This window comes from Carya illinoinensis, chromosome 14 (assembly GCF_018687715.1).
Source record: "Carya illinoinensis cultivar Pawnee chromosome 14, C.illinoinensisPawnee_v1, whole genome shotgun sequence".
In the NCBI taxonomy this organism is placed as follows: Eukaryota; Viridiplantae; Streptophyta; class Magnoliopsida; order Fagales; family Juglandaceae; genus Carya; species Carya illinoinensis.
The window spans coordinates 31,276,700-31,348,788 of NC_056765.1; the positions used below are offsets into that span (position 1 = coordinate 31,276,700).

General features: G+C 37.0%; 5 protein-coding genes and 1 long non-coding RNA gene across 6 annotated transcripts; 3 read left to right on the top strand and 3 right to left on the bottom strand.

Annotated features, from left to right (window-relative positions):
* Positions 1–15,272: 15,272 nt before the first annotated feature.
* Positions 15,273–17,400, top strand: LOC122293826. The gene is made up of 4 exons (XM_043102280.1): positions 15,273–15,348; positions 15,536–15,620; positions 16,408–16,873; positions 16,978–17,400. The coding sequence occupies exons 1-4, from the start codon at positions 15,273–15,275 to the stop codon at positions 17,398–17,400; spliced, it is 1,050 nt and encodes a 349-aa protein (XP_042958214.1).
* A 309-nt stretch (positions 17,401–17,709) lies between these two features.
* Positions 17,710–28,017, bottom strand: LOC122293919 (G-type lectin S-receptor-like serine/threonine-protein kinase LECRK3). The gene is made up of 3 exons (XM_043102382.1): positions 27,056–28,017; positions 20,786–21,424; positions 17,710–18,799 (listed from the first exon to the last, which is right to left on the bottom strand). The coding sequence occupies exons 1-3, from the start codon at positions 27,831–27,833 to the stop codon at positions 17,805–17,807; spliced, it is 2,412 nt and encodes an 803-aa protein (XP_042958316.1). The 5' UTR covers positions 27,834–28,017; the 3' UTR covers positions 17,710–17,804.
* A 5,684-nt stretch (positions 28,018–33,701) lies between these two features.
* LOC122293827 (disease resistance protein Roq1-like) lies at positions 33,702–35,291 on the bottom strand. The gene is made up of 3 exons (XM_043102281.1): positions 34,560–35,291; positions 34,459–34,477; positions 33,702–34,069 (listed from the first exon to the last, which is right to left on the bottom strand). Exons 1-3 carry the CDS (start codon positions 35,289–35,291, stop codon positions 33,702–33,704), a joined length of 1,119 nt encoding a protein of 372 aa, XP_042958215.1.
* Positions 35,292–35,381: 90 nt separating this feature from the next.
* On the bottom strand, positions 35,382–36,483 carry LOC122293828 (disease resistance protein RPV1-like). The gene is made up of 3 exons (XM_043102282.1): positions 36,247–36,483; positions 35,950–36,158; positions 35,382–35,667 (listed from the first exon to the last, which is right to left on the bottom strand). Exons 1-3 carry the CDS (start codon positions 36,481–36,483, stop codon positions 35,382–35,384), a joined length of 732 nt encoding a protein of 243 aa, XP_042958216.1.
* A 3,805-nt stretch (positions 36,484–40,288) lies between these two features.
* LOC122293829 lies at positions 40,289–41,251 on the top strand. The gene is made up of 2 exons (XM_043102283.1): positions 40,289–40,544; positions 40,626–41,251. The coding sequence occupies exons 1-2, from the start codon at positions 40,289–40,291 to the stop codon at positions 41,249–41,251; spliced, it is 882 nt and encodes a 293-aa protein (XP_042958217.1).
* Positions 41,252–61,509: 20,258 nt separating this feature from the next.
* Positions 61,510–62,497, top strand: LOC122294839. The gene is made up of 2 exons (XR_006237753.1): positions 61,510–61,842; positions 61,956–62,497. It is a non-coding gene; the product is annotated as an uncharacterized LOC122294839 (long non-coding RNA).
* The last annotated feature ends 9,592 nt before the right edge of the window (positions 62,498–72,089 follow it).

The window sequence follows — 72,089 nt, forward strand, 5'->3', positions numbered from 1 at the left end:
GCTGTGTAATTTATTTTAGTTTGTTTTTAGATTAAAAATTTAGTTTTTAGTTTATACTATTTATTTATTATATTTTAGCTTGATGTGGTGTTTAAATTAATTTAGTCGTTTTATAGCTTTTAAAATTGTGTTCATCGGATCAGTTTCTGGACTCCAGAGGTGAGGATTGGACCTCATTTCTTTTCCCCATCTTTTCTTTTTCTCTTTTTCTTTTTCTCTTTTCTTTTTCATTTTCTTTTCTTTCTTTTCTTTTTTTCCTCTTTTTTCTTCTTCTTCCCCATCGTTCTTCTCCCTCGCGCGATACGTTCTCTCTCTACTCACTATCACCGTTTTGCTTCTCGGCATAGACCGCCGCCGTCCGACCACCGTGGCCTACACCATCCACCCAGTTTTCTTCCCCTCCGACCGGTGAACCTCCCGACCAAGTTTCACCTCCATCCGAGCCACCGTTAGTCGCCACGAGCTCCTCCAAGTTGCACGGTTTTTGTGCTTTTCCGCCACCGTCGTTTCACCTCTGGCCACTATCTCTTCACCACTTCATCACCTACCTCTTGCTGTCCTAAACCACCCATTTCCAGCTCCGATCCATTGTCGGAGCAGCTCTCATGAGCTCATCCTTGTTTTTGCCGTTTTTCACTTCCATCGCCATTTCCACCGTCACCCACAGCCAACTCTCATTTTCATTAGTTTCATAAACACCTCTAGGCCATTCCCTATCAATCCCAAGTCTTGGTTTGTCCCCGTTCGAAAGTGGGTATTTTACAACCCACGGCCACAGTGTATTTTACACTGTTACGTTGCTTTTTTTCCGCCGTTTGCAGCTCTTTGATCCTTCAAAAATTACCATATAGCGCTGTAAGTATTTTCTAAATTTTCTTTTAGATTAAAATATATCTTTGGTTTAACGATAAATTGTGACTGACTGGTTGGTTATTCCGGACTGAGTCCGAGGAGTCGGGGGTCGGATGGATTGAGGACAGAGTTGTTTGGTTATTGTTGATATTGTGATTTGTTGGATAAATTGTATCTTGAGGTGTGCATTGCATGGTGCATTCATGTGCATGTATTAAACTGAGGAAAATTGGTTTTATCAGTGTAAATGGATTTTCGGGTGCGTGTGTATCACGACCTTAAGTCGGGATGGGGTATTATCTCGGTGAAGCTCCTCTGGTCACTCGGGAGTGGATAATTGTGATACCCCCTTTTTACATGTATTTTCACTGAAGGAATATTTTAATTAAAATATTAGTTCTTTTATTTTAAATTATTGTATTTTAATTGGATTTATTTTGTTATGATATTTGTTTTGTAGAGCTTTCTTAATATTAATTATCGTTTTGAGGTTAAATTGCTGTGTAATTTATTTTAGTTTATTTTTGGATTTAAAATTATGTTGTTGTTTTTATTAGTTATTTATTATATTTTAGCTTGATGTGGTGTTTAAATTATTTTAGTCGTTTTATAGTTTTTAAATTTCTTTTCGTCGGATCAGTTTTTGGACTCCAGGGGTGAGGATTGGACCTCATTTCTTTTCCCCATCTTTTCTTTTTCTTTTCTCTTTTTCTTTTTCCCTTTTCCTTTTCTTTTTCTTTTCCTTCTTTTCTTTTTTCTTCTTTCCGTTCTTCTCTTCCGCGCGACATGCTCTCTCTCTCCTCACTGTCGACGTTCAGCTTCTCTGCCTAGAACCACCGCTCGCTGGCGACTTGGTCGACACCACCCAGCCAGTTCTCTTCTCCACCGGCCGGCGCACCTCCCCACCAAATTTCACCTCCTTCCGAGCCACCGAGAGCCCCTACAAGCCGCACGGTTTTTGTGCATTTCCGCCGCCGTCGTTCCACCTCCGGCCACCATCTCTTCACCACTTCATCAATACCTCTTGCCATCCTAAACCATCCATTTCCGGCCCCGATCCGTTGTTGGAGCAGCTCCCACGAGCTCAACTCCGTTTTGCCTTTTTTCACTTCCACCGCCATTTCCACCGCCACCCACGGCCAAATCTCACTTCCATTAGCTTCATAAACATCTCTAGGTCATTCCCTATCAATCCCAAGTCTTGGTTTGTCCCCGTTCGAAAGTGGGTATTTTACAACCCACGGCCACAGTGTATTTTACACTGTTACGTTGCTTTTTCTTCGCCGTTTGTAGCTCCTTGATCCTTCAAAAATTACTATATAGCGCTGTAAGTATTTTTCAAACTCTATTTTAGATTTAAATATATTATTTCTTTTACAATAAATTCATTGACTGGTTGGTTAATTCCTGGCTGAGTCTGAGGAGTCAGGGGTCGGATGGATTGAGGACAGAGTTGCTTGTTATTGTTGATTTTGTTATTTATTGGATGGAGTGTGTCTTGAGGTGTGCATTGCATGGTGCATTCATGTGCATTTATTAAATTGAGAAAAACTGGTTTTATTTCTGTAAATGGATTTTTGGGTGGGTGTGTATCACGACCCCAAGCCGGGATGGGATATTATCTCAGTGGAGCTCCTCTGGTCACTCGGGAGTGGATAATACTGAGTGACATCCCCTGGGTTGTCGCTGGGCGACGACCGGATCGCACAATATGGTAACGCTGTCGTGTCGAGTCCGTGGTTCCTAGGCTGGCGAGGACTAGAGGATGGCCTGGTCCAGGTACGTGCTGGGCGCGAGACTGGGCATTGCTCGTTTAGGTGTCACATGCGTAGTCGTTACCTGCGGTGTGGCACAGGAGCCAGAGTGTGCGGATGATCCCTAGGGGAGATCATGGTGCATGCGATAATTGGAACGGGTTTTGGATATTGGATACGGGCCATTTTCTGGGAAAATGGCGAGGTTTTGCTCGAGGTTATTGTGATCCATTTTCTGGAAAAATGGTGGTTTCTTGATTTGGGTCATTATCTGGGATAATGGCAAGGACTGGTTTTAAAGGATATGTTTTTGTGCCAAAAATGGGATTTTTGGCGTGCGTGGGAAAAATGTGGATTTATAGAATATGTGCATTTGGCATTCTTTCATGCATATTGTTGAGTATAATATATTTTTATCTTGTGGCATTTAGATCTTTACTTACCTGCGGCACCATTTTGGTACCGTAGATTTTGATGCAGATGTCGAGGAGGAGGAAGAGGCTGAGCCCGAGGAGGCGGTTCCGCCAGAGTTTTGATTTGGAGTTTTATATCTTGTAGTTTGGTTTTGAAACGATATTTGAGGCTTATAATATTTTATTATGTATGTTTTAATCGGGTTTGTATTAAACAACAATTCTGGTATTTAGTTATAAGACTTTTATTATCCGCTGCGTGTTTTTATTGTACACTTGTTACATGTACACACACTTGGCACTTGACGATAGGGTGGTGACCCATGTTGTCATCATCACGACGTCTCGATTTCTACGTGTCCGTACGTGGGATTTGGGGACGTCACAATAATATTGAGTGACATCCCCTGGGTTGTCGCTGGGCGACGACTGAATCGCACGATACGGTAACGTTGTTGTGTCGACTCCATGGTCCCTAGGTTGGCGGGGACTAAAGGATGGTCTGGTCCAAGTACGCACTGGGTGCGAGACTGGGCATTGCTCGTTTAGGTGTCAAATGCGCAGTCGTTACTTGCGGTGTGGCATAGGAGCCAGAGTGTGCGGATGATCCCTAGCGGAGATCATGGTGCACGCAATAAATTGGAACGGGTTTTGGATATTGGATACGGGCCATTTTCTGGGAAAATGACGAGGTTATGTTTGAGATTATTGTGATCCATTTTCTGGGAAAATGGTGGTTTCCTTGGTTTGGACCATTATCTAGGATAATGGCAAGGACTGATTTTAAAGGATATGTTTTTGGGTCAAAATGAGTTTTTGGCGTGTGTGGAAAAAATATGGATTTATGGGATATGTGCATTTGGCATTCTTTCATGCATATTGTTGAGTTTAATATATTTTTATCTTGTAGCGTTTGAAATGTTACTTACCTGCGGCACCATTTTAGTACCGTAGACTTTGATGCAGATGTGGAGGAAGAGTTTTGACTTAAAGTCTTTGATGTTTAAAAATATTCTCTATCAATTTTTATGGCTTGTAATTTGGTTTGAAACAATATTTGAGACTTGTAATATTTTATTATGTGTGGTTTAAACGGGTTTGTATTAAAAAAAAATTCTGGTACTTAATTATAAGACTTTTATTATCCGCTGCATGTTTTTATTGTACACTTGTTGCATGTACACATACTTGGCACTTGGCGACAGGATGGTGACCCGTGTTGTCATCATCCCGACGCTTCGATTTCTACGTGTCTGTACATGGGAATTGGGAGCGTCACATTATAAAGTTTGTAATAGTATAAAATTACATAAATTTCCATAAATCATTTAAAATACTCAATTAACTAGTCCATAAAAAATGATAGGATTGATTAGCGAAGCTATTATAAACATAAGAATGGTTAATACTTAAAATATACTTATAAAATATTTAATTAAAAAACAATAATGTACAATTGAAACTCTTTTTGCACTCTAATTAAAATTATTAATACTTAAATAATAATAAACATAAGATATATTAATACTTAAAATATACTTATAAAATATTTAATTAAAAAACTATATTGTATAATTAAAACTCTTTTTGCACTCTAATTAAAATTATTAATACTAAATAGTAATAAACGTAAGAATGATTAATACTTAAAATATACTTATAAAATATTGAATTAAAAACTATAATGTATAATTAAAACTCTTTTTGCACTCTAATTACAATTATTAATACTTAAATAATAATAAACATAAGAATTATTGATACTTAAAATATACTTGTAAAATAATAATAATAATATAAGTTATTTGCAATGTAATTTTGCAATGTATTCGTGATTTGGAATGTGATTATAACAATGTATTTGTGATTTAGAAGATGGTTGGTTTACTACTTAGCTGCTAGATTTTAGAGTTATTTTTACATGCAATTAAACGTTAAACCTGTTTGAGAATTGTGGCCAAATATTCTCTTAAAGAATGTTTGGATACAACTCTTGAATTGTCCAAAGTTGATAGTTTGAGATTCTATCATAGATATAGCATATATATTTAGTTGAAACTCTTGTGTTAGTCAATTAAAATTTTGGTTTAGCATTTTCTTACATTCTTCGGGTATGTGGTTCATAAGTTTCTCGGCTCATGAATAGAGTCAATGACTTATCGTGACTAGCATACTTAGAGAATTGTAGAAAATGCTGCTGACATTTTTATTAACATTAGAGTTTTAGACAGAGTATATATGCAATATACATGATAGTCTCTCGGGACCAACTACCTTAAGAATAGATGGTAATTAAACACGTATATTGTAATATGCACTTGATAATGTTTATCCCATGAATTGAATTTGTATAGATGGATAAGAGTTGGATGCTGTTGGGAGATAGACTTGGTTGAGACTATAATGAGTATGCAGAAGGGGTGAAGTCTTTTATAGAATTTGCTCATAAGAGTGTTGATAGTCAAGGATTTATAAGATGCTTGTGCAAGAAGTGCAAAAACCTTAGTTTATATAATTTGGTCATAGTGGAGGATCATTTATTCATAAAAGGAATTGATCCTAAATACCCACCTTGGGTCTTAGATAGCGAACCATTTCCTAAAAGAGTTAGATTTGGCAGCCAATTCAATCAAGTGGAGGAATGTAATGAGATCGACATGGACGACATAGATGTTGATGTTTTTTATGATAGTAATGATAATAGAGAGGATATGACTGAAATGTTAGGGGATCTTGGGGCACGAGCATATTTGGTGTGATGGATGGAGAATGAACATCTACACAATCATTTGAGAGAAATGAAAACTTTGGAAGACTATGGAAGGATGCACAACTAACTGTATGAAGGGTGCACTTGTCATATCAAGTTGTCATTCATTGTCAAGCTGCTCCATATTAAGTCTATTTGTCGTATTTCTGCAAAGGCCATCGATATGCTGCTAGAATTATTTAAAAAGGCTCTTCCACAGGATAACGTAGTACCTCGTAATTTTTAGAAAGCAAACAAATTGAAGCGAGGACTAGGATTTGATTATAATATCATCCACGCATGTAAGAATGATTGTATTGTCTTCTGGAAGCAATATGCAGAATTTGATTCATGTCCAGTATGTCATGAGTCAAAATGGATATTAGATAAGCGTAATGTACTCTAAAAAGTGCTAAGACATTTTCCCTTGATTACTTGACTTCAAAGATTGTTTACTTCCCGGATGACTACGACAGATATGACTTGGCATCACATAGAAAGAGTCCAAAATGATCAATTCCTCTCGCATTCTGCAGATTCCTTACAATGGAAGAAATTTGATGATGAGTACCCATGGTTTGCTAGAGAAGCTCAAAATGTATGCCTTGGTTTAGCAACTGATGGCTTTAATCTATTTGGCAACATAAGCACTTTTCATAGCACTTAGCCTGTCAAATTAATGCACTATAATTTACCATCATGGGAATGTATGAAGGATCCTTATTTTATGATGACTCTATTGATCCCAGGGCCAAGGTCACTAGGGAATGAAATAGACATATATCTGTAGCCAATGATGGCAGAGATGAAAGAGTTGTGGGAACAGGGAGTTAGTACATTTGATGAGGCCTTGTCACGTGAATTCAAGATACATGCTGCGGTACTTTGGACAATAAATGATTTTCCTGCATACGAGAACTTGTCTGAGTAGAGCACAAAAGGTAAAATGGCTTGTCCTGTTTGTAACAAAGATACACACCCTCAGTAGTTAACAAATGGCCAAAAATTATGTTTCATGGGACACCTTCAATATCTGCCTCATGATCATAAATGGCATTCAAATAGAGCAATGTTTGACGGAAGGGTTGAGCGTAGGTCATCACTACGCCACAATCTAGATGTTATGCACATTGAAAAAAATATATGTGAGAATATTTTGAACACTCTGATGTCAATACAAGGGAAGACAAAAGATATAACTAACTCTTGTAAAGATTTGAAGGAGTTGGAGACAAGATCGGTGTTACATTTCCAAGATAATGGGTCGTCAACCTATATGCCCCTTGGATGGTTTACATTTTCAAGTGATGAGAGAAAGAAATTTTGTAACTAGTTCATGACAATCTCAAGATGTGTCCGAACTCATGATTGAAAGATAACTAGTCTTAAAAGTCATGATTTCCATTTATTTCTGCAGTGATTGTTGCCAGTTGGTGTGCGCGGAAAGCTTATTCGAGATGTTTGTATAACTCTCACAGAATTAGGGCAATTTTTCAGGGGTATTTGCAGTAGAAAGTTAAAAGTTGTTGCCGTATTAAATGGAAGCTGACATTGTAGTGATATTGTGCAAGTGGAAGAGTTTGTACCTGCCTTCATTTTGTGATGTAATGGTTCATTTGGCTGTACATCTACCTCATGAGGCTTTAGTTGCTGGCCCCGTTCAGTATAGATGGATGTATCCTATTGAACGGTTTCTGAGAAAATTCATAAGATCTTTCGAAAATAAGGCTCATCCAGAAGGATCGATCGCAGAGTCATACATTGATAATGAGTGGCATACATTTTGTTCAATATATTTTCATGGAGTTGATAGTAGTTTTACGAGACCGGATCGAAATTATGAAGGTGGACAAATGAGAGTTTCATCAGTATTTACTGTGTTTTCCCAGAAAGTACGTCCCATAGGCGCACAAGGGGGCTATGACCTATGTGGGCAAGAGTTTGAAAGAGATCGATGATATATCTTGAATAACTGCAAAGAGATTGATCATTATTTGATGTTAGTGATGATCATCTAAATCAATAGTATTTTTAAGTGCATCTATAATAATATAGTATAACTTTATACAAATTAATAGTTCACAATAACATGCGCAGTGAACAGATACAACTACTTCACACGAATGTTGTAACTGACGTAGAAAAGATGCATGAAGAAGAATTTGTCTCGTGGTTTGAACATATGGTACTACTAAAAAAAACATGCACAATTTCTTTGAACTTCTTACCTTGAATGTCACCATATTTATATCTAATATTAATATAACTAGAATAATATTTATTAATGTAGGTTGTATCAAACTATAGTGAAAATTCAAATGAAATCTCACAAGAAGTGTATGCTTTGGCATGTGGTTCGTCCAAGCGGGCCATCCAATACTCAGGATGTTTGGTGCGTGGATATAGATTTCACACAGCAGATAGAGAACTATATAGAAAAACTCAAAATTATGAGACCGTAGTCGAAGGAAGCCATGGGGATGATAATATTGATTTGTACAAAATTGTGGAAGATATCATAGCGTTAATGTATGTGGGAGGATATATGGTCTGGTTGTTTAAAAGTAATTGGTGGGATGTCTTAAATCCTAAGTTGGGACTGCATAATAATGAATATTTTGTGAGTGTCAATACATCTCGCAAATGGTATAAGGACGATCCTTTCATTCTTGCTTAAAAGGCAAATCAAGTTTTTTATTTAGACAATCTGAAGTACGGAAATCCATGATAGGTAGTCAAGAAGTTCGGACAAAAAAATGTATATGATTACATTCTAGAGGCAGATGAGCCACATGAAGAAGTTGATAGTCCAGACCATGAAGAAGCATATCAAGAAAACGAATCAGGCATCAATCTATTTGTTGATCTAAGCCAATATGACATGGTCCCATTGCGCAAAGAAGATGTTCAACCTGAAGTAATTGAAGGTGAAATGTCGGAAGAACATGAATCAGCTGAAGTATCTACTAATGATGAGAGCAATTGGTCCAGCAATCTTGATACTAAATGATTTTCATACAAATATTTGTGTAGGTATAATTCTTATAAAAATTCATAATGTACGTTGTTCAAATAATAATTTATTATAATTTCAAACAAATATGCCTCCTAAATGCAAAAGAACACGTGAGCCATCCCCATCCCTTACTAACTCCCCATGTGGTTTACATGCCAGCAATAGTGGGCCAATATCACCAAACCCAGAATAAGGTACTTTATCACTGTATATCTATAAAATAAAATAATTTAATTAAAATATGTACTTTAATTATAATATATATAGCTGTCGTAAACCAGCGCCGGGGTAGAGACACTACGAGGGGTGTCTGGATAGAGAAAGTAAGGAAAGTGAATAAAATTAGAGTTGATATATTTGATGATCACACCAGTAGCTCCGGGGATTCGGCAGCTTGGCTTGCTTCTTATGTTGGTACGCTTACTCGCACGTATGCACCGATGGCTACATCCTCCTGGGCTAAAGTTCCCCAAGATGTGAAAGACCACATCAAAAATCGTTGTCTGGTAATAAGCTACTTTGTATAACATGTTAATTTAAAAAACCTTTGTATTTATACTAATTGTTTATAATTTTTTGAAGGAAAAGTTTTAACTAAATTTTGTCTGACAAGAGGATCGACTAACGATTGAGGAACTAATGTCGAATGCATTCTAGAGGTACAAAGGTCGATGCCATGTACACTATTACAAGTTTAGTACTATGACAGAAGTGCGACAAAGTCCATTCCAAGCAATGCCACCAAACGAATGGGAGAAAGTTTGTGATATGTTTGAAGATCCTGCTTATCAAGTAATTTCGATGCTATCCTTTTTTAATAGTATATGATAGATGTATTAAACATATAGTTATAATATTTTTTAGCAACAGAGTATGGTGAACAAAGCAAATAGATCAAATTTAATGATACACCATCATACGAGACGTTCTCGATCTTTTCATCGTTTGTCTAAAAAAATGGTAAGTTATTATAGTCTCCATTAAATATTAACATATACACTTTTCTAATTTAAGTTCTAATATAGATTTTCATTTTGCAGCAAGAAGAAATTTCTGTTGACTATTATCTGACCCAATTGTATGCCAAAGCACATAAAAATCGTGATAGTGTTTGGAGCGAGGCTGAGGCAAATTATATAAATTTAAGTTTCTTTAATTCTATTGGCTAAAGATATTTTTATTACTTATACTAACTTTATTTTTTTTTGGTAGGACAAGATAATTTCTCTTAAGGAAACAGTTGCGAATCCATCTGATGAATCATCTGTCAAGGATGCTCAAATCATTTCTCAAGTTTTTGGATCATGTTCTGGATATTTGAGGGACTTAGAATGTTGCGTGAAGCCATCTTCTATATCATCATTTTCTTCTAAAGCCAAATCGAATGACGACAAGACTAAGGAATTAGAGGAAGCTGTACTTGAGATAGAATGATCGAGGTCCAAGGAAAATGAGTTGCTGACCCGATTAGATCAAGCAGTAGATTTAGAGGTAAGATTATAAGAGAGGCTGCAATTGAATAACCAAAAAATGTTTGAACAGTTCCAGTCAATGATGTTCCAAAATTCTATGCCACTACCACCACCACAACCATAATTCATTTATTTTCTCTTTAATCGCCTTTATGTTATGATGTTCATAAGCATTTGAACAATTGATATTTGAATCACAATTTGTGTAATATTAGTATGGTATTTGTAATTAAATTTTGATTTGTTCGATCATTACCGTTCGAACGGTAAATAACCCATTCGAATGGTGAATTACCATTTATAAATCCATTCAAATAAAAATAGACACATTCGAACCAAAACTAACCCATTCGAACGGTATCTGAGAAATACAGTCCGTACGTCCGTTCAAACAATATAATATTTCTTCGAACACCATTATTATGCAAAATCCCATTCGAATAGACCGAATTTCTGAAAATAAAATGTTTGTTCGAATGGACATAATTTATGTTCGAACAAAAGTCACTTGAAAAATTTACTAGTTAGAACGCATAAAGTCTGTTCTAACACTCTGTTCGTTCGAACAGGACCAAATATGATTATTAGTTTGAATAAAAATTTCACATTGTTCGAACGGAAGTGTCAATTCGAACCTAGCTTTTTCTGTTCGAACATTTTTTTAGACAACATTTTTTTTTTCTTAAAAAAAACACCATTCGAACGGTTTCGATTGGTTCCGCCCAATTTCATCCCTAAAAATAATTTTTTGAGATTGATTTTTGTCTCCAAAAACATTTTGAGACAGTCTTTCGGAGACAAACTAGAGATGAAATTTTTTCATCTCCAAAAACTTTTAGGGATGAAATTTGGGTTTTTTGAGACAAAATATTTTGTCTCAAAAAACCCGATCTCTTAGTGTTAGGTTCCTTGCATATAGTTTCCATGGACATCCAAATTAAGGAGGTTTTTAACGGCTTGATATTGTCCTTTTTGTCTTTTTCTACAACCATATGCTACGAGGCATGGATATGTGTTGCCCTATTATTCCTGATATAAGGGCTACTATTTATGAGTAACAAGAGATAAATCTAATGGGAAATGATAACTTACAATTCTTGATCTTTTACAAATCTATATTAAATGAAAGTATTTTTGTAAAATTGAAATTTAGGGTTAATGAAGTGTCATGGTTATATTAATTAAATGTGAAATGAGTTGTAAGAGATTTGACAAACCCATCAAAAGTGCCTTCTACTCCTAATATCGAGTTGTAGATCATGTATTATTATCCAAATGTGATTGGTGACAACATGACCTCACAAACCCATCAAAAGTACCTCATACTCCAAATATCCAAATTGATTGGGTCTTAATACAAACAAAAATTCTATGTCCAGTTACTTTTACATATTCTTTTACCCATTTTACTGATGTGGTTAGCTATGTATTTAAAAATAATAATGCAACTAATCACATCAGTGGAGTATACAAAGAGTATACAAAAATAACTGTATGTAGCATTACTCTAAAATTAATACATCAAGTTCTTGGTTACAGTCTCCCCTGAAATCTTTCTTTAGAATTAGTTTGGCTTATATCTAGTGAAAAACTAACTAGATGTGGCATGTTATGTAGATGAATGACTTTGAGATAGAGATACCACCACATTGAGTAACACACAGCAACAACCATAGTTTTCTTTTTCTCTCTAATCAAATTCTGCATTCCCTTGCTAAAAATTATATAATTATTTTGTAACTCATCTTACAATCAATCAACATACTTAGTAGCACTAATGCTTCATCAAAAAATGAAAAATACTTTAACCACAAATAGATTATACAAAAGTAAACTCCCAAACTATTGTAGCTTAATTTGGTACGTCATATTGTAAAGTTATTTTTATTATAAAGTAGATCTAATGGATTTCATGAAGCCACATCATTTTGTAGGTTTATTTTGTGTAATCTATTTGTATCTATAGCAGTTCTAAAAAAATATATAGAATTTTTTTCTTAAGTTTTATTTTACATAATTACCACTTGATTTATAGTATAGTTGTGAAAAAGATTGTATTTGTATTGTTACTTGTTGGCGGAAACCATCTTAACTAAATAATAATTCAGCCTTGGGATTTAGGGTTTTTGTTTGGAAGAAGTCTAGCAAGTAATGTGTGAACATTAAATGTGCCAAAAAAAAAAATAATTTGGTGTATGAATATGAATGAGCAACATAGGATCATGTTAATAGATAGTGAAATCATATCAAATATTCTACCAAGAAGAATTTGCATCACATGAGATATGAGCATTGAAGCATCCAATGTCCTTTTACACTTTGAATGATTTACAAGATCAAGAACTTCGTGAAAAATCCTATGGGTTTAAGAAAGAACTATCCCGCCCCAATGAGAAAACCCAGCTAACTTTCTACAGATAAACTCCTGAACAAATGTCCATGTTAAGAGGAATATACTATTCAGAGAACATACACATCAAAGCAGAAAGGAGAGGGCACTCATGTATTCAATTAATGCTCGTTCCCATGTAGGGAGGAGTTCAGTGGCAATCACATGATTTGGTTTAATCCCCAAATCAACATATCCCAAAAGGAACCAACACTTCTTTGGTTATTCTAGAAAAAGGTTTTAACACTCCTTTTTTTCAATCATAATAATGCCCATTTCAATCATCTCATCTTAACATATTGTATCGTATCGTATCATATACCATGTTTAACCCCCGTGGTAGGGTTGTGCTATCCCCAATGGTCAAACCAGGCAGTATCATGTTGTGAAACTTTCCATTTTTCAATCTCAAAGCCCTGAGTGTGCACTCATATCATATCATGTTGGTACCAACCATATCACGTGAACTAGTATCATCATATCAGAACCATGTTCAGAATCAAAATAATAACAGATAAGTATGCCAAAGGTTTTTCATATTCATATCATATCAAATCACGTGCTGAACACATTCATATCATTTTCTAATAATCAATAACATATCCAAAACATTTCATAAAACATGTATAAAATCTCAATTTTCATATTTGCTCTTTTGCACATTTCATAAACATGTCAAATATTGCTCATATCTACACTATTCATGTCAAAAATCATTTTTCTCTTTTATATAGATTTTTCATGAGTGAATGCAAAACACATATATTAAGGTTGTTTTCATGTCTTCTTTTCCAATCATAATAATGCCCATTTTACAAACCAACCTCAATTCATTTCTTTCTTTTTATGCAAATCTAGCATAGGAATCCCGCTTACTTGACTCCTGCAGCGTATTATCTATGCCTTGAATTCGACCTCTATTAGTCTCGCCACCTATTAATAAAATATACACTAAATGTTAAAGACCAAAAATCACCACTTCGATCTAATTAATTAAAACCCATAATTCCAAATCATATTTAAGCACATTAACGCAACTCAAGCAACCACATAAAAACCCGGTCAGCCCACACTTCAAATAAACCAATTTCAAAACTGTCCTATACATCCACCAACCAATGTCGAACTCAATTAATCAAAATATCGACACCAACAGCAGCCCATATCTCAACACAACCACCAATTCAACCAAATAAGCAAAACATACATCAAGTTTATACTCCACACCCATCGATATTATATACTGTTTATACCCAAACAAAAACCAGCAACTCAAATGAAAAATCCACCCAAATTGTAGCACTTAAAACTCAAGGAAAAACACAGCAGAAGCACAGGTTGCACATAAATAAAACAAAATATAACTTTATAGGAAAAAAAAATACAAGGGAAAGATGAAACCGAGTGGTAACTGAAAAGAAGAGAGAGAAAAAAAAGAAAAAAAATAGATTTAGAGAGATTACCAGCGTGTGTAGTGGATGACGAAACCAAACTTTGAAATTTGGAAACTCTCAAAATCGTAGCAAGGTAAAAAAAAATGTAGGGGAAATGAAAGCGTAAGAAAGGGGGAGAGAGAGAGAGTCTAATGAGAGTGAAAAATCTGAAAAAAAATGAGGGGAAAACAAAAAGGGATGCCATTAAGAAAACGAGGAGATGGGAGAGTGAAGAAGCCAAAAACTAAGAGAGAGAGAGAGAGAGAGAGAGAGAGAGAGAGAGAGAGAGAGAGAGAGAACCGAAAGAAAACATGGGAAACTATACATCATATCAGGGAGGAAAAATCGGGGGAGAAGAAACTGTACAAGTGAAAAAAAAATCTTACCAAAATGATGCCAAAAAAAACTATGGTCTTAAGGGCTGGGCTACTCTAAACTGGCCTCGGGCCTGGGCTTTACAAAAACTCTCATTACTTTCATATGAAAACCTCACAAAGGAGGAAAAAGAATAGAATATTAAGGATACAAGATGATCATGGGCAGTGGCATGAGGGTTCAAGTAAGGATGAGGTGATTCTTGATTATTTTAGAGAATTATTTAACACTTCCAATCCGAGGGATTCTTTTGAGTTTCTAAATGTCCTAAGGGGTAAAGTCACTCCTCAAATGAATGAAGACTTATGCAGCGTGTATACTGAAGATGAAGTTGAGGAAGCACTACATCAAATGAATCCTTCCAAAGCCCAAGGCTCGAATGTCATGTCTCCAATATTTTTTCAAAAATATTGGCATGTGGTGGGGAGTTCTGTCACGACAGCTATGTTGCATGTCCTAAATTCAGGTTATTTTCCTCAATCTTTGAACAACACTTTTATTACTTTGATTCCATAAAAGAAGTCCCCACTTAGAGTTGCTGATTATAGACTGATAAGCTTGTGCAATGTGGTCTATAAATTAATTGCTAAGGTTCTTGCTAATAGGCTGAAAATAGTTTTATCTGGTATTATTGGGGAAAGTCAAAGTGCTTTTGTGTCAAGGCGTTTAATTATAGATAATGTACTGATTGCTTATGAGTTAGTTCGTTATTTGAAGCTTAAGAAAAATGGGAAGAAGGGTTACATGTTGTTGAAATTAGATATGAGTAAAGCATATGATATAGTTGAGTAAGGATTTCTGAAATCTATTATGGAAGTGATGGGGTTCAGCCAGGTTTGTGTTGGAATGATTATGCAGTGTGTCAGCTCTGTGTCTTTTTCTGTGCTTATTAATGGTGAGCCTATGGGCCATATTATTCCTTCTAGAGGACTTAGACAAGGGGATCCATTGTCCCCCTTATCTATTTCTTCTGTGTACTGAGGGTCTTACTACTTTATTAAGAGATGCTAGTTTGAGAAACCAAATTTCAAGTATTAAAATCTGTAGAGGTGCCCCGAATATTACTCATTTGCTGTTTGCAGAGGATAGTTTGGTTTTTTGCAAGGCGGACATTAGGGAAAATAGGAGGGTTCAAGCACTTATAGGAAAGTATGAAGATGTTTCGGGGTAACGTATTAATCATGAAAAAATAGCCATGGTGTTTAGTGGCAATGTGCCTGGGGGGGGGGGCTGAGAGGAGATTAAAAGTTTGTGGGCCGAAAATTCTGAGATTCAGCAGTATGAGAAGTATCTTAGCCTTCCACCACTTATAGGAAGGTAAAAAACTCAAGCATTTCATTCTATAAAACAACGAGTTAGGCAAAAATTGCAAACTTGGAATGAAAAGTTACTTTCTCAGGGGGGTAAGGAAGTTTTGCTTAAGGCTGTTGCTCTCTCAATTCCTTCATATTCTATGAGTTGTTTCCTTTTCCCTTCAAGCCTGTGTGATGATTTAGAAAGAATGATGGCTTGGTTTTGGTGAGCGCAAAAGGCTAATGAGCAGATAATTCATTGGTTAAGTTGGAATAAAATGTGTGCTAGAAAATCATGGGGAGGTATGGGATTCAAGAAGTTGAGAGTATTTAATTTGGAAATGTTAGCCAAACAAGGGTGGCGGTTGCTTCGAGATGAGAATTCTTTATTGCATATGTTGCTTAAAGCTAAGTACTTCTCGGGTACAAGCTTTTTGGCAGCTGGTTTGGGTAGATCTCCATCCTATACTTGAAGAGGGATTTGGAAGGCAAAAAAAGGGGTTGTGGATGGGTGTAGGTGGCGGATTGGGGATGAAAATTCTGTTGATATTTGGTTTGATAAATGGATTCCTGATCATAATTCTCTGGTTAAGGAAGGGACTGTAGTTAGTGATGATAATAGGCTGGATTGTTGAGTTCTCTTTTCTTTCTGAATCTTCTAGGTCCTGGGATGTGGCCAAACTTAGAGCTCTCTTTAATCCAAGTGTGGTGGAGGACATTCTAAAGATAACTCTATGTGCTGGGAGTAGTGCAGATAAAAGAGTGGGGGGACATGAAAGGAATGGCTTGTTTAGTGTTAGAAACTGTTATAAGTTCATTTTGGATCAGCAGGGTTCTCCAGATGCTGAATCATCAAATGCAAGTGCTCAAAGAGTGGTTTGGAGAAATATTTGGAAAATGCCGGTTCCTAACAAGATAAAAATATTTGCTTGGCGTGCATGTAAGGATGTGTTGCCTTCAAAGGCAAATTTACTACTAAAACATGTCCCTAATGATGGGCTTTGCAATTTTTCTAATGAGGATCTTGAGGGTAGTTATCATGCTTTGGTGAACTGTAAGCAACTTCAGAAAGCATGGCAAGCTTTTTTACCGGCAATTGGTGTTGACCTTTCGTTGAACGTATTTGAGGTAGCCTTTAATTTCTGTAATGAGAAGCAATATGATAAGTTGGCTATTTTCTTAGCATTGGCTTGGGGGTTTTGTATAGGAGAAACAAATTTATTCATAAACAGGTTGTTCTTTCTCCTTACCAAGTTGCTGAACATGCAGTTTCTTTACTAAAGAGCTATAAAGTTTCTCATAAGCAATCAAGGATGCAAGTAAAAAAATTTTATAGATGGAAGGCCCCACAACCAAAAATGCTGAAGCTAAATGTAGATGGGGCAATTTTTTCTGAGCTCGGTAGAATAGGGACTGGTGCAATATTGAGAGATAATTTGGGAAGAGTTCTACTGGCTGCAAGCACAGCAGAAAGAGCAGTGGAGGATCCTGAGCAAATAGAGTTGCTAGCTCTCCTACGTGGCCTCCAGTTTTGTGCAGGTATGGGAATAAATAAGATTGAAGTGGAAAGTGACTGCTTGCTAGTGATTGAGGCACTGCAACAGGATAGCATGTCTAATTCAACGTTTGGTGACCTTTACTCTGAGATAAAATAGATTTCATCTTGTTTTGGGGAATGTTTTTTTACATGTCTGTAGAGAAGCTAATATGGTTGCTCATTCTCTTATTCAATATGGGAGAAATGTTGAAAGTATCAACATGTGGTGGGATTATATTCCGGACTTTTTATCTCAAACCTTATGGTTTGATTTATGTCTGTAATCATCCATTGATTAATGAAGTTTACAATTTGTTATCAAAAAAATATATATATAACATTATTAACTGATAAAAATTTTATATAGCACATCTTTTTTCCTATTTCATACAACTATCATGCAGAGTACACCGTTTCTGGATATTATTCAACTTGCCAGACTGATAATATTGACAACTAAATATGCATAGAGAATTGAACAACTAGGAAAGTAATTTATGTTTGAATTAAATCCAGATTGAACTAATAAAATGAGGATGGATCTGGAGGAACTGGCACTTCAACAACTCCTTTCATCATCTGTATGACTTTCTTCATTGTTGGCCTTAGCGATGGATCCTCCTGAATGCACCATATTGCAATCATCACATATCTCTCCACTCTCTTCATGCTAGACATTGCTTCCTCATCATTCCCCAGTGAGAGATCCAGTTTCCTTTCTTTATAGCAATCATACACCCAATCTGCAAGTATAATCTGATCCTCATTCTGTACATCTGCTTCAAAACTCTTCCGGCAACATATGATCTCTAGCAGCAAGATTCCAAAGCTGTAAACATCCACCTTGACTGTAACGGGCATGTTTCTGAACCATTCAGGGGCTACATACCCTTTGGTTCCTCTGATTCCGGTCATAGTCCGAGTTTGGTCTATCTTCAAAAGCTTGGCTAATCCAAAGTCAGAAATTCTTGCTGTCAAAGAGTCATCCAAAAGGATGTTCTGTGGCTTGATATCGCAATGCATGATCTGGGTGCTGCACTCTTCATGCAAGTACAAGAGCCCTCTTGCAGTTCCTAACGCAATTTGTATTCTTTGGTACCAGTTAGGCCGTGATCCTCCAAAGAGGAAGTTTGCTAGAGAACCACGGCTCATGAATTCATATACAATAAGCCTGTGCTGCCCCTCATTACTGAAACCAAGCAGTTGTACCAAATTTTTGTGATTTGTTCCGCCAATAGCACTCACTTCTGCTTTGAACTCCAGATCGCCTTGTGCCACGATATTGTTCAACTTTTTAACTGCAACAGGCTTACCACGATCAGATTGTAGGGCCCCTTTATAAACTGTTGAAAAAGCACCATGGCCCAGCTCTTCCTTGAATTCATCTGTGGCATTTTTTAGTTCCTCATAGGTGAAACTTCGCAAGTTCATGCCTGGCATAACTGGGTATCTTTGAATGACCTTTGGCTTAAAATAATCGAAGCGAAAGACAGCCAAAAAGGCTGCCAACAGCAAGAGTAGGTTGAATGATAGGTCCCAACAATTTACAAATGCCGAAAATAAAGAAACAATTCTCTTCGGGTGAGAATAAACCACAACTTTTTACTGAAATACTTGGTTAAATCCCTTACTGAAACGATGGCTGCTTAAATAAGCAAAACCAAACAATACAAACCGAAATATAAGAAACTGCAACTGAAAAATAAAACTTAACAAATGTAAAACAGAATGCAAATAACAGAGCATATTTAGCGGAAGCTAACTAACGTAAAACTCGCAACACTTCATTCCTCTTCTGCACGTTGAGCTACGACCCAGTCCTGCATGCAGCTCACGTCCCTTGAGCCATGACTCAGTCCTGCATGTACTCACGTAACAGCATGCACTATGCGAAGGTCCCGCCCGTTCTGCACGTTCCCTGCTGCTCATCCCCAAATACTTGGGATTCGGCTTAAGGGACTTACGTGACTTATCAATACTTCCCCCATTAAGTGGACCTTGTCCTCAAGGTCCATACTTGGACCAAATTTATTTCACTGCACCTCCACCTTGGTCAGCCTCCAATGCCTGTTGATCAGTAATTTCCTCCAGTATCACGTTGCCAGCTCCCGCATATCCTTCCAAGAGCAACAATTGTGCTTTTTGGCATTTATGTCCTGCTGTGAATCGTTCATTGCAGTTGAAACAGAGACCTTGAACCCTTCTCCTTTGCATTTCCTCCCATGTTAAGCGCTTGATTGGAACAGCAGGTGCTGCGGAAGCTACACTAGCTGCTGGTGGAAGAGTTAGAGCTGCTCGTGTAGGTGGGGGTTGCAGTAAGAACTCCGGCTGCCGTGTAAGTTGATCGTCTCGCATCCGTGCCAAGTTAATGGCATCCTTGAGGGACTGAGGTTTAAACATCCGAATCCCGTCCGAGATTTCCGTTCGTAAACCGCCCATGAAAGTTCCCACAAGAGCTTTTTGTGTCCAGCCCCTCACACGGTTGCCCAAGCGTTCAAATTCCTTCTGGTATTCACGCAAGGACCCAGTTTGTCTGACCCTCGAAAGGGCTTCGTCGAAATCCTCGCACTCCGAAGGTCCAAAGCGTGCCCATAGTTCCTCTTCAAATCGCTCCATGAAAGAACTCGACCTTCCTCTTGAAAAGTCCGACGAACCCATTGCCACCACTAGTTGGCTTCTCCTTCCAAATGGTAAGATGCTAAAGAAACCTTTTGGGTTTCGGGAGTGTTTTGGAATTCGAAAAACTGGTTTACACGGTTGAACCACTCCGTCGGATCATCACCTGAAAATCGTGGAAATTCTAACTTTGCCGTTTTGGAGGATACCACAAGCCGTCCCCCATTGTGACCTTCACGGTGTTGAATACCCTGGATTGGAGGTTCTTGGTCTGCAAGGAGCACATTAGAGAGACGGTTAAGAGTCTCTTCAACATGTCGCAGTCGATCCGCCATGCCCAGCTCCATCCGGTGCAGCCCCTCTTGAACTTCACCTAGCCCAGCCTCCAAATGTTCAATTCTTTCTTTATTGGTTCCCATGTTAACCTGGCTCTGAGGCCAATGATAGGTCCCAACAATTTACAAATGCCGAAAATAAAGAAACAATTCTCTTCGGGTGAGAATAAACCACAACTTTTTACTGAAATACTTGGTTAAATCCCTTACTGAAACGATGGCTGCTTAAATAAGCAAAACCAAACAATACAAACCGAAATATAAGAAACTGCAACTGAAAAATAAAACTTAACAAATGTAAAACAGAATGCAAATAACAGAGCATATTTAGCGGAAGCTAACTAACGTAAAACTCGCAACACTTCATTCCTCTTCTGCACGTTGAGCTACGACCCAGTCCTGCATGCAGCTCACGTCCCTTGAGCCATGACTCAGTCCTGCATGTACTCACGTAACAGCATGCACTATGCGAAGGTCCCGCCCGTTCTGCACGTTCCCTGCTGCTCATCCCCAAATACTTGGGATTCGGCTTAAGGGACTTACGTGACTTATCATTGAAAAACACCGAGCTGCTTAAGAGCACCGATCCAATAGGGATCAGAGCTGAACGATCTTTCTTCTTAGAATCTGTGTATGAAGGCTTGAAAGTTGAATCATCTTTCCGTATTTTGACCAGGGCCGTTCTTCCAAATCTGAAGTCCATCCTTCCATTAGAGAGTGGAAATCTCTTCTTCGAACACTCTCTGTTTCTGAAAATGGCAACAGCGCAAAAACAATCACCCAAGCAAGCATTCCTACACCAATCCTCAGTTTGGCCTTGAAAATGTTCATAATCAGATCCGGGCCAATTTGTATTTAGCATAGGATGAAGGTAAAAAAGATCCGTTTCCGGCAATGATTCATTACAACTTTGTTGGATAAAGTTTGCTTTACATCCTTTCCTTTCATCATCTGGATCAATGTAAGCGTATCCTTCTGGGCATATGCAACGAGGTCTTTCATCATCTCCTAATTTGCAGTAGCTGTTGAAACCACAAGCTCCACCGCCTGTATCTTCGAGTATGTCGCAGATAATAGGAGGTATGAAGTTCGAGATAGGGGTCCAAACTAAAGGCCAACTCCTGGAACTCGAAATATTAGGGCGTTTTGGGTATACATAATGCCTAAAAACCCCATTGTAATGATATATGCCTGAGTCTTTCCTTTAGTACAACACTCTGTTTATACCAAAGTCTCAACACGAATGCAAAACTCTATACAGATATGTTCAGAGTAACCTTTAAGCATATATATATACAAACTGTACTACAGGTAATGATATTGAAAACATATACTGATTTATTCAAGACAGAACCAACGAACCAAACAGATTTATGACTAAACCCTAATATGCAAACAAATCCAAATAATAATCAGGAATCGTATAACAACAAGATTAATAATCAAGAAGATAAAGAAATAAGCAAAATAAAGCAAGAAAGAAAGAACAGAACCGATTTACGTGGTTCGACCCTAATGGTCTACGTCCACGGCAGGAATGGGCCTCAGAGCTTTATTGATATCAATATCCATCACAGAGAAGCCTCAGAAACGTTCTCAGATTACAGAGCACTCATTTACACTCAAAAAAATCAAAGATTTTCTTCCCAAACATGAACCCTAGTTTCCCCTTTCTCTTCACTCTCTCTCGGACCCCCCCTCTCTCAATCAGCCGGATTACACAAATGAAATTAGGTTAAAGAATACAGCTGAAACGATGCATTTATATGGCATGACAGATGGCTCCACGTGGACAGATCCTACGGCTCAAACTTGGCCTCGGTTTGAAGTAGCTTACAGTCACGTGCTGGTCATGAGGCTTCACTAATCCAGAAGCTTCTTTATATCCATCCAAACGTAACACATAGAAACAAGAGAGGTCAGATTAATAAAGCATAATAATAAATGTAATTGCCATAACATTTACAAATCTCCACCTTGGCAAAACATTTATTTGCCAAAAACTATCAATCCTCATCATTGGCTCATTCCTGCACCTTTCCCCCTAATGGGGACAGACTCTAGACTCCATGCCAATTAAGTTCAGACAGTGTCTGAACTTAGACTTTGGGAGTGACTTGGTCATCATATCTGAGGGGTTATCCTCAGTTGAGACCTTCTCCACACCCACAACCTTAGACTCTATAACATCCCTAACAAAATGAAGCCTTATATCAATATGCTTAGACCTTTCATGAAAAACTTGATTTTTAGCTAAGTGAAGTGTACTCTGATTATCACAGTGCACATAAATATTACCATTAAAAAAACTTAACTCATTTGCAATGCCCTTTAACCAAATGGCCTCCTTTATTGCTTCAGTCAATGCTATATATTCAGCCTCTGTTGTGGACAAAGCCACAACAGATTGTAAGTGTGACTTCCAACTAACAGCCCCTCCAAAAGCAGTAAACACATATCCAGTTAAGGATTTTCTAGAGTCTATGTTTCCTGCAAAATCAGAGTCTACAAAACCAATTAACTCACATCCTTTCTCAACACCCTTTCCATAACTGAGTCCTAAGTTAGTAGTGCCCACTAGATACCTTAGTACCCATTTAATAGCTTGCCAATGGGGTTTACCAGGGTTCCCCATAAACCTACTAACCACACTCACAGCATAAGTCAGATCAGGTCTAGAGCAGACCATTGCATACATTATGCTTCCCACCATGCTAGCATAGGGAATTTGTTGCATAAAATCAATATCAGAATCTGTTTTAGGGGCCTGATCTGTAGATAATTTAAAGTGTTGACCTAAGGGTGTGTTAACAGATTTAACAAGTTCCATACCAAATCTTTTAAGAATTTTAGAGATGTAATTTTTCTGAGACAGGTATAACAGTCTAGCACTCCTGTCCCTCTCAATTTCCATACCTAAAATTTTCTTAGCAGGGCCCAATTCTTTCATTTCAAACTCTGATTTCAGCATGCATTTAACTTGATCAATTATAACAGTGTCTTTACAAGCCACCAGCATGTCATCAACATACAATAGGAGGTAAACAAATATTCCTTTTTCCTCCTTGTAATAGACACAACTATCATAACAACTTCTTTTAAAATTATTGTTAATCATGTGTGTATCAAATCTTTTATACCACTATCTCTGTGACTGTTTAAGACCATATAAAGATTTTTTAAGAAGACACACTTGATTGTTTTTAATTTCATTAGAAAAACCTTCAGGAGGTTGCATATAAATTTCTTCTTCAAGTTCTCCATGCAGAAAAGCAGTTTTAACATCTAACTGTTCTAGATGCAAGTTTTCAAAGGCTGTATAAGCAAGAAGTAGCCTAATTGAGCTATGTTTAACCACAGGAGAGAAGATTTCATTGAAATCTATCCCTTCTCTCTGTGTAAAGCCTTTGGCTACAAGCCTAGCTTTAAACCTGGTCCCTTCTATCCCTGGTATGCCTTCCTTTTTCTTAAAGATCCACTTGGATCCCACTAATTTTACTCCTTTGGGTTTTGGTACTAGAACCCAAGTTTTGTTCTTATTCAGGGATTCCATTTCCTCATGCATGGCTAATACCCATTTAGAGGAGTCTTTGCTGGTCACAGCTTCTTTGTAAGTTCTAGGTTCCTGATACACTACTTCATTAGCCACTGTTAAGGCAAATATGGTAAGTTCAGCTTGACCATATCTTGAAGGTGGTTTAATCACCCTCCTCTGTCTATCTCTAGCCAGATTCCAAGATCTAGCTCCACCTTGACTTGTATCCTCTGAAGTTTGACCCTCAGAGTCACTGTCATTACCAGTTACAGATTCAGGTTGGGTATTAACCTGCTCCACCTCAATCTGAGATCCCTCTAGGAACTTGTCATTATTATTAACTGACTGTGACTCTTGTACCCGAGCCATCTGTGACTCATTAAAGGTCACATCTCGGCTCACTATACATCTAAACCTACTAGGTCCTTCTACCCATAGTTTGTATCCCTTAACCCCTTCAGGATACCCTATGAAAATACACTTAAGTGCCCTAGGTTCCAATTTGTCAGTTTTTGAATGTGCATAAGCTACACACCCAAAAACTCTAAGGTGGTCATAAGTGGGAGGTTTTCCAGACCATAGTTCCTGAGGTGTTTTAAACCCTATTGCTGAAGAAGGACACCTATTTATAAGATGAACTGCTGTGTTTGTTGCTTCTGCCCAGAAGGTTTTGGGCAGCCCTGAATTTGACAACATACACCTCACTCTTTCTAGGATAGTCCTATTCATTCTTTCAGCAAGTCCATTCTGTTGAGGGGTTTCTCTCACTGTTTTATGTCTAATAATTCCTTCTTTTTTACAATACATGTTAAAATCATTTGACAGGAACTCTAAACCATTATCAGTCCTTAAAACTTTGAGTTTTCTACCTACTTGGTTTTCAACTAGGTTTTTCCACTCTTTAAACTTCTCAAAAGTGTCACTTTTATTTTTCAGTATATAAACCCAAACCTTTCTTGAGTAATCATCCACAAATGATAGGAAATAGCTTCCTCCATTGTGTGAATTTACTCTTGCAGGTCCCCATAGATCAGAGTGGACATAGTCTAAGGTTTGTTTGGTATTATGGATTGCTGGCTTAAAGCTAACCCTTTTAGCCTTCCCATAAATACAGTCCTCACAGAAGGGTAGGTTGCCTAGATTATGGTCAGTTAACAAACCTTGTTTTTGCAACTCTATAAGTCCCCTCTGACTCACATGCCCAAGCCTCCTATGCCACAACACAGATTGGTTCTGTACAGTATTCTGTACAGAAGATGCTTCCCCAACTATAGTTTTACCAAGTAGTGTGTATAAACCATTCTTAATCACTCCTTTCATAATAACCAAGGACCCTCTTGTAACCCTAAGAACCCCTGCCTCAGATTTGAAGGTATGGCCTGATAAATCAAGCATGCCAAGAGAAATTAAATTTCTCTTCAACTCAGGTATAAATCTAACCTCCCTTAAAACCCTTTCAGTACCATCATGCATTTTTAGTCTCACTGACCCTATACCCATGATTTTGCAGGACTTATTGTTTCCTAGAATTACTTGCCCCCCCATCTAACTCAGAGAATGTCTCAAACCATTCTTTGATTGGACACATATGAAAGGAACAGCCAGAGTCCATTATCCACTCTGTTTTTGAGTCAACCTCACTTACAGTGAGTACCTCAGCACTTTCATATCCTTCTAATACTACAGAGGCATCTCCTGCCTCTTTATTCTTATTTTCTGTATTATTCTTTCTTTCAGGACAGTTCTTCTTGAACTGTCCTTCTTTATGACAGTGAAAACACTTAAAGTGTTTTCCTTTTGACTTAGACCTAAACTTCTTGCCCTCATTCTTGCCCCTCTTTTCTCTTTTTTCTGTTCTACCCCTGACAGTCAAACCTTCCCCATGATTTTGTTTTGATTCCCCTATGTATTGCAGTTCCCTAGTATGAAGTACAGATTGTACTTCATCTAGTGTAAGAGAGTCTCTTCCAAACATCATGGTTTCCTTTATGCTTTGATAAGATGAGTCCAAAGAACTAAGTAAAAGAATAGCTTGATCCTCATCCTCCACCTTGATATCTATATTTACTAGATCTAGGATGATTTTATTAAACTCATCAAGGTGCTGCCCTATTGAAGTTCCAGGGGTCATCTTAAAAGTATAAAGTTTGGTTTTCTTATGAAGTCTATTTGCTAGGGATTTAGTCATATACAAGTTTTCTAATTTGAGCCATATACCAGCAGCAGTTTCCTCACTGGCCACTTCCCTCAGGACCTTGTCCCCAAGGGATAGGATTAAGGCACTGTGTGCCTTTTGGAGAATGTCCTTATGGACAGATTCCTTGTCTTCCTCTTTCGAGGAAGATCCTTTCTTTTTCTCACCTAGGAGGGCATCTTGCAGTCCATGTTGGACTAGCAATGCCCTCATCTTAATCCTCCATAGCCCGAAATCATTCTCCCCAGTAAATTTTTCAATATCAAACCTCATGGTCCCCATCAACCTGGCTCTGATACCACTTGTAATGATATATGCCTGAGTCTTTCCTTTAGTACAACACTCTGTTTATACCAAAGTCTCAACACGAATGCAAAACTCTATACAGATATGTTCAGAGTAACCTTTAAGCATATATATATACAAACTGTACTACAGGTAATGATATTGAAAACATATACTGATTTATTCAAGACAGAACCAACGAACCAAACAGATTTATGACTAAACCCTAATATGCAAACAGATCCAAATAATAATCAGGAATCGTATAACAACAAGATTAATAATCAAGAAGATAAAGAAATAAGCAAAATAAAGCAAGAAAGAAAGAACAGAACCGATTTATGTGGTTCGACCCTAATGGTCTACGTCCACGGCATGAATGGGCCTCAGAGCTTTATTGATATCAATATCCATCACAGAAAAGCCTCAGAAACGTTCTCAGATTACAGAGCACTCATTTACACTCAAGAAAATCAAAGATTTTCTTCCCAAACATGAACCCTAGTTTCCCCCTTCTCTTCACTCTCTCTCGGACCCCCCCTCTCTCAATCAGCCGGATTACACAAATGAAATTAGGTTAAAGAATACAGCTGAAACGATGCATTTATATGGCATGACAGATGGCTCCACGTGGACAGATCCTACGGCTCAAACTTGGCCTCGGTTTGAAGTAGCTTACAGTCACGTGCTGGTCATGAGGCTTCACTAATCCAGAAGCTTCTTTATATCCATCCAAACGTAACACATAGAAACAAGAGAGGTCAGATTAATAAAGCATAATAATAAATGTAATTGCCATAACATTTACACCCATCATATTCAAGAATCGCTCTCTGATAAAAGTCTTGCGTAGATCCGGCATTCGATGACATCATATTAAGTATGCTTCCATTTACTGCTGCAACGTATATAGAACCAGACTGGTTGAAGACAACCTGAAAACCACTGCCCACAGTTTCGGTTGACCAATAATCAGAATTAGCAGAGTCCAATGGAAAATCTCTAGTTTGAAGCACAAAATTTCCATTCGATTGCAGTGAGAACTGGAATCTTCCGTTTGAGTAATTCGTTTTCGAGTAACGTGAAACAAGCTTTCCGAGCAGACCAATAGTGTTTGTGGGTAATATTGTATCAGTTGGATGATTAAAACTCTCCCACAAATACACAGAATTCTGGGTTGCCAGCACCAAGTTTCCGCTGTCAAGCATGGCTGCATGGGCAACACCTGAATGCACAGCTCCCCATATCTCTTTGCCTTTTGGGTCATTGAGCACAAATTGGCCGTCTGTAGTAAGCTGAACTTTGGATCCTCTTGGCACTAGATTATTTCGATTGGCTGCCCAGACAATGGTTTTTTCTGGTATTTTGCTGAACCAGATGGCTAGTAGATAACCTCCATTTCCAATCCGGTGGAAGCCAAAAGAAAAGTCACCAGAAGGCGATTCCCAAGAAGAACCGTCGTCCTGCGCTGTCAAGGATGAGCCCAAGGATTGGTTTCTGTAAGTTTGAGCTGAGGTAGAACATGCCATCATCAACAGAAGAAGAAGCAACGAGCTGGGGAGAGGATTTGGCAATGCTAATGCCATGGTATGATCAAGTGTGTATTTTTCAAGAGATGATTAGTTAGACGGATTAATAACAATTGAAAGATATACTGGACATGAATACATTAGTTCCTTTGCAACCATGGAAAGAACTCAAACTCAAACAGGATACCATGTTAGGAAATTTCATTTGAATGTTTCTGTATTTTTAGGAGTCTTCCCAGATTTGACTGGCGACATGGCGAGACAAGAAGTTTCCAACGCCCCCTTTTTGACAACTTGCTGTGTTTTTTAACAAAAGTTTCGGAGAAATGCATCAAATGTTTGTAGAAGATTGGACTCTATAAATTATTAAATTGCAATATTAGTAAGTACATAACTATGAGAATTGGATATGAAAGCCAACTCCTTGAAGAGCGGTGCTACTCAGTTTGACCGCACGTTGTTTTTTTTTTTTCTTTCTTTTTATATTTAATTAATATATTTAAATATTTTTAAAATATAAAAAGAAAATATACCAATATACTTAAAATCACTTTCTTAATTATTAAATAAAAAAAATTGATCGACCATCGGTTGCTTTGAGGGGACAAATGGAGAGGGCATACAAGCATGCCTTGAAAGTAGTATATTGATGCGATTGTTAGAAATGTTGGAATAGACTATTTTGGTTATTATTAGTTGTACTCTTGCCATTGTTGGGTCGTCCCAAGCATTTCTCTTGATAGTGTTTTTTTTTTATTTAATGATTAAGTAGGTTTTATTTTATTGATATTATAATTATTTAAAAAAAAAATTAAGAATATAAAAAAATACTTAAAAAAAGATTGTTTGGCTTGTCGGGAGAATCCCTCAGTGGGAATTCTTGATCGTTGTAGTGTCACCTTTGACAATGCTATAAAATGCATTTCTTTAAAAAAAAAAAAAAAAAAAAAAGAGAGAGAGAAAGAGAAAAAACATTCATCCATGTCAGCATACATGCATTTTGAGGCAGTCAAAAATTTCGCAAGAAGTGGACTTGGATTACCCTACAGGCACTGCATGGTACTCCAAAGGTCTATTAAATTATTAACATGCATTTTCAAAACAACTCAATGGTAATATTTCTCGTTTACTCGTCTTTGACTTGGAAAAGTCATAGAAACTTCCGTCCTTCGCTTTTCATCTTGAAAACTCAAAGAATTGTTTGGAAGAAGTCTAGCAAGTAATGTGTGAACATAAATGTGCTGATCGAAAAAAGTAATAATTGGGTGCAGTATGGATATGAATGGCTCAGGTAGTTGCATGACAACGTACTTGCATTTAAGGCCTCGTTTGTGTATATAGTTCAAATGAGATGAAATAATATATTTTAAATAATAATAAAAAAATTTAGTTAAAATAAGATAAAATAGTTCGTAAAAAAAATGTGTGTATGAATAATGAGTTTATATGAGATACTTTTTGATTTTTGAGATTTAAAAATAGTGTAGATCCTACTATTTTAATTTTTAGCCGAATTGTATACTCTTCAAGCACTGTTCATGTAAGTTTATACTATTCACACACTGTTCACTCATTTTTATTTACTGTTCATGTTAGTTTTGCATGGTTCATGTATTATTGACTGTCAGTTTTTACTGCTCATTATTATTTATTTAAATAAATAATTTTAAAATTTTGAGATAAAATATAATATGTTTGGATAGAAAAAACTGCTAAACGACACATATGAGATGAAAAGGAAAATAAACAAAAAAGGGCTCTCCATTTTCTTACCGTGCATGTATTGTGAAAAATATGAAATATAATGTACCGTGCATTGTAACCGGGTGTTAATTTTACATGTGCACTATTTTTGAGCAAAGGGTTCTTCATTTTATCGTAAAAGAAAGAAAGAAAAAATAAAGATAGACAAAAGGAAAATGATACTTTCACAAAAGGAAAATAATAAAAAGAGGCCGTTTGCCTTGTCCTGAGCATCCATCTGTAGAAATTCTCGGTGACTATAATGCCCTAGGCAGCACTAGGGCAGGCCTACAAAGGCATAGATTTTACGCAACTTCTCTTATCTTGTACTTAACAGGGTGATGGTAAAATTGTAAATTAATTTGATAAAGCTATTGATTGACTTGACTATATTTTCTAGAGGTTGATGGAAAAAATTCATTTGATTATATAGTTATTGCAAATTATTAACTACTTGATTTATTTTTTTGTATTTTATTTTTTTTTGTTTTTAATTTTTCTGACAACCAAATATTTAGTGTTGCACAGAATAAAGAAAATGAAGTACTCAAATTTTGGATAGAGAAATACTTTAGTCACAAATCAATTACATAAAAGTAATCCTATAAACTGATGTGGCTTCATGTAATTCGTCAAATTATAAAGTTATTTTATTGTAAAGTAAATCTAACAGATCAGATGAAATTACGTCAATTTATAAAATTACTTTTATATAATCTGTTTGTTACTGTAATAATCAGCGTCCTCCTGCTCCTCAGCGCCTTAGCGTCCTCCTGGTTAGGAGCCCACTCCCTTAGCATGGGCTCGTTGGGTATAGTAGGACCCCAAGGGGGTTCTTCAGTGGTCATGGGCCCCTCGCCGGTCATGTGCTGAGCTTTCCCCTCAGGCAAGCCCGATTCAACCGACGGAGGGTTTTGTTGAGACACCCCTTTTCGAAGAGGTGAGGTAGGAGTCCACCTCTGGCTCCTGGGAGGATTGTTGTTGATCTCCATGATGGAAGAAGAACTCAGGCACACGGTACATCGATAGGAACTCCCGAGCCATCAGGTTGGGTTACTCTTCAACACCAGAGCAAAGCACCCTCTGATAAGCAATGTAACTTGTGACTATGAGCCGCCAGGTGTTCTGATGGAGTTGCGCGGGGGCCAACCCCAAGAATTTTAAGACATTGCGAGTGGAGTGGCAGAATGGGAGGTAAAGCTCGTTCACGAACATAAGAGGGTAGAGTGCCGCACGAACGCCATTCCATCAACATCCATGGCGTGGTCCCAATGTCCAAGGGCCTCCAAACTGCCGAAGCGGGAATATTATACTCCACCCTGAATCCCTGAAGGTTGTCGGTGGTGACTGATGACTCCCAACTCTTCTCGGCAAAGTATAGAGGCAAAGAAACTCTTCGGGGTGATGGAAACAATAAGGGGCAGCTGTGAAAAGGAAGACGGAGGCTCGAAGAAGGGGAAGAAGGTGACGGGAGAGAGAGCTCGAGAGAGGGCAATGACAAAGGCTCAGAGAGAAAGAAGGCAGCAATGGTGGAAATGAGAGTGAATGGAGCTTTATATAGCATTGGGTGTCTGATAGGGGCATGGAAACCGGGGTGTCACCTTACATTGATGACATGAGTTGTCACTTTATGAACACCAACCAACGCGCGGCAACATAGACGTGGAGAGCCACATTGGGCGTGTAGGAGGCACCCATGCGCGGCCCGACACATGAGAGATCCCCTGATCATATTAGTTGTCGTGCATGCTGCCAACTATTAATGGGATGGATCAGAATGGGAATAAAAATAAGGCCACGTTTGGATACTGATATGAGATTATTTGTGATCAGTAGTGAAATGGTTTAAGTTAAGTTGTTTTTATGGGATTTTAGGAGTAGAGAGAGAAAAAAGTGAATTAAAATATTATAAAGTTAAAATATCGTTAGAATATAATTTTTTAGAATTATGCTACTCATCATCCCACACCACACACCATACATCTTTTAATTTTTTAATTTTTAATTTTATTTTATTAATGTTAAACTAATTGAGTTGTTCTTGGGAAAAATGAAAAAAATAAAAGAGGTGTGGTGTGTGAGATACTAAGTAGAATTATTCAATTTTTAATACTATTTTTTATTTGGAATTTAAAAAAGTTGAATTATTTTTTGTGTTTTATTTAGAAAATTAAAAAAGTTGTAATGATTAGATAAAAAAGTTGAAAATATAAAATTGAAAAGTATTTATGTTTGTGATGTTTACATGTTGAGATGAAATTGGATGAGATGTGAGCATTCTTCAATCCAAACGAGGCGTAACTATTCCTCTTATAAAATGTTTATTTATCTTCTGCCCGGCCAAAGAAATATTAAGAGAAAATAAAAGATGCCTAAACATAAACTTGTAACGGTTATAATAGAAAGGTAAACCCTTTGAACTAAAAAAAAAAAAAAAAAAAAAAAAGAGAATCAGCATGAAAATAATTAGGTCAGCATGGGAAGTACTGCATAAGCTTAAAGCACCAAATAATGGAATAGCCACAACACAACGAATGCTGATTTATTTAATGATTTATTTAATGTTTTGCACTCAAAGCTGTTGATTTTCCCTCATTTAAACTATTGATTTTCCCTCATTTTCAAAGACATTACAATAATACCATGTTTGCCACTTTAGAACTTCCTTAATTTCAAAGATACTCTTTTCCCTTTATCAGAGGTAGAAACAACTTCACAACCACCTGCTCAAGCAAAATAACATGTAATTGGCATAGAATCAATTCCAATTATTCTCATTTGGAGAGAAAAGAAAAGAAAAAGTTCTAGAAATTAAATACAAATGTTTTGCTTCCATAAGAATTTCAGAAAATCAAATCAAAGGGGAGCACTCACAGATTACTGTATCCTTCAACTTGTGGAAATTGTGCTTGAACACCACCAACATCACCACCATCCAATCACTCTGCCAAGTCAAGAAGTTCCAGATCCTCCTTGGCGCAAACAACTTCCCCACGTCCACCCCAGCCAACAAAATGGTGATGGCAAAGGAGCTGATCCGAATCCGCTATGCCTGAAAGTGCGCTAACAGGACGGGGACTGTGAGCGGCTACGTTGGCGAGTTGGACTTGGAAGGCTAGGGTTCAAGAGAACTGAAAGGTAAGAACAAATTTATCGTTCGGTCCGTTTAAAATCTGAATTTAAAATCTGATTTAAATAATCCCAATATATCTGGCGGCGGGTCGGGACGATTGAGCCTGGTCGATTGGGTTGTCGGAATATATGCACAGGACAAAACTTTATCATGTCCCTTTTCTTTTCCATATAAGCTTCAAATCGACGATGGAAATCTGAATTCGAAGATCTCGAAAGGCCAAAAGGAGCAATGCTATTATAGAACTTTAAATTAGCACCATCTGGACATACTAAATGCACCCCGCATTCTTTCACTTCTAGGTTTAAATCTCCAAAACCTTCGTCAAACAACCAGCTTGTTTCAAATGAAATCTCAATGACCCTCCGTGTATCCAAAAACCGCAAAACTGCCAGAATATACACCCAGAATCCAATTCGCTTAACCAAGACGTTCAAAGGAGATGGCATTGATTCATAACTTAAAAGACATTCCACACAAACTTCTTCATCCGTCTCAAAGCATAATCTAAGCATTACTGTTGAATCCATACTATCTTCATCATTAGAAATTGAAGTATTTTCATCACCAGTTGAATCCATACTATCTTCATCATCAGAAATTGAAGTTTTTTCATCACTAGGGAAAACTAATTTATCATAATCACAAACAATAAAGAAAGCACACCCCATCTCCGGATTCTTATTACCATCCAAATCTATCTTTACAGAGGAGCCATTTCTTTTATTCAGGTCCCACTCCGGGATATGGAATCCCAACGACCACCCACTTATCATCATCTATAAAAACAACACCAAAAAGAGATGTTAATTTCAGCAAAAATTTAACCAATTGCAAGGCTATGATTAGTTTTTCTATTTGTGAAATCCTTCTTGATTAAAGCATTTCTCTGGCACGTTTTGTTTGTTTCTAAAGAAGAGAATGAGAGAGACACACTGACTCACCGCATCGTCATCTAAAGATGCAACAAATCCCTCTGCCATGTCTAAAATATTTGTTCATTCGCTGTCAAAATCAATGCACGCTACTTCTACAAGATCATATATTCCCTACATCTGATATCCTACAAGTGGTCCGATATCATAGTTGGGATCTCTCATCAACTTGCGTCCTTTGAGTCTAAAGGAACAGATGCTCTTGGGGATTAGATTGATAGATGGTATTTGTGTTATAGCAGTTTCGTGTGCCCAAAACTCTGTCAGGCATTCCAACCTACTCAGGTTTGGTAACTTCTCAAGGCTTGAACATTCGTCAAGTACCAATTGTTTTAATCGTTTGAGACTTCCAATGGATGGGTGGACCTCACACAAGCTTCTACAACCTGTAAGAATTATTTTCTCAAGATTTGGGACTCCTGTCAAATTTGGTGTTTCAATCAAGTTCTCGGAATAAGTCAGATCAAATTCCTTCAAATTGTCTAAAACATGTTATAACAAGTATAGTTAAGTAGATCAAATATGAATATATTAACTTATTTGGGAAAGGAAAGGTGGTTATTAAGAAGAATACTTATTTATAGGAGTGAAAAACTTACCATCGACCCCTTCCATAGTTGTTTGAAGTGGCTGCCAAACATCCTTAGTACAGTAAGATTTTTTGGTTGGAAACTGCTCGGCCAGTATTTCGAATGATATCTAGACCACTCTAGGAATCGCAACTCATTGGTTGGCATATATTTTAAAGGCTTTCCACTCCATTTTAAATTTCGAGAATGATGGAATTTAAGATATCTCAATTTTCTCATCTTTGAAAATGCTTTGGCTTTGAGTCTCTCTTTCGTTTCAGGACAAAAATCTACGACTATGCCTTTAATTGCATAAGTTCCCTAATAACCAAGAACAAAAGGTTAGCAAGAATTAGGATGAAAATATACATTTTTATATTAATATCTACACTAATCAACTTACAGTATCCTTCTTCAGTACTTGATAGAGATCCTCCAAACAAAACAGTCTACTACGTTGTCCTGGTTCTTGAGGGCATTCACGGCGAACTATTTCTTGGCCCATTTCTTTTAGCAAATCATGCATGGACAACCATCCATATTCTGATTTGCTTATGAGGGACTTCTCAACGAGAACATCAATGTCGATGCGATAATGACCAAAACTTTCTAACATCTCATAAAATATGCTATCCACCACATGGTGTGCTCGGAACAAACACGCCATATCCAAAAATAAGTCTTTTTCCAATTCCTGTAGCCCATCAAAACTTATTTGAAGTGCGTCCATAATTTTTGGATTAGGAATTGCTTTTAGTTTATCTTTCTCACTTTTCCATGCATCTATTTCTCTCTCATATAAGAAGGAACCCAGAACTTTAAGAGCTAAAGGAAGGCCTTGAGCATATATTACAAAATCCATAGATAGATCCTTGTAATCCTCTAGTGGATGGGTTTTCTTGAAGGCTGACAAACTAAAGAGTTGCAAAGCTTTTGTTGTTTCAAGTTGCTCAACCTTATAGATATGATTCACTTCATGTGTTCTCAATAGATGACTATCTCTGCATGTTATGATCATCCTACTCCCTGGACCAAACCATTTTCGATCCCTTGCTAATGCCGTTAGTTGCTCGTCACTATCCACATCATCAAGGACGATAAAAACCTTTTTATTACACAGCATCTTCTTTCTCATCCGATCTCCTTGGTTTTGATCCCATATTTGTATTTCTTCTTGTATGATCATAGAAAGAAGTTGTTTTTGTAAAGAAGCTAGACCACGTGCTTACGATTCTTCTCTAATACAAGAAATAAAGCTGCTTCCTTCAAATCGACAAATAGATGAAACTCTATCATAAATTATTTCGGCCAGAATTGTCTTGCCAACGCCACCCATCCCATGAATTCCTACGAAGCGAACATCATCCGATTCCATATCCAATAACTCCATCATTTTGTCTACATGGGAGTCTATTGCAACAAGTTTATCATAATCATGACGTGAGAATTTAGAATTCAACTCATCACGAGATAGACGTCCACTGATTTCTTGTATAATTGTTGATTCATAACTATAAATTGATAGAACAACTAATATTAACGAGACTTGAATCGACACGAACCAAAAAAACAAAAAAGGCTAGCTTTAGCTGATAATTAGCATTGTTTATTAGAGAAAGAGAAACACTTTAATTCGTACTTAAATATTTGCCTCTTGCAACACTCGAGCTGTCAAACCAGATCACAATGTAAACATTTTAAAAATTATAAATGTTATAATTTAAGTAGATATATAGATGTTAATTGCTTGCTAGCTGTCAATGGAAGAAGATCAAAAGAGGGCTAAAGGTTACCTGTCGTGTATGTGCCATCCGACGATATTGCCGGCTTTTCTCAAAGCATTTTTCCACATATCCGTATCTTTCTTGTCTATCTTGGGATCTTTTTCATGTGCAGTGAGAGCTTCTGCAAAAGACCCACTCTGATTTCTCACGTCATAAGGATCCACATATATGGTAGAAAATAGGAAGAACTGTGAGCCTTTTCTTTTCCTCCCATTCAACTATCTCAGCAAGTTCCATGAGGCACCATTTGGAAAAAGCATAATTTGCAGAGAAAATGAGGATCACGTACTGTGATTCTCAAATTGCTTTCAGAAGCGCTTTAGAAATGTATTCTCCTCGCTGGAGTGTTTCATCATCCCTAAAGACGAGAATGCCTTTTCGTTTTAAATCAACATATAGATAATCCGTAAAATTCTTGCGAGTGTCTTTGCCATAGAAACTAAGGAAAACTTCATATTTCCATCGAGGTGAAGATGAAGAGGGTCTTTTTTTTCTTTTCTTAATAACTTCTGAAGTAGATGAAGAGCGTGTTTGGGTGGCCATGAATGTAATTCAAGAGATTTAGAAGCTGAATTGTGGAAGGGAATATTGGTAATTTGCAGGCTTAGACAACGAGAAGAACAATGAGGATGGCCATGTATGGAGTACTAGTAGTAATGGTCGACCTGAGATGGAAAGTTCAAGGTAGACAGTATCAACTTTCGGTTTGTGTAGTCAAAAGGTTATTGAAAGGGGAAGAAATGGAGGTGCGAGTGCAGTAACTTTTATTTTTTTTCTTTTTAATCTGGCGCGATTCGCGGTTGGAGAAAAGATGCCTAAAGGAGTTGGAAGTGTTTGGTTGCTGCAGGCATATTAATCTACCAGATCAAGTGCGCATGTACGTAATTTCCAAGTAGTCTACGTAGACGGCATCAACTTTTGGTTTATTTAAGCCCTGTTTATGGTAACCCATCACGGCCCTTATAATTTGAAATCGAATTTGGACAATGCTAAAAGTTGTAACAGTGGATTATAATAAATGGAAAATATATATATATATATATATTCTATTTGGTTTGATTAAAAAATGGGTAGTGATAGGTAATAACCCTATTAGTTCCCATTTACTACTTATAAGATATTAGAACCTTTTTATTTTTGTATCATTTTCTTTTAAATATTTTTCTAACATCCTTAGACATTAAGAAAAAATTTTAAAAATATATAATTATACTAATAGTCACTTCCTTAATCATTAAACAAAATACAAAAAAATAATATTAAATAGATAGTAAAAAAGTAATAACCCTATCATTTTGTTTAAAAAAATCTTAATTTTTCTAAATCCAACTCAAGTATATATGGATTATGTTAGTAGTACAAGGCCGATAACTATTATAGTAGATTTTCAACATAATTTCTTAGAGTACTTCCAATGGCTTTTGTAAAATGTATTTTCCTTCAAAATATAAAGAAATGTTCTTAAAATGCTACTCCATAGGATTTTGTATTTTGAAAACATTATACATTTTTGCTACAGTGATCCCTCTACATGTAAATGATCCTATTCATCAAATGTAAACATTTTTAATTACTTTCTCTTTCCTCCTCATGTGATATCCCATTTTCTCATCATATGTAAATATTTTTTAAAATATTTGAAATGAATAAAAAAGTATAAAAAGTATAATATTTAAATGATATGAAGAAAAAAAATAGATAAGCTGATGTATAGTATATTGTAAAAGTCAATATATAAAATAAAAAAAATGAATTTTTATGATATATTTTAAAAGATAGGATAAAGAAGCTGTTGAAAGTGCTCTAAGAAGAATAAATTCCTTTGAATGACATGGTCAAAAGACTTTGTCAACTCTCATTGGTCGTCCTTACAATTCATTAATTAAAACCCGTACGTACATAGAGCAGACCTACGAAGGCATAGAAAGGTTCTGCGCAGCTTGTCTCATCTTGTTCTTAATAGAATGACGATAAAATTGTAAATTAATTTGATAAAGCTGTTGACTGACTTGATTATATTTTCTAGAGGTTGATTGAAGAAATTCATTTGATTATATAGTGATTGCAAATTATTAACTACGTGATTTATTTTTATTTTTATTTTTTTGTTTCTAATTTTTCTGACAACCAAATATTTAGTGTTGCACAGAACAAAGAAAATGAAGTACTCAAATTTCAGATAGAGAAATACTTTAGTCATAAATAGATTATATAAAAATAATTCTATAAACTGATATGATTTCATGTAATTTGTTAGATTATAAAATTATTTTATTGTAAAATAAATCTAACAGATTAGATAAAATTACATTAATTTATAAAATTATTTTTATATAATTTATTTATTACTATAACGATCATCTCTTTTAGATATACATAAATTTAATTAAGAATACAAAAACTTTGCCTCAGTAAAGCAAGAGATTATTATGCCATCCTATCATTGTTTGCTTAAAATTGGCGATAGGAATTGAGACATCATGCAACGACATAGCACGCGGTCTACTCAAAAGTCGACGTTGGTCAGCTTTCTCCTTTCCTAGTCATCAACATTAATAATGCTTGCTAAAACTAAAAGGAAGATATTTAGGTTGGATTTAGCACATAAATTATCATTTCAAATTTAAAATTCTCATCTTATCATAATAACTTTTTCAAATTTCTATATAAAATATAATAAATAATTTAATTTTTTTTTAACTTTTTCAAATTTTAAAACAATAATAATATTATAATATAATATTATAATATTTTATTTTAAAACTCAAAATTTTTATATCAAAATTTTCTATTATCAAACCGAACCTAAAACATGCACGTAGAGCCAATGAATTCGCACGCCAAGGTTCTAGGTAGCTTCGCTTCTCCTTGGCTCAAAGGAGGGTATATAATGATAGTTTTATTACTTTCTTATTCTTATTTTATTATTGTATAGTATATTTAAAATTTTTCATTTTTTCATTTTTTTATTTTTAGGTATTTTTTAACATCTTTAATTATTAAAAAATAAAAAAATACAACTTTATTAATATTCACTTCTTTAAAACAAAATTAAAGAAAAAAAAATATAGTACTGGTACTGGTCAACCTGAGATGGAAAGTTCAAAGTAATGCAGCATCAAGTATCGGTTATGGAACGCATTGCTTACAAGCGCGCATTAATTTCCAGGGTGGCTTCCACCGGCTTTATTACTTTTTATAAACACAAAGAAGAGTGTTATTTGTATTTACGGTTTTACTTATACTTTTATTTAAGTATTAATTTTTTTTTAAAATTCAAATTTTAAATTTCAAATTTTATAATTTCTAACATATTAATAACTTTTATGTGGAGAAAAAAAATTTATATAAATATTTCTTAAGTACATTTAGTATTTTTCAAAAACAAATAATCTTGTACACTGTTAGACCTATCGAGTGTGTTGGACAATCAAATGACTTGAGTTAGTTTGGACAATGAGATGAAATAAGATGAGTTGAATAAAATATTATTATTATTTTAAAATTTAAAAAAAATGAATTATTTGTTATGTTTTATTTGAAAGTTTAGAAAAATCATAATAATGAAATGAAATGAGATAGATTGAGTGTTTCTATATTCAAATGGAGTCTTAAAGTTAACACAAAGTCATTTGAGTGTTTTTTCTTTCTAAGTATTTTTTTAATTTTCTTAAATAATTATTATCTTACACGTTTATCAATCTTACAAAAATATAACATACGAGTACTGCTACTATGTACTATGCCTCCTCAATTTGTCTACTTAGTGTGCCTCTAGTGTAAATTTCTTTTTTTTTTTCTCTTTTTTTTTTTCACTTTTTATTTCAAACATCTTTTAAACACGTTTAAACATTTTTTTTTTTTGAAAAATCAATACATTAATAGTCACTTAAAAAAATTAAATACATGCGGATCAAAATAAAGGAACAAATTAAAGAGGCATAGTTGCATTATTCTGCATATATATATATATACAGTGTGTGTTCGTCTTCCAAGGAGATCATAGGGATAATCACGACATTTCATCTGCACATTCTAATTGATAAAATGGAGCCAGCCATATTGAAGTTACAAGCAGAATATCACACAAGGCCACAAGATTGACGTATCATATTGATGAGCTGTAAATACATATTGTTTTATTTAATATTTCATAACCAACTCTCTGTAACTATATATAGTCATAGTACATGACAGATGAATACACGAAAATATTCTTTCCACTTTATGCATTTCTGTCATGCTCCTTTGCATTCGGTTATTTACCTTTCACCTGCGTACATGCAGGACAGCTAATTCATCTTCTTCTTCTTTGCGCCTGTATCATTCTTAATATGGTATCAGAGCAATGAACGACGATTCTAATAACAATATGTCTTCCAGAGCCCAGAACAACCGCCAAAATCCCGCTAGCCCATTTTTCATTCAACCAGGCGAAGGTGCTTCTTCTTCCTTAGTACCTGATTTGCTGACTACGAAAAATTACGTCACATGGGTGAGGACAATGCGCCAAGCTCTCAACATCAAAAACAAGCTTGGATTCATCGATGGGACCATCACCAAGCCACAAAACACTTCTGATCCCCTCTATGCTCCATGGGAGCGTTGCAATGACATGATTATAGCATGGATATAGCATTCAGTCAGCTGAGAGCTTAGATCGAGCATTGCACATGCCGATACAGCTGAAAGTGTTTGGAACGATCTTAGGGAGCGTTTTTCCATCCATAATGCCCCTCGGATCTTCCAACTTGCCAAATCAATCTCATCCTCCACACAGGATTCAGATTCCATCAGCCGGTACCACAACAAACTCAAGACGTTTTGGGACGAGCTTGAGATTTATGAGCCCATGCCAACCTGCACTTGTGGTGCGGTCAAAACATTGCTCGACTACACCCACACCCATAAGGTGATGCAATTTCTCATTGGTTTAGATGATTCTTACGACTCTGTTCGTGCCCAAATTTTGCTTCAGGATCCTCTTCCACCTCTCAATCGAGTTCTATCGCTTGTCCAACAAGAAGAGAGGAGACGACAACTGCACTCTATACCAGCTCCACTTGCCATGGCCACCAAGACTTCAGAAATTCGAAACTCACGCCGTGAACGACATTTCTGCTCCCACTACAACATTTCTGGACACTCGTTGGAGCATTGTTTCAAGGCAAATCCAAATTTGCCAATCTGCAACCATTGTCGTATACCTGGACACACAAGGGAAAAATGTTACAAGCTGAATGGATTTCCATCAGGACACAAGAACAATTCGAAATACAAATCCAATGCTAATCAATCTTCTCTTGCGTAGGAGGAAATTAACCATGGCCTGTGTCTCACTCAAGAGCAGTACCCCCAGCTCATTGCCTTACTCAATCCCACTCACAATGACGCCACCATACCTGCTGCAAACAATGTTAATGCCAACTACCCTCCCGTGTCTGGTATTTCTCCCACTCTTCACACACACACTAGCTTGTGCAACTACCACTCAAACTTCTTGGATCATCGACACTGGTGCTACAGATCACATGATCTGTAGTCCTAAATTTTTCACACACAATATCACCCCAACATCTCGTACAATCAAGTTGCCAAACGGCTCCACGACCGCTACTTCACATATCGGTGATGTCCACTTATCACCACATTTAATCCTTCGCCATGTTTTATGTGTTCCTACCTTTAACTTCAATTTAATTTCTGCTAAATCTTTAACAAAACACTCTAATTGTTGTCTGATTTTTTTCTCCAATTCTTGTTACATTCAGGGCCTTTCATGTTGGATGACGATTGGAGTGGGGACGGTGTGTGACGGCTTGTATCACCTGCTATTATCCAGACTAGAGCCTTCTCTCTTGCAATCACATTTTCATTTTGTTCCTTCCATTTCCATTAATCATACTTCAGTTTCCAAATTTGATCAGCATATGTTATGGCATTATAGGCTTGGACATAGTTCCATGACTAAACATATCTTACAAGATGTTAATCCTAATTTCAAAAATTCAGAATATTTTCAACTTCCCTGTGAAATCTGTCCACTAGCAAAACAACACAAAATTTCCTTCCCTGAATCCAAATCCAAGGCCACCAAACCATTTGATATTGTGTCGGTTGACATTTGGGGACCCAACCCAACACAAGCTTATAATGGTGCAAAATATTTTCTAACTCTTGTTGATCAATTCACAAGATGCACGTAGACTTACCTACTTCAAAATAAAGCTGAAGCGTGAACCTCTTTAATCAATTTTTTTGCACTCATTGAGACCCAATTCGGTACTCAAATTAAAATTCTTCGATCCCATAACGACGCCGAATTTCACATACCACATTTCTACAACTCCAAAGGCGTCATTCACCAATTAACATGTGTTGCCACACCTCAACAAAATGCCATTGCCGAACGCAAACACCAACACATCCTCCATGTGGCACGTGCACTCAAATTCCAATCCGGCTTACCCCTACGATATTGGCCTAATTTCATCACCACCATAGTCTACCTAATCAATAGAACACCAACACCAATCCTTAGCAATAAAACTCCATTTGAAGCCCTTTATCAAACCAAGCCCTCTTACTCCCACCTTAAAGTATTTGGATGCTTGTGCTTCGCCTCCACCTTATCACATTCCCGAACTAAATTCGACCCTCGTGCAAAGAAATGTCTATTTCTTGGATAACCCTACGGTGTCAAAGGCTATAAACTACTTGACCTCACCTCCAAACAAATATTCATATCTCGAGATGTCATATTCCATGAAGAAATTTTCCCACTCAAAACACCTTCTCCCACCAAGACCATTCAACCACCACTCAATGATACATCCCTTAATTTCTCCAATTTTCTGAGCCCACCCAACTATACCAACGAACTCATCACCTCAATTCCACGTAACCAGAATAATGACTCCAACCTCTCAAATAATTCCCCGTCATTTCCAGACCAACCAGCCACTTCCACCCCCATAACCGACAACCAGACCCAACCACTCTATCAATCTCCCTGCAAGCCCCTTCGCTGAACCACACACACTCGTAATGCTCCAGCCTACCTTCAAGAATATCACTGCCAACAAGCCTCCACAATTGATGTGCACCATTCGGCATCCACGATGAAGCCTCATAAATCACCTCCTCTCTCAGGTAATATTCTCTTTCCCATTTCCTCTATTTTGTCTTATGCCTCCCTCTCACCTTCATTTCATGCATTTACCACCTCTGTTTCCCTCCATTCTGAACCTTCATCCTACAGCCAAGCCATCAAACACCCCATTTGGCTTGAGGCAATGAACCAAGAACTCACGGCACTTGAGCCAAATGAGACCTGGACTATTGTTGATCTCCCTTAAGGCAAGACACCGATTGACTGCAAGTGGATTTACAAGTATAAATTCCAGGCTGACGGCAAAATTGAGCGCGCTAAGGCTCGACTAGTCACAAAGGGATTCACCCAACGTGAAGGTATTGACTTTCATGATACGTTCTCACCCGTCACTAAATTAGTTTCAATTCAATGTCTCCTTGCAGTTGCTGTCATCAAAGGTTGGGATCTTCAACAACTCGATGTCAATAACACCTTCTTATATGGCAATCTCGATGAGGAACATTATATGCGACCACCTCCTGGTCACTATGCAGCCAAGACCAAACAAGTTTGCCGTTTACAAAAGAGCTTATATGGCCTCCGCCAAGCTTCTTGTCAATGGAAGACAAAGTTAGCCTCAACTTTAGCTGCATTCAGCTTCATCCAATCCAAAGCAGATTACAGTCTGTTTACCAAGTGCACAAATGATTTATTTGTTGCCCTCCTCGTATACGTTGATGATATCATCCTTATGAGTTCAAATCCCAACTCAAGCCTTGTTGTCAAACAATTCCTGGAAACCAAGTTTCGCATCAAACAGCTGGGTCCATTATGTTACTTTCTCGGCATGGAAATTGGACGTTCCAAAGCAGGCATTCAAATTTGCCAGCGCAAATATGCACTGGATGTCCTCTTAGAGACAGGCCTCCTGGCAGCAAAGCCATCCCCACTGCCTATGGAAACAAATAGCAAGCTTAGGAAAGATGAAGGTAAACTTTTCCATGATCCAACACTCTATCAAAAGCTTGTTGGCAAGCTGATTTATTTGATAAATACACGACCGGATTTGAGCTTTAGTGTCAACTTGCTCAGTCAATTTATGGAAAATCCCCGTGTACCACACTATGATGCTATGATCAAAGTTCTTAGATATGTTAAAGGAACCCCTGACCAAGGTATATTCCTTCCTGCTAACTCGAAACTGGAACTTATTGCATATGCCGACACCAATTGGGCAAATTGCCCAGATACTCGAAGGTCCACCACCGGATTTTGTGCTTTCATTGGAACCTCTCTTATTTCATGGAAATCAAAAAAATAGAACACCATTTCCAGATCCTCCAACTAAATCCGAATATAGAGCAATGGCTGCCGCTATATGCGAGCTCACTTGGATTTACTATTTCCTTAGTGATCTACGTCTCAACATCAGCACTCCCTCTACACTCTACTACGACAATCAAGCCGCTCAGCACATTGCCGTAAACCTCGTCTTCCATGAACGCACGAAGCACATCAAACTAGACTGCCACCTAGTTCGTGATAAAATTTTCGAGGGTCAAATCACAACTACTCATGTATTCTCCTCCTTCTAGTTAGCAGACTTGCTCACCAAGCCATTACACTCTCCTACGTTCAATCGATTATTGCTCAAGATGGGAGTCATCAATATTTACTCTCCATATTGTGGGGGGCTATTGAAGTTACAAGAAGAATATCACACAAGGCCACCAGATTGACGTATCATATTGATGAGCTATAAATACATATTGTTTTATTTAATATTTCATAACCAACTCTCTATAACAATATATAGTCATAGTACATGACAGATGAATACACAGAAATATTCTTTCCACTTTATGCATTTCTGTCATGCTTCTCTGCATTCGGTTATTTACCTTTCACCTACATACATGCAAGACAACTAATTCATCTTCTTCTTCTTTGCACCTGTATCATTCTTAATAAGCCATTACCAAATTTCCTTCTAATTTTGCCTATTAATTCTGCCAAATTTGTCATGCTAAGTGTATGTGAGACTTGCATGCTTATTTAAGCCCTGTTTATGGTAACCCATCACAAGCCCTTATAAATTGAAATCAAATTTGGACGATACTAAAAGTAGTAACAGTCTACTCACAAGTCGCACATTGATCGTTCTCCAAGTCGATCTGATCTCGTGCCATTCATCGTCCATGTGGTCAAAGTGCGACTTAGGCTCTTTTTGGATTTGAAAAGTGTTTCATCTTATCTCATCTCATTTTATTTTATCATTACAATTTTATCAAATTTCTACACAAAATATAATAAATAATTTTAATTTTTTTCAAATCTCAATTCAATTTTTTCAAATTTCAAAATAATAATAATATTAAAAAATAATATTCTAACAATATTTTTTCAACTTTCTTCTTTCATCTAAAACTATCTGATATCATATTTGAATCCAAACCAACCTTTAGTCAAGATCCACAAGAAGATCAATAAAATAAAATGCATGAAAGAAGTAATTTCTTTGAATGGCACGAGAAGGTTCTGTCAACTCTCCATACAATTAATTAAAATGCATACTTTAGACCTATGAATGCATACGAAGGTTCTGCAAAATTTCTCTTTAGGTCTTGTGTTCAATAGGGTGATGCCAAATAGGACTGAGCACCAACAATGTCGGACTGGAAGTGCCCTACCTTTGACTCTGACTCAGACTTTAATTTGTATAGCCTCTGACTACATTCTCTTTAAGAATGTGTGGTGTGTGGTGTGTAGGGATTATGAATAGCAAATCTCAGTAAAATAAAATAAATGAATATCGTATTGTCCTTCTTGCCAAAGCCCAAAAACTGAAGCCCACAAGTCAAGCTTTAAGTAGCTAAGGAAACTTGGCCTATTGTCCTTCTTCATAATTTTAACCAAAAAGGCAAAATTCTAATTATTGCATAAAAATAAAATGTATAATAAAATCATCTTGCCAAAGATCTGTTTCATACTTGAAATAAAATCATCTCTAAAGCTAACAGTGAAATATTAGCATAAAGGGAACAAAATTACTTAAATTGACAATTCGGACGGGAAAACGAATGATTTCGGGGTTTAAACTAGGACGAACAGGCATAACATGGTGATTACAATGTGGGTGCTAAAAAGATCTTTCTGAACTTGAGTCATATGTGTGATTTTCTAGGGTGATTTATCATCAGTTTTCATGGCTGGTGGTAGAGGTCGCGGTCACGTGGGCAGCTTTTGATTGAGTAAGTCCCTAACTGTGATCGTAACATTGAGGAAGCGATAAATGTAGATTTGCAAAGGTAGATAGTAGAATTAACCCATTGTCTAGAGGCACTAAACTTAGAGAGCCAAATTTATGATCATGATTCTAGCTCCAATTTCAAGAACCTGTCTCATAATCATGATTTGTTTCGAGAGTACCATGGTAAGGAGGAGAGAGGTGGAGACCTAAGCTTTAAAGTGGATTTACCAGAGTTTTCTAGTACTCTGCAGGCTGAGAGCTTCATTGATTGGTTGTACAAGGTGGCACATATTTTTTATTACAAAGATATCCCATATTGTATGAAGGTGAAATTGGACATCATCAAGTTGAAGGGTTGAGCGTCTATGTGACGCCCCCAACTCCCATGTACACACACTTGGCACTTGGTGATGGGATGCATGACCCCCCAACTCCCACATACGGACACGTGGAAATTGAGACGTCATGATGATGACAGTCTACCTAGTGGTAGCAATTGAAGCAGTCTCAAGAGCGACAAGCCAAGGCCAAGATTGGCGATTGGGAGAAGATGAAGGATCACATTTTTCCCTTTGGATATACTCAAACCTTGTTTCAGTGACTTCACACATTGAGGAAAGGAGGTGAGATTCATTGATGATTACATCGAAGAGTTCTATCAACTGGTGGCCTGAAATGATCTTTCTAAGACTGAAGAGAAAATGGTGTCACAGTATCTGGGTGGCTTTCGGTAGCCTTTTGTAGGATGTCCTCAGCCTCCACTATCAGTGGACTATTTCTGAGGTCTATTAGTGTGGTTTCATCATAGAGAAGCAGCAGACTAGGCAACCTACGTCTAGGAGCAATTAGAACACATGAGGGGTTCATCTATAAATGACTTGCCCTACTCTGTAGTCAACTCAAGGTCAAAGTTTGAACACCACTAATATTCAGTTTTTCAGATGTGAGGAGTCCAATCATTGGGCAACTGGATGTAGAAAGTCTACCAATTTGAAAAGGACAAACCTTCTTATTAACGAGGATGGCATGGAGGATGTTGCAGACATAGGAGCACCTATCTATGATGAGGACAACGATGAAGGGGGTGTTTTTTTTGGCAATGGTAACAAGATCCTTGCAGTCAGAAAATGTTTATTGACTCAAGAAGGTGGTTTGGGAGAAGATTGGTTGAGGACTGATATTTTTCACACTACACCTATATTATTTTTGAGAAAGTTTGCAAACTGATCATAGATAGTAGGGCTAGGCTCCAACTCCGACGGAGTTGAAGTAACGAATTCTAACCTCTAACTCTGACAATAGTCGAAGGCGGAATATAGCTCCGACACCAACTCCGATCATGTGTCGGAGTCTGACTCCAATCGAAGTTCAGAAGTCGGAGCTCCGATCTGAGCTCTGAACATCGATCGGAGTTGTCGAAAATCGGAACTCTGATCCGATTCCGATAATGGTTTATTGTGAAATTCATTATATTAGTTAGATATAATGATATGACTAATGTTTACATCAACAGCATATTTGAATTTATAAATAAATTTGTACAAATAGATACAATTTTTATTAATCATTCTAGCTAGACACAATAACTAGAGAAATGTTGTTATTGTTCATTTAAAAGTTTTGTATTCCGTTAATTTAAATTAAATAATTGAATTTCATTTAAAATGCACCGACCAATGTATGTACTAAAATATAAGGTATATATATGTATTATGTATGCGTATATCCACAAAGATGGTAGCCCTATAAGTTGGTATTTTATAATTTTAAATTTAGGAGTTCGAGTGAGAATATAAATTGAAACTATTTATAGTAATAAAGTTTGACTTTTGGACTATGAGATGAAATTTAGACCAATTAAATATTTTAGAGGTGATGTGGTAATAGTCTAATAGACTTACTCTTAAACAGTAATTATGGCTCAAATTACAATCCAATTCAAGTTTGCATAAAAATAAAAATAAAAAGTCACAGTCTAGAAAAACAAAAATATCATATGCAAGTTTGTAATACCGTGCTTTGTCATTGCTGATACCTGAAATTAAGATAAGAAGTCATAATCAATAAAAGGAAAAAAGAAAATGATTTAGAAAATTGAACACGCTAAAAGTAAAATTTGATTATCACTTCTCACCAATAAAATTTGATTATCATTTCTCAGACTATCAATCATCGGCAAGTATGTTTGGGTTCACAATTATATCTATAAAATCATAAAAAATAGAAGTTGAATAGATTTATGAAATCATATAAAGAATTAAATAAACTCAATTGAAATATTAAAAAAAGTTACCCGATTCAAGCCTAAAGCTCTCAGCATCAACGCCAATGGTATCTAGTCCAGTGGGCATATCACTTATCCAGTTCTGTGTGCAAACGAGGGCCTCCACAGTAGATGGTGACAATGAACTCCGGTATGAATCCAATACTCGGCCTCCAATGCTAAATACAGACTCAGAGGCAACCGTAGTGATAGGAATGGCTAGCACATCTCGAGCAATATTGGAAAGGATTGGATCCTTGGTGGAATTAGCCTTCCACCAAGTTAATAACTGAAATACATCACTAGGGGCCTCAAAATCTTCCATAAAATACCGTTCAATCTCAAAAGTACACTGCATAATATTTCTCGTTGCAACAAGTTGATGATACTGATTCACAATGTTGTAACCTCGAGGGCGTGGAAGCAATGCTCCATCTGGGGAGGTCGAGGAAGGGGTCGGAATCGAGTGTGAGGTACCTGCTACGGATGAAGGCTGACCACTATTGTTGTAGTGGGAATATAAGTTGTCAAGATCCGTTTTAAGCATTGAAATAAAACGTGCAGCCTTCACTACCCCCATTACTGAATTTGTCCAAAATTCTATCAAGGCCAACTTATATCGGGGTTTAAGGATCACAGCCATAAAGAGTAATCTATTTATTTTCTCAACATCTCCCCAATATTTATCATATTTGGTCTGCATCCTTATAGCCATACCAGATAATAGTCCGCTAGGATCAGTACAACCTTCTTGCAAGTGGTAGTGAAGCTCCGAGAGCTCGCTGAAGAACAAGTTCGCAGTCGTATATGCAGATCCAGATATCCGCATAGTCATGTCATAAAAAACTTGAAAAAATCTGACAAAGTACCCCACACGTCCAATCATGTGTGTTTGGCGCACCAAGCCCATTTCCTGCAGGCTCCAGCAAAGCATACTTAAGGCCCCCATCCTCGACCTCCATCCACTCGAATGCTCTTTGGTACTTCTATGCCACATCCAACATAATGTATGTCTAGTTCCATCGAGTCGGAACATCTAAGCACAATGTCTTAGAATATGAAATTCCAAGTTGTTCTGCTATTGCCTTGAACTTGGATAGCCTTTAAGGGGAAGCCCTCACATACCGCACAATGTTGCGGACTCTGGTAATGGAATCATCAACCTCTTTTAACCCCTCAACAACAATTAGGTTAATTATATGAGCACAGCATCGAACATGAATAAACTCATGGTTGCAGATGACATCAGCTTTCTTGAACCATTCAATTGCAGTGTCATTGGCACTGGCATTGTCAACTACAATACATAAAACTTTTTGAATTCCCCAATCCTTTAAACAATCATCCATCAAAGCTCCAATGTTTGCACCCTTGTGATCAATAATTCCTTTGAACCCAATAATCCGTTTTTTCAACATCCACTCACTGTCGATGTAGTGTGCTGTGATACACATGTAGGAAATGTTGGAAGTCCATGTGTCAATCGTAAATGACACTCTCTGACCTGCGGTAATAAACATCTTTTTCATCTCCGCCTTATCTTTGGCATGCCTCTTTATACAATCTCGCATCACTGTATACCGTGATGGCAATGGAAATCGTGGCTCAATAGTCTTGACAAACTTTTGGAAGCCTCTTTTCTCGACTATGGTGAAAGGCATCTCATCTTGAATTATCATCTCTACAAGCATATCCCTCAATAATTTCCCACTGTATTGAGGGATGACCATTTTCTTAGTCTGTGTACCATCAATGGCTGTAGAAGTTTCGTAACTGAGTTTCATCTCATCAGTAGCCGCCAATCCCTTCGCTATTTTGTACCGCTGGCAACCATTAAGATGGGCTATCAAGACAGAGGTGCCTTGCTTTTTTTAATGGCATCCACAAAGTTGCCCACAGTGGTGGCATCTCGCCTGTGGGTTCTCACGGTCACCAGAAATCTTGGTGAAATGGTCCCATGTCCAAGATCTTTTTTTAGTAGTTTGTGGCTGAGGTGGCCTTTTAGGTGGAGGTGTTAGATCCAGATCATCTCCAATACCCATCTCCTAATCCTCATTAAACTCATCTTCATCTTCTATGTCTACTGGGAGTGGGAATTGGCTACTTGCACATGAAGTAGCTGCTCTAGAAGTGGGCCTAGATCTCGGTGTCAGTGATGGGATTGTGGCACTTGGATTCCCTTCTGACCTTCCACTAGGGGAAGCATCCATATCTATCAAAAATAAAATAAAATAAACAGTTACTATAAATAGAAAAAAAAAAAAAAAGACTTGAAGGCACAAGCATAGAACAAAAAAGGATCTTCAATGCAAAAACTTGCAAGGAAAGAAATTCTGCTAGTACATCAAGAGCATGATCAGCTGAACTATTATTTTCTAAAACTGTATGTCTAATGGTCTAATGGCTCCAAACTAATTCATGCTTCCTTAAGTTTCTACTCCAATGCATTGATAGGTACACCAATGAAATTATGAAACCCAGCTGCTCAGAAACTCTCTTTGACTACTGACTTGGAAACAGTTAAATTAGTTGCAGCAGTTTTTAGTTTCTTGTATTAAGAATGTGAAACTTTGGGAGAAGATCAAGAGGCAAAGAAATCTGTTAAGCTAAGGGAGACTTGGAAACTTGTGACAAGACTTAACCTCAAAGTCAAAGCAGTATAGTTATTATGCCATTATTTTTCAGACTAAATCTTCTTAAGAGTTCTGTCCAGAAGAAACAACTTTCCCCTTTATTTTCTTGTTTCCCCAGCTTGTTTGATCTGTAGTTATACATTATTGAACCTAATGGCTGGACGTGAAATACATTTATATATATATATATATATATTTGGAACCGATATAATTTAATTGATCCCTTCTCTCCTCCAGCCGGCCCTTAATTTTCTCTGACCTTATATCTCATGACATGTGTAAGCATATAGAAATTAGTCCTCGATCCATCTGCATATTATCTAAATGTGTGTGGCAGCTTTATGCATGCCACTGTATAATATTATTGGTGTGAGAAAACAATATTTAAGTAGTAATATGCTCTTGATCATGTCTTAACTGGTCCTCCTCCAATATATATATATAGGGAAATTGATCAGGGTGCATATAGAGATCGTCAAGATGATCAGCAGGATATAAACGGTAGAGGATATCGATTGGTCTTACCAGAAGATGGATATGAATGGAAAAAATATGGCCAGAAGTTCATAAAAAATATTGGCAAAGTCAGGTATACGTAAAGGATTATAAATTATTAGATCTTGTCTTAATTTGTATGAATGATTTCATTTATTTAATTTCTTAATTTCAAATACATGTAATATTATAAATATTGCACTACCTATATATATACACATACAAATTAGAAGCGCTAGCTAGCAGCTGCTAAATAATCTGCACATATATATATATATAATCTGCAGGCAGGATATATAATGAGTAGTGATATTCCATGATTAATAATATATGAATGGTACTGATGATGATGATCAGAAGCTATTTCAAGTGCCAAAGAAGTAATTGCTAGTACTGATGAAATGAATCATGCATGCATTCATCATTCTGATTTGGATTGCCTTTGTAACCTATTAGTCTTCTTGACTTTATCATACATTTCTTCCTCCTTGAAGTCATACATAGTGTTTGTATGTGTTTCGCAACCTATTATCTAAATAAAACTTAACGTATTTAATATTATGAAATCTATGTATATCTCTATTTGAACTTTCGAATTGTAAAAAATGTGTGATATGGAATTAGCTTTTGGCTAAAGCATTAATATCAGCAACTTGCACTTTTAAGAGCATGTTCGATTGCATTACAAGAATGTAGTTTTCGCCATATGCTTCTTTGTTTTCCATTGTGATTGATTGTTCTAATTACTGCTTGCTCTAGTGCAAAAATTATTTTCTGTGAATTTTTTGCTCGATCTGTATGGACTGAGTTTCAGGTGAAGAGATTCTTGTGAGAAAATAGTTCGGGCTTTGAGGCATTTATTCAAACAGTTTGCACTCATCTTCCATTTACACCTCAACAACAAAAAATCACATACTGTTATGATTCCTAAATGAAAAAAATAAACTTACCAATTAAAATGGTGGTGCAGGCAGCACTGTGTTGACGGCTGGTAATGCAAAATTGCAAATGTTGGACCGTGCGGCAGAGCTACAACGGCGGCACCAAGAAGAAATGAAATGGGGATGATAAACGGTGTTTAAGAAATGAAACGAGACAATGAGACTGAGAGACTAAGAGTGAGAAATTCCTCTTGAAAAACCTGTGCTATTTGCGATTCTGCGAATGGAAGAAGAAACGAAGAAGAAACAGCCTTGGCGGTTTCTAATTTCTATACCCAGCCATACAATGTTGTTCCTATCTAAAAGGAACGCCATCGTTTAACTTATGAATGTAAATAAACACAGATGCAAAACGACATCATGTGGCTAGAATATGAAAGAATTTGATGATGTCTCGCGTCACTTGGAATTGGAGGCTGAGCGTCTAAAGGCTGCTAAGCCCAATCATACAACCTATGTGGCTAATTCTGGTTCACGCAAGGCATCAAGGCCTAAGCGCAAGAAGTCTAAGAATGGGGTAGCTGCTGGACAAATTAAAAAGGTGTCAGGAACTTCTCAGCGCACCAAGATTAGAGAGCACGGGAAGAACAAGTCAAAATTAGAGTGCTTCAACTGCAAAAAGATTGGCCACTTTGCTCGTGACTGCATTAAGCTGAAGAAGGTACACACTGACTTCTCACATTGTTTTTGTAACTAGCCATGTGATAGTTGCTCATTCCTATCGTGTGTGGACTGTTGATTCAGGAGTGACCTAGCACATAGTGCGAGACAAAGTTGAATTTGTGGAGTATCGCCTGATTCCAGCTGAGAGCTGTGATATCAAGGTGGGAAATGGAGCTAGCGTGGAGGTACTGGGACTTGATACCTACAAACTGAACTTGCGGGGTGGCCACACTCTTTTCCTCCACAATGTGCTATACGCTCCCGAGATTCGACGAAACTTACTTTCAGTTGTTACTCTATTAAAACTTGGTTTTTGGATTGTTTTTTAAAACAATTATGTTTCCTTTTATTTGGGCCATGTGTTTTATGGTAATGCTTTTCTACAAGACAGTTTTATGATATTGAATTTGGATTATTCTAATATGAATGAATCTATTGCTTTTGTTTCTTCATCTACTGATAATTTGGATTCATATACATGGTATGCTAGGCTTGGCCATATAGGGAAAGATAGAATGGCTCGGTTAGCTAGAGAAGGCCTGATAGGCAATCTCACTATGGTCATCTTTCCCACATGTGAACATTGTCTAATGGGAAAAGCTAAGAGAAAACCATTTGGAAAAGCCACTAAGGCATCTTTTCCACTGCAATTAGTCCACTCAGACATCTGTGGTCCAATGAGTGTGACGGCAAGACACGAAGGTGTCTACTTCATCAATTTTATAGATGATTTTTTACATTACGATCATGTCTACTTAATCTCCCATAAGTCTGGAGCATTAGAGTGTTTTAGGCGATATCTAAGAATGGTTGAGAATCAATTAGACAAGAGTTTAAAAACTCTAAGAACTGACCGAGGATAAGAATATCTCTATGAGCAATTTAAAAGGCTTTGTGATGAAAAAGGAATCAAACGACAGTTAACGATGCCGAGTACGTCGCAACAAAATGGCGTGGTGGAAAGGAGAAATCGAACACTGCTTGAGATGGTTCAGTCAATGATGGCACAAGCAAACCTACCAATTTCTTTTTGGGGGAATGCACTTTTAACTGCTACCTACATTCTTAACCGAGTGCCCTCCAAATCAGTCATTTCCACCCCATATGAACTATGGACCGGCCAGAAACCCAATTTGAGTAACTTGCGGCCATAGGGTTCAACGGGTTTTGTTCATGATCTTTCTCATAAGTATGGAAAGTTAGGCCCTAGAGGGAATAAGTGTATCTTTATAAGGTACTCAGAACACTCTAAAGGGTATGTGTCAATAGGTGAACAAATTGATGGAAGTGTGACTGAGATTAAGTTACGAGATGTGGATTTCATTGAAGATGAATTTCCAAGTAGAGGTGAGGTTGATAGGAGTTTAGAACTTCATGAGATTTTGGAACAAGAGGTAAGTGCTCCAAGGAATTTAGTTGAGAATGGGGAAGAAATTCTTCAAGCTCCTACAAATTATAAAAAGGACTTGAATCTGAGTGAGAGCACACCACTTGTCAATCAATCACAACAGCCTCAATCACATAAAAGCACATGTGAAAGTATTTCCCATCGTTGTTTTGAGATTGAAGGGAAAGCTTTTATGGTAGCTCCGCATGATGATGATGAGCCTGGAACAATTCATGAGGCTCTCTCATCTTCTAATAAAGATGAGTGGATGAAAGCTCTTAATGATGAGATTGAGTCTATGAAGACCAACCAAGTCTAGGATTTGGTTGATCTACCGACAAGGCATAAGACTATTGGGAACAAATGGGTTCTTAAAATCAAACGCAAGTCGGATGGAACGATAGATAAGTACAAAGCTTGCTTAGTGGTGAAAGGATATATCCAACAGGAGGGTATAGACTATGAGGAAACATTTTCACTAGTGGTGAGGTTTGCTTCAATTCGCCTAATTCTAGCTATAGTAGCAAACATGGATTTGGAACTCTACCAGATGGATGTTAAGACAACATTTCTCAATGGAGAACTAGATAAGGAGATCTATATGGATCAACCAATGAGTTTTGTGGTCAAAGGTCAAGAGCGCAAAGTGTGCAAGCTCAAACAATCTATATATGGCCTAAAGCAATCATCTAGGCAATGGTACCTCAGAGTCCATCGAGCCGTTCTTTTGAATGGGTTTATGATGATCACAAAGGACCATTATATCTATGTCAAAAGGTCCAAGAAGAGTTTCATTATATTGTTATTATATGTTGACAACATACTACTAGATGGAAATGATAAAGGGTTGATAGTCTCCACAAAAGAGTGGTTATCCTTCAATTTTGAGATGAATGATATGAGTGAGGTAGAATACATTCTGGGAGTTAAGATCTACAGAGATCGCTCAAAGAGACTTTTGTGCTTGTCCCAACAGACTTACATAAAGAAAGTTCTTGAGCACTTCCTAATGAGTGGATGTAAACCCATTAACACCCCTGTTGCAAAAAGCGAGAACCTATCTAAAGAGTTGTGTCCTAAGACTCAAAGAGAAAAGGAAAAGATGGCCCATGTCCCATATGCTAATGTTGTGAGTAGTCTAATGTACGCAATTATGTGTACTTGGCCTGAGATATGCTATGCAGTTGGCTTAGTGAGTAGATTCTAATCTAACTCCGGAGTAGCTCACTAGAAAGCAGTCAAGAGAATTATGCAATATCTCAAGGGAACTGTAGACTATGCGCTATGCTATCAGGGTTTAGATTTGCACCTAAGAGGTTACAATGATGTTGATTGGGGCAGTGACCTAGATGAGCGCAAATCGACCACTGGGTATGTCTTTCTGCTCAACAATGACGCCATTACATGGAGTAGCAACAAACAACCCTGTATAGCTTTATCCACCATGGAAGCAGAATACATAGCTTGTTCTACGTCAGTTCAAGAAGTTGTTTGGTTACAGAGGTTCCTCAATCATTTAGACATTGGCACAGATAATTCAGATCTGGTGACAATATTTTGCGATAGCATGGCTGCTCTTGCATATGCTAAGGACTCTAAGTACCATGGAATAACCAAACACATAGATATCAAATATCACTATATCAGAGACATGGTAGCTCAAAAGGAAGTGGTTCTGAAACACCTTTCTATGAGTCGCATGGTTGCTAATCCCTTAATGAAGCCTATAGCAAGAGATGTCTTTGAGGCTCATGTTAGGAATCTAGGACTACGTAGATTGTAAATGTAATTTGTGTTCAAATAACATTGAGATGTAACCTTTCCTTTGGGATATTAATACAATATGATTTATGTGACGCCCCCAAATCCCCACGCACGAATACAGGGAAATCGAGTCGTCCGGATGATGACATCATGGGTCATCACCCTATCGACGTGTGCCAAGTGTGTGTATAAGCAACGAATGTGCACGAGAAATACGTAGCGAAAAGCAAAGTCAATAACTAAGTACCAGAATTTTTCTTAATTTAATACAAAGCTGTTCAAAACATACATAATAAAATATTACATAACACAAATATAGTTCAAAAGCCAAATACAAAGCATAACCCAACTCAGAACTCCGGCGGAGCCGCCTCCTCGGGCTCAGACTCCTCCTCCTCCTCAAACTCTGCACCAAAATCTACGGATCCAAAAATGGTGCCGCAGGTAAGTAAAATCCAAATGCCATTAGATAAAAACATATTAAACTCAACAATATGCATGAAAGAAAAACCAATGCACATGTCCCATAAAACCATAATTTTCCCACGCACGCCAAAAACGCATTTGGCCCACAAAAACATATCCTTAAAACCAAGCCTCGCCATTATCCCAGATAATGGCCCAAACCACCATTTTCCCAGAAAATGGATCAAAAGCCTCGAAACCAAACCTCGCCATTTTCCCAGAAAATGGCCCACATCCGAAAACCATAAAAACAATCCGATTATGCATGCACCATGATCTCCCCTAGGGATCATCCACACACCCTGGCTCTGTGCCACACCGCAGGTAACGACTACGCATGTGACACCTAAACGAGCGATGCCCAGACTCGCGCCCTGCGCGTACCTGGCCAGGCCATCCTCTAGTCCCCGCCACTCTAGGGACCACGGAGTCGACACGACAGCGTTACCATATCGTGCGATCCGGTCGTCGCCCTGCGACAACCCAGGGGATGTCACTCAGTATTATTCACTCCCGAGTGACCAGAGGAGCTCCACCGAGATAATAACTCATCCCGGCTTGGGCTCGTGAGACTCACACACCCGAAAACCATTTACGCCAACAAAACATGATTTTCTCAAATAAATAAAATGCACATATATGCAATATGTAACGTACGCCTCATGGCTCAAATAAATCAAGCAATCACAAACAACCAAAATCAAGCACTCCGCCCTCAAACCATCCGACCCCTTAACTCCTCGGAATCAGTCCGGAATCAGCCAACTAACAACAAATATTTATTGTATGAGCAAAATATATTTAAATCTAAAAGTAGACTTTGAAAAATACTTACAGCGCTATATGGTATTTTTTAGAAAGCACGCGGCGTTGCAAACGGCGGAAGAAAAGCAACGTAACAGTAAAATTTCACTGTGGCCGTGGGTTGTAAAATACCCACTTTTGAACGGGGACAAACCAAAACTCGGGATTGATAGGAAATGGTCTAAGAATGTTTATGAAGCTAAGGGAAGTGGAGTTTGGCCGTGGGTGGCGGCGAAAACGGCGGAGGAAGACCAAAATACCCAAATCGGAAAGCTAGCTCGTGGGAGCTGTTCCGGCGACTGTTAGAGGCCGGAAATGGGTGGGTTAGGACGGCAAGGAGTCGGTGATGAAGTGGTGAAGAGGTGGTGGCCGGAGGTGGAGCGACGGTGGCAGATCGGAGCAAAAACCGTATGGCTTGATGGGCTTTTTTCGGCTAAACGGCGGCTCTGTTGGTGGTGGAATTTTGTGGGGTGGTTCACCGGAGGGAGGGGAAGAAAATGGTGGGGTGGTGTGCCGCACGGTGGCCGGCGGCGGTGGGTCTGGGCAGATGGTGCTTTCGACGTGAAGGAGAGGAGAGAGAGAGAGAGAGAGAGAGAGAGAGAGAGAGAGAGAGAGAGAGAGAGAGAGAGAGAGAGAGAGAGAGACGGACGGGGGAGGGGGTCGCGCGGGAGGGAAGGGGAAAAAGGAAGAAAAAGAAAAAGAAAAAAGAAAGAAAAGAGAAAAAGAGAGAAAGGAAAAAGAGAAAAGAAAAGATGGAGGGAAGAAATGAGGTCCAATCCTCACTCCGGAAAACAAAACAGATCCGTCGAAAACGAGATTAAAAACCGTAAAACGACTAAATAAATAAAACACAACAGCAAATAAATAAAAACCAATTTAAAACGCAATAATTTAAAATAAATAAATCAATATATTAATTAAATTAAAAACAACCCTTCAGTGAAAATACAAGTAAAAGCGGGTCATCACAATTTAGTTCTTTTCTTTATCGTATTGTTTTTTTTAATACACAGATACAAGATATGTCAACAGGCTTAGATCGGCTCACTCACACGAGCGATCGCCTCTAGCGCTTGAGTAGCGAGTAGAGATGAGACATTGTGTCCTTAGGTACTTGTCCAAAGGGATAAGTTGGTTGACACAACGATATGTCGCCTCAGTGGGAGCTAAGATGAGGTCCATTGAGAGGACTAGGCATGGGTTACCCCACAATCTATGTAGCCTGTGGTTAGCCAGATGCGAGATCCTTTTTGACACCTTAGAGGTGAGCAAATAGAGGAATTCAAGTTAGATGCTTAAGGAGCAACTAGACTAAGATCCGTACGGTGTTGATATAGAAATATGCTCTTTGAGAAAGAGAAATCCACCGTAACATGTGTTTCATACTACATGTGCTTATTCGACCTTATGAATAAGTGAGTAAATAGTTCCCTACTTTCTCACTGTGTGAGTCTCATATTTTAAATGTCCTTTATTTACCTTTGACTATGTTATGCAATGAAGGTTGTGATGTCTGCTAGATTGGCATACTGTCTATGACCATGATTGATACGGTCTAAAGAGCCATTGCTGGGAAAGTGGTTTAACTGAAGTTGAACGACATGAGGGCAAAGGGAAGACTATTTGATATCGTATCTTCAATGGTGTTTGTCGACGTCAAACTATGACGCTACATATTGGTAGCAACTAAGGTAGTGAACACATTGAAATGATTTGGAGATAGTCAAACATTATTCTGAGCTTCTCTAAAAACTCTAGAGGGTTCGAAAATGTTTGATCTTGATGCGATCGAATGAGTTTAGGATATGACCAAACACTTTAGGGGTGTTACTATGCTTTTCTCTAGGAGAGATTTGGTGTATGTACTCCCACCTTTCTACAGATGTGCTTGGTGGTCACACGACCTATTTATTTGTATGAACAAGATTGAGAACATTAGAGAGATGTAGACATGGGGTCATGCCCACTGTGTGCGAGTGGGAGATGTTGGACGGAGGGGCGCCCACGTGGGCAGTCCCCTCCCCTCCTGTACGTTACAAGCCCATGAATGCATGGTTTTAAGGCCATGCATTACATGGCTTGTAACATCTAACGCATGGCTTTAAGGTCATGCATTACCTAAAGAGTAAAGCCTGGCCTTTAAGGCCAGCCGTGTAGGGTGGGCTATATATAGCCCCCCTCATTTGGTTCTTGGTAACAATCTGAATAGTGAAATCTCTCTCTTTTTTGTTCTCTCTTGAAATAGTATTTAGGTTATGGATTCGTTAAGTGTTACTCTAACTTTATACTATGTAGTACACTTCACTACTAAGAGGAAACGCTTGAGATTTGTTGATCTGGAGAAACTTATGGAGTAATTTTATAAGCTGAGCTTGAGGTACTTTCCGTTGTGCTTTCTTACACTAGTTAAAAAACTAACTGGATGTAGCATGTATGTAGATGAATGAACATGAAGATCATCAATTGAGATGAATCACTTATGTAAGCCCAACTCCTTAACAAAATAAGGCAATAACTTTCCCTAATTGGTTGAAATATCTTCCACATTAACTTTGGGCAATCTCCCATGATAGTTGGTAGGGACAAAACTTGGCATGAGTTTTATTTAGTAAAGACATGAATAGAAGCTTTGTAAAAGCATTAATGGGACAAGACTATCACAAGATCAATATTTAAAAAAAAAAAAAAAGGAAAGACAAACAAAAAGAAAAAACTAACAGAAAACAGGAGAACAAATGATTCAAGAAGCTGACTTCTTCTTCTTCGTCCTCAACTTCTTTTAATAACTAAGAGCAACAAGGATATTAATTGGGAGCTTGTACTATACACGAAAAAATCTTAATATTTTGTCTCTGAGAAATACTTTAATCATAAAGAAATTATACAAAGTAATCTCACAAACTGATCTGATTTGATGTGATTTATTATATTGTAAAATTATTTTTATTATAAAATAAATCTAATAGATCGCATAAAATTATGTCTATTTGTGAGATTGTTTTTGTGTAATCTCTTTGTGGCTATAACTGTCATTTATTATCTGCAATTTCTGTGTTTTAGTAAGCTATGCATGCACATCCCACTATCACGCCCTACATGGGCGATTGAAGCTAGGAAAACAACCCTGCAATACATATGGTAATCTCCGCAAATTAGTTTATGTGACATTCAAGATTGCAAGAGCTATTAAGGCGTTAGTGGATGTGTGCCAAGTCTCCCCCATCCAGCTTATAAAAGGGGAATTTAATTATCATCAAATCTAACTTCTTAAATTACAAAAAATGATAGACCTCTAATTATTTTTTATAATTCTTTTACAACTAACCAATGTGACTGTGCCACCTCATTATTAATCGTTTTCTTAATTTAAATGTTTTAATATTATAAAATTATTCTCTCTATCATTATTCTTAAATTAGCGTGTCAAATAGGTCATGCTCAAAGAAAAAATAAATAAAATTTAAGTAGAAATTAATCAAATGGTCAACATTTTAAATTTTGAGCTCAATTAAAATTTAAAATTATTAAATAAATTCGGTTTAAGATTAAACAAAAAATAGTACTAGATCTGAAATTTATCAATCCCACAAATTAACGTGGATTCATCTAATCCTTTATATTTGTTTTATAATAAAAATAACTTTACAATATATATGATAAATTATATTAAATCACGTCAATTTATGAGATTATTTTTATGTAATTTCTTTATGATTAGAGTATTTCCTATCAAAATTTTCAAAATAAGTATACAAAACTTGTCTTTGTTAATACGGTAAATATCATTAACTATTGTGTATTGTTCAAAGTTTCCATGGTCGTCTTAACAATTTATTGTTTATGTTTGAAACCAGGAGTTATAGCCACTTGTCACCTTCGTCAATCTCGACGTGATAAAGTTGAACCTCCCGTATCATGGCAGTGATACGTTGCTTCTCAGCGCCATAAATTTGGGCGATCCCTCGTTCAACTTATCGTGAAGATTATACAGCGTGGCCCCGACAACCATCTTTTAGCTTTTAAAAAATTTCGATTACATTTTCGTCTGTTTCGATTTCGCCTTAATAGCTACAAATCCCCAATTCTATGAACTCCCAAAAGAACCCTAAAACCCCAAATCCGATCTCACTGACTCCGATTGAAGGTAAATTTCTATCCCTTTGACCATTTTCCCTAATACCCAATTCCTAATTTATTCAATTTTCCATTTTTTCAGATTTTCTTTGTTTTAAATTTCTTAGATGTGTGAATGTTTAGGTAACGGAAAAGATTGAGAATGTTTGAGGAGGGCGGAGAAGCAGTAGAGACGAAGAAGAGGAGGAGTGCCCGGATATTGGAATTGGAGGGAGAGAAGGAGAAGAAGAAGAAGCACAACGACGGAAAGGACCAACAGGAGGACAACTAAAATCCAAATCCAAATCCATGGTTGAGGCTTCTCAGGATTCTCAGCAAGAGGACCATGTTATGTACCTGAAGTAAAGCGATGAAGTAAAGGAGAAAGAAATAAACATAGCGTTTTGGGTCTTTAGTAAAACTATGCGTTTTGTTTGGGCTGTTCATTTTGTGGGACCTTTGCCCGACATTTGGGTACTGTTATTTTTACAGTCATTTTATCAATTCTTACTTCTCTTATGGTTTATGATGTACGAGCTGGTGGGGGTATATAGGAGAGCAGAGAGGAAAGTAGAGGAATATCTTGAATCTGGAAAATTGTCAATAGTTTGATTTGTAAGGAGGTTGGGTTCCCTCGAAGAATCCCTTATCAATATATGCGTGACTCTCTTTATCATTTTTACAAATACCTTCGATACATTCCTTATTTTCATCACAGCAGCCATCTTTTACGAGTCCATCCATTTCCTTAGTTACATCACAACAATTCCCAACACTCTCCGTTTCTGAAAATGGCAACAGGGCAAAAATAATCACCCAAGCAAGCATTCCTGCACCAATCCTTAGTTTCGCCTTGAAAATGTTCATAATCACATCCGGGCCAATTTGTATTTAGCATAGCATGAAGGTAAAAAAGATCCGTTTCCGGCAATGATTCGTTACAACTTTGTTGGATAAAGTTTGCTTTACATCCTTTCCTTTCATCATCTGGATCAATGTAACAGTATGCTTCCGGGCATAATGCATATGCAACGAGGTCTTTGATCATCTCCTAATTTGCAGTAGCTGTTGAACCACAAGTTCCACCGCCTGTATCTTCCAGTATGTCGCAGATAATAGGAGGTATGAAGTTTGGCATAGGTCCAAGCCAAAGGCCAACTCGTGGAATTCGGAATATTAGTGCATTTTGGGTATACATAATGCCTAAAAACTCCATCATATTCAAGAATTGATCTCTGATAAAAGTCTTGCGTAGATCCGGCATTCGATAATATCATATTAAGTATGCTTCCGTTTACTGCTGTAAGGTATATAGAACCAGACTGGTTGAAGACAACCTGAAAACCACTGCCCACAGTTTCGCTTATCCAATAATCATGATTAGCAGAGTCCAGTGGAAAATAACTAGTTTGAAGCACAAAATTTCCATCCGATTTCAGTAAGAACTGGAATCTTCCGTTTGAGTAAGTCGTTTCCGAGTAACGTGCGACAAGTTTTCCGAGCCGATCAATAGTGTTTATGGGTAATATTGTATCAATTGGAAATTTAAAACTCTCCCACAAATACACAGAATTCTGGGTTGCCAGCACCAAGTTTCCGCTGTCAAGCATGGCTGCATACGCAACACTTGAACGCAGTAAATCAGCTCCCCATATCTCTTTGCCTTCTGGGTCATTGAGCACAAATTTGCCGTCTGTAGTAAGCTTAACTTTGGATTGGTTTCTGTAAGTTTGAGCTGAGGTAGAACATGCCATCATCAACAGAAGAAGAAGCAACGAGCTGGGGAGAGGATTTGGCAACGCTAAAGCCATGGAATGATCAAGTTTGTATTTCTCAGGAGATGATTAGTTAGATGGATTAATAACAATTGAAAGATATACTGGACATGAATACATTCGTTCCCTTCCAACCATAGAAAGAACTCAAACTCAAACAGGATACCATGTTAGGAAATTTCATTTGAATGTTTCAGTATTTTTAGGACTATTCAGAGATTCGACTAGCGACATGGCAAGACGAGACGTTCCCAACGCCCACTTTTTGACAATTTGTTCTGTTTTTTAACAAAAGTATCTAAGAAATGCATCTCATGTTTGTACAAGATTGGACTCCATAGATTATGAATTACAATATTAGTAAGAACTTAACGATGAGAATTGGATATGAAAACCATTTCCTTAAAGGGTAGCAGTAGCACTAGGGCTGCAAACGAACCGAATCGAGTCAAATTCGAGCAGGGGGTCAAGAGCTCGTTTAGCATATATATCCGCTCGAACTCAACTCGAGCTCGAAAATTATTGAAAATTTCTGATCGAGCTCGGCTCGTATAAAATAAATGATGATCGAACTCGACTCGAACTCGAATACAAAAAATATACGAGTTTATACGAGCTCGAGTAGCTCGACTCGAGCTCGGTTAAAATCTGATCCACAATTTTATTTTATTTTTATAAATAAATGAGATTATTTCTTTTAATCAATTTTAACTAGATATCAATGTAACATTGATTCATTGTCACTTTCCAATACATATGGCATCAAGAATGCCTAATACATTAAAGTCATTTAAAAAATTATATAATTAAACTATTAATTTAATATTAAATATTCGATTATCATTGATATAATATTAAATATGGCCAAAAAATCAAAATATGATTAGTTAAGAAAGTGTCGCAATCAATTAGAGTTGTTTATTTTTATAAAATTTTTCTATTTGACTCAATAATTCTTTTATGAATTAGATAAATTATTATTGTAAAATAATAAAACATGTTACTTATACATAAACTTAAAATAACAACATATATTATTTTTTATATATATTACTTATACAAAGTATAAAAAATAATATACATAGCATATAAAATATATATAATAAAAGAATACATGTAAGTATATATGTAAATATATATATATATATATATATATATATATATATATATATATATATATATTACGAGTATTGTGACGAGTTCAAAACGAGTCGAATCGAGTTTATACGAATATTGTTCACGAGCCTAAACCGAATCGAGTCGAAATTATACGAGTTTTGCTCGTTTAATATTCGAACCAATATTAATGTTCACGAACAACTCATTTATTAAATGAAACGAGTCCGAGTCGAGTTTATACGAGTCGATCTCGAATTGTTCACGAGCGGCTCTGTTCATTTGCAGCCCTAGGTAGCACTATGGCTACCTCTGGTAGCTCCCAGGTATCTCCTGCTAGTTGTAGTGTATGTTTTTATTTTTGACCCTCCTTTTACATGTACTTTTTTAACATTTTTAGATATTTTTTTATAAAAAAGTTCATAACATTAATTTAAAAACACTTACTTAATCATTAAACCCAAAAAGAAAGGAAAAAAAAAAAAAGGCCAGCCCAAGCATTTCCCTACCTTAAAAGTAGTACATTGATGCGATTATTAGAAATGTTGGAATAGGCAATTTTGGTTGTTAGTAGTTGCACTCTTGCCATTGTTGGGTCGAATAGGTACATTTTAGTGGTCTCTTGGTAATTAAAATATTACTACTTCGCATTATCATTATATTTTTAGGGAAATGTCTGAGATTTCCATAATAAATTTTGAGCATATTTTTCGATAATAGTTTTTTTACGTAATAATTAAGTAGATGTTTTTTTTTTTATTGATATTGTCATGAATTGTTTTAAAATTCTTAAGAATATAAAGAAATGCATGAAAAAAAAGGTAGTTTGCCTTGAGAGAATCCCACCGTGGGATTTCGTGCCACCTCTTTTTTAATTATTTTTTACTTTTTACTACTATTTAATATTTTATTATAACTTTTTATTTATTTTTATTAAGGTTGTATTTGGATGTTAACAAGTGTTGAGGTATGTTGTGAATAGTATTAAAAAAATAGATAAAAAATAATAATAAAATATTAAATAGTAGTAAAAAGTAATGAATAATAATAAAAAGTAAGTGAAAAAATAATAATAAAATAATAAATAGTAGTAGAGTATGTTGAAAAGTATTGAGGTCGATACCCAAACACAGCTGCCTAAGTATTAACTCATTAACATGCATTTTCAAAACAACTCAATCGTAATATGTTATCATTCAGTCATCTTTGACTTGGAAAAGTTGCAAAACCTCTCTCCTTGCTATTTCATCTTGAAGACTCAAAGAATTGTATGAATTTATAAGTTATTAGAGAAATAATGTTTGCAAATAAAATAGAATTGAAGTAGAACCTTCTATGCCAAAATTAAAGAATAACACTATTCATCATCTCTTTTATAATATCATCATCTTATCATTTCATAATATGGTATTAAATTATTGGAATCTATTTATTATGTTTCAGTTGTAGACTTATTATTTAATGTCACATTAAGAGATGTTGAGAGGATAATGATAAATAGATTTTTTTTCAATTAAAAAAAGTAGATTCTTTTATTATGGAAAATTCTATTTGGAAGTCGGTTCCCTCACAGCACACCACACACCCGTACGTGGCAAAACTGGTCTAGGAGCCACATCACAGTTCAAAGGGCAAACCCCTTTCCCCAATTTCTCTCTCTTCTCTTTCTCAGTTTAAGACATTAACTTTTTTCCCTCTTTCCCGTCCTTTGCTTCTCTCTATCACTTCTCTCTTCTCTCTTCTCTCAGTATCAAATCTGCTCCTCTCTCCCCTAGTTGTTTCTCTCTTCTCTTTTCTGTCTCTCTCTCTCTCTCTCTCAGAGTTACAAGTATAATATAATAAGTCTCTAATCATTTAATATTATATCATGAGATGATGAGATACTACATCATGAGATCATTTAATACTACATTACTTTTTAAAGAAGCAGAACTCATTCATAATGAAGACAATTACACAAATCCATAGCAGAATAATTACAAGGTAGCATCTAAGAGAACTCTAGAATGAATAAAGTCTAGACATTAATGCCACTATTTATAGTATCTTTCACAAAATAAGTATGTCTTGCAAATAAATGAGTAGCTTTATTCCCTTGGGCGATCAACATGGAGTACATCATACATAACAAACCAAAGAAGAAGACATTTAATTTCTTCAGGCACTTACTTATGCCTAAATAAATTGGGTTCTTCAAAACAAATTGCTTCAATAATAGTTAAAGAATCCCTTTCTAGAATCAAATTACTCACACCCATATGTAGAATCAATTGGAGACCCTTTAGTGCTACTAAAGTTTCAATATCATCAACTCCAAACACTCCATGTTCCTTTCGACCGAAGGCCATTAGAACGGTTGCTTGAGCATTTTTTAAAATAACTCCAATACTAGCTAACTCAAAAAAATGAAAAGAATGCACCATCAAAATTAAGCTTCACTATACCTTGAGGAGGGGCTTTCCAAGAGAAAAGAAATTTTGTACACACCACCACATGCTGACTCTTAACATAAATATAACTCTCAATATTAGCAAGGCAGTTATCAACTATCTTTAAATTAATATAATAAAAAATTTGAAACAATTTAAGGTTCCTATATTTCCAAATACACCATGAAAGAAGAAGCAAAATAGGAATTAACTTGAAATCAAACTTCATTGATGGCCACACCAAATCTATAAGGGCGCGTTTGGATATTGAGTAGATCTGAGTTCTTTATAAATAGTATTGAGTTGAGATAGTGGAATGAGTTATGTGAAGCCTATCTAAAATGAGTTTAGATGTGTTTAGATGTTAAGATGAGTTTACTACTATTTATGAGAAGTTAAAAAAGGTATGAGGCCCACCAATTAATTGAAAGTTATTGTAATGATTGAATAATTAATTTATTAAATCCTTTACTAATAAAAGAAGCATTAATTCTCTTGTAAAAAAATTAGAACAAAATATTCCAAGCAGTATAAAAACAAAATTTTCTTACTTCGAATGTGTATTATTATATTATTTAATTAGTAGTAAAAAAACGCATGTAATGCGAGAGGAAATAAAAATAACGACTCGCCAAGGTAGGGGTGTAACCGGTCCGGTCCACTGGCTACCATCCTAAACCGGTACTCTAGTTTTACCCATTTCTGATCCGATTTTTTGGTTTTAATATACTATATTATATATTATATAGTATATAATACTATAGTGATAATATATTGTATTATATTATAATATATATTATAATTGTATTATAGACTATAGTGATATATTATAGTATATTGTAATATATAGTGATATAGTATTAGTATAGCTATTAATATGCACTATATAATATTAGTATAACTATCAATACAATAAACTATAGTGATATAAAATTTTTAAATTTAATATTATATTAATTAGTAATTTATCATATAATACAAAACTATTTTATATATAATTATATATTATATATAAAAATTATATACAATATGTATGAACCGGTGCGGTTCCAATTTTTAAATTTAATATTATATTAATTAGTAATTTATCATATAATACAAAATATATGTGACATCCCATTTTTACGTATATTTTCACTAAATGAGTATTTTAATTTAATTATTATATTAGTTCTTTTATTTTAAATTATTGTATTTTAATTGGATTTATTTTAGTTTGATGTGGTGTTTAATTTATTTTAGTCGTTTTATAGTTTTTATAATTGTTTTCGTCGGATCTATTTTTAGACTCCAGAGGTGAGGACTGGACCTCATTTCCTTTCTCCATCTTTTCTTTTCTCTTTTTCTTTTTCCCTTTTTCTTTTTTTTTTTCTTTCTCTTTTCCTTCTTTTCTTCTTTCTTTCTTTTCTTCTTCTTCTTTTTCCTTTTCCTCCCGCGCGCAGCACTCTCTCTCTCTCTCCTCACTGTCGCCGGTTGCTTGTGCCGCCTAGCACCACCGCTCGCCGGCGACGTGGCCGGCACCACCCACCCAGAAAGTTCCCCCTCCGGCCGGCGCACCTTCCCACCAAAAATCATCCCCTCCCGTGCCGCCGTTAGCCACCGAGAGCCCCACCATTCCGCACGGTTTTTGGCCTTTTCCGGCGCCGTCGCTCCACCTCCGGCCACCATCTTTTCACCACTTCATCACCTACCCCTTTCCGTCCTAACCCACCCAATTCCGGCCCCGATCTGTTGCCGGAGCAGCTCCCCCGAGCTCAACTCCGATTTGCCCTTTTTTCCGCTTCCACCACCACCCACGGCCAAAACTCACTTGCATTAGCTTCATAAACATCTCTAGGCCATTCCCTATCAATCCTAAGTCTTGGTTTGTCCCCGTTCGAAAGTGGGTATTTTACAACCCACGGCCACAGTGTATTTTACACTGTTACGTTGTTTTTTCTCCGCTGTTTGCAACGTCGTGATCCTTCGAAAAATACCTTATAGCGCTGTAAGTATTTTCCAAACTCTATTTTAGATTTAAATATATTATTGCTCTTACAATTAATTATTTGACTGGTTGGTTAATTCCGTACTGAGTCCGAGGAGTCGGGGGTCGGATGGATTGAGGACGAAGTTGCTTGGTTCTGTTGATATTGTGATTGGTTGGATGATTTGCATCTTGAGGTGTGCATTGCATGAAGCATTCATGTGCATTTATTTTATTTGAGAAAAACTGGCTTTATTTGTGTAAATGGATTTTCGAGTGCGTGTGTATCAAGACCCCAAGCCGGGATGGGGTATTATCTCGGTGGAGCTCCTCTGGTCACTCGGGAGTGGATAATACTGAGTGACATCCCCTTGGTTGTCGCTGGGCGACGACCGGATCGCACGATACGGTAACGTTGTAGTGTCGACTCCGTGGTTCCTAGGCTGGCGGGGACTAGAGGATGGCCTGGTCCAGGTACGCGCTGGGCGTGAGAACTGGGCATCGCTCGTTTAGGTGTCACACGCGTAGTCATTACCTGAGTTGTGGCATAGGAGCCAGAGTGTGCGGATGATCCCTAGGGGAGATCATGGTGCATGCAATATTTGGATCGGGTTTTTGGATTTTGGATACGGGCCATTTTCTAGGAAAATGGCGAGGTTATATTTGAGCCTTGGTGATCCATTTTCTGGGAAAATGGTGGTTTCTTGTCTTGGGCCATTATCTGGGATAATGGCAATGACTGGTTTTAAAGGATATGTTCTTGGGCCAAAAATGGGTTTTTTTGGCATGTGTGGGAAAAATGTGGTTTTATGGAACATGTGCATTTGACATTCTTTCATGCATATTGTTTGAGTTTAATATGTTTTTATCTTGTGGCGTTTGGATCTTTACTTACCTACGGCACCATTTTGGTCCCGTAGATTTTGATGCAGAGGTCGAGGAGGAAGAGGAGGCTGACCCAGAGGAGGCGGCTCCACCGGAGTATTGATTTGGAGTTTATGCCTTGTAGTTTGGTTTTGAAATAATATTTGAAACTTGTAATATTTTATTATGTATGTTTTGAACGGGTTTGTATTAAACAAAGAAAAATTCTGGTACTTAGTTATAAGACTTTTGTTATCCGCTGCGTGTTTTTATTTGCACACTTGTTGCATGTACACACACTTGGCACTTGGCGATAGGGTGGTGAACCGTGTTGTCATCATCCCGACGTCTCGATTTCCACGTGTCCGTACGTGGGATTTGGGGGCGTCACAATATATATGTATGAACCGGTGCGGTTCCAATTTTTCAAAAACCGGTCCGGTTTTAGAAAAGACCGGTTTTTGAAAAAGGAAAATAGGAACCGAACTAATTTTGACCCATTTTAAGAAAAATAAAACCGCTACGAGAATGATTCTGGTGGGGACTGTGTACTTGTAGGCAATGGAACCTCCCTTCCAATTACCCACACTGGTAGTGTTTACCCCTCTCATAATATTCACCTGTTAGACGTGCTTGTTGTCCCTCACCTAACAAAAAATCTTTTATCTATTAGTAAATTAACAACTGATTTTCCATTCACTGTTATATTTACTAATGATCAGTTTATTGTACAGAATCGAATAACGGGAAAGGCAATAGCAACTGGTAAATGCGAAGGTGGTCTTTATGTGCTGGAACGTGGAAATCAGGCTTTTCTTTCTGTTCTTGCTAAAAAATCTCTACGTGCCTCATTTGATTTATGGTATGCTAGACTTGGACATGTCAATGGTTATGTTATATCTTTATTAAATAAAAAAGGTCATTTATCTCTTAATTCTTTGCTTCCCACTCCGCATATGTGCTCTACGTGTCAGTTAGCAAAAAGTCATCGATTGCCTTTTTCTTCTAACAATTGTAGATCTAATTCTATGCTTGGCCTACTTCATTGTGACATTTGGGGTCCATACCCTATTAAATGAAATGCGGGTTTTTATCTATTATGTGTTATTTATAGATGACCACTCACGTTTCACATGGCTTTACCCCATGATGCTGAAGTCTGATTTCTTTGATATTTTCCTTCGCTTTTAACAATTTGTGGAAAATCAACTCTAGGCAAAAATAAAAAATTTTCAAAGTGATGGCGGAGCCGAATTCACCAATACTCGATTTCAATCTCATCTTCAGGACAATGGCATTCATCATCAAATGTCATGTTCTTACTCCAACCCATAATGGATGCGCTGAACACAAATATTGTCATGTGACTGAAACAGGTCTTGCCCTTCTCTTTCATTCCCATGTTTCCACTCATTTTTGGGTTAATGCTTTCAGCACTGCCACATACATTATCAACCGATTGCCTAATCCAATCCTTGGCGGCATTTCACCTTTTTAAGGCTCAGTTTAGTAAGTCTCCTAATTATGGGCATTTTCATCCCTTCGGCTATCAAGTATATCCTTGTTTACGTGACTATGTTTCTAATAAATTTGCTCCGCGTAGTTTGTCTTGCATTTTTATTGGTTATAGTCCATCTCATAAGGGCTGTCGTTGCTTGGACACCGCTACTTCTCGTATTAAATCACTCGACATGCTCAATTTGATGAGTCTTTCTTTCCATTTTTAGAGTCTTCACATGCACATCCCTCTTCGGAGTTGGTCATCTCCAATTTTTTAGAACCATGCACTTCCATTTCCACCTCCCTGGCTCCATCGTCTGTGACCACTAGTACACGGCCCCCTTATAGACCCATGCACCATCTATGACGATTCTCCTATTTCTCAGTCCATGCAGGTTTCTAGCCCATTCTCTACTTTGGATCCTACTACATGTGAGCCTCACGATTCCTCAAGCTTTGGACCTCTACCCATCGGATTAGATACATCCACCTCAATGCCAAATCTAGCTCCACGCCAAATCTAGCTCCACCTGCTTGTCACTCTATGGTTACTTGAGCTCGAGTTGGGATCTACAAGCCCAAGCATCCGGCTTTTTTCAGCTCTGTGCAACCTCTAGCCCTTCTCCAT

Coding starts and splice junctions, on each gene's coding strand:
- LOC122293827 (XM_043102281.1), bottom strand. CDS start 35,291: ATGAGAAAGAAGATGCTGTGTAATAAAAAGGTTTTTATCGTCCTTGAT.
- LOC122293829 (XM_043102283.1), top strand. CDS start 40,289: ATGAACGACGATTCTAATAACAATATGTCTTCCAGAGCCCAGAACAAC. Junction 40,545..40,625: donor CCTCTATGCTCCATGGGAGC/GTTGCAATGACA, acceptor ATGCCGATACAG/CTGAAAGTGTTTGGAACGAT.
- LOC122293828 (XM_043102282.1), bottom strand. CDS start 36,483: ATGGCCACCCAAACACGCTCTTCATCTACTTCAGAAGTTATTAAGAAA. Junction 36,159..36,246: donor TTTCTAAAGCGCTTCTGAAA/GCAATTTGAGAA, acceptor TTGCTGAGATAG/TTGAATGGGAGGAAAAGAAA. Junction 35,668..35,949: donor GGATGGCACATACACGACAG/GTAACCTTTAGC, acceptor ATCAATTTATAG/TTATGAATCAACAATTATAC.
- LOC122293919 (XM_043102382.1), bottom strand. CDS start 27,833: ATGGCATTAGCATTGCCAAATCCTCTCCCCAGCTCGTTGCTTCTTCTT. Junction 21,425..27,055: donor GATTCTTGAATATGATGGGT/GTAAATGTTATG, acceptor GGAAAGACTCAG/GCATATATCATTACAATGGG. Junction 18,800..20,785: donor CAGCTCGGTGTTTTTCAATG/ATAAGTCACGTA, acceptor CATTCAACCTAC/TCTTGCTGTTGGCAGCCTTT.
- LOC122293826 (XM_043102280.1), top strand. CDS start 15,273: ATGGGGTTCAGCCAGGTTTGTGTTGGAATGATTATGCAGTGTGTCAGC. Junction 15,349..15,535: donor TTTTTCTGTGCTTATTAATG/GTGAGCCTATGG, acceptor TGCTGTTTGCAG/AGGATAGTTTGGTTTTTTGC. Junction 15,621..16,407: donor AAGTATGAAGATGTTTCGGG/GTAACGTATTAA, acceptor TGAATCTTCTAG/GTCCTGGGATGTGGCCAAAC.